The 60948-nt window shown below is 47.2% G+C and overlaps 1 protein-coding gene and 1 long non-coding RNA gene across 4 annotated transcripts in view; both read left to right on the top strand.

The window, feature by feature from the left end:
- The first annotated feature begins 2679 nt into the window (after positions 1 to 2679).
- Positions 2680 to 48672, top strand: GRHL1 (grainyhead like transcription factor 1). Of its 2 annotated transcripts, none has more exons than XM_060027106.1 (16): positions 2680 to 2772; positions 6000 to 6186; positions 8694 to 8764; positions 10633 to 11023; positions 12069 to 12145; positions 13593 to 13749; positions 13935 to 14046; positions 15019 to 15113; positions 33714 to 33872; positions 38105 to 38156; positions 39431 to 39570; positions 40648 to 40685; positions 42778 to 42869; positions 43207 to 43292; positions 45782 to 45846; positions 47025 to 48672. In XM_060027106.1, the coding sequence occupies exons 1-16, from the start codon at positions 2753 to 2755 to the stop codon at positions 47137 to 47139; spliced, it is 1857 nt and encodes a 618-aa protein (XP_059883089.1). In that variant the 5' UTR covers positions 2680 to 2752; the 3' UTR covers positions 47140 to 48672. The 2 variants fall into 2 exon arrangements, with proteins under 2 accessions (XP_059883089.1, XP_059883088.1); XM_060027105.1 differs by having other exon boundaries at positions 38105 to 38192.
- An 8320-nt stretch (positions 48673 to 56992) lies between these two features.
- Positions 56993 to 60948, top strand: part of LOC132435528 (uncharacterized) — a 7791-nt gene continuing 3835 nt past the window's right edge. The window contains exons 1-2 of one of the 2 annotated variants that reach the window (XR_009521565.1): positions 56993 to 57163; positions 58206 to 58333. This is a non-coding gene — a long non-coding RNA (uncharacterized lncRNA). Of the gene's footprint in view, positions 57169 to 58205; positions 58334 to 60948 lie in introns of both variants that reach the window. The other variant, XR_009521564.1, reaches the window with a different exon arrangement.

The following is a 60948-nucleotide window of genomic DNA, read 5'->3' as shown; positions in this document are numbered from 1 at the left end:
CACACTTGTGCTAAGGTGTCTGGACTTTATCCAGAGTGTAAAAGGTGACATGATCTAAAATTTGTGCTTGATAAAGGTCACTCTGGCCACATCTGGAGACAGATTAGAGGAAGAAGAGGGAAGGATGAGGTAAAGAGACATTGTTTCCCAACTTGAGTCACGTCTGCGGCACAGCTCTGCTGATTTGCACCATATCTGGGGACCACGTGTACTATTATTTACTTAATCATTTTTAAGTTACCCCACTTTAAAAATATAATTTATTTAAACAAGATAGTGAAGAATAAAAAAGAACAGCCTCCCTGGCTCCAGCGTGGTACCCAGGGCTAGAGGACAGAAACTGGAAATGGCAGAAGGGCATGTTGGTGAGAAGCGTCTGTGGTTGCCGGTTTAGGTCCCAAGAGGCCTAGAGAACAGGGAGCAGGAAGTTGGTGGGAGTGGATGAGGGATCAGCTGGTACTGAATGAAGGCCCTAATGGCCTCCATGTTGCTAAATGCCCATCTTTCTTAACCTCCTGGCAGTATGTGACCTGGCTGACCACCCCTTCCTCCTTGCTTCCTTTTCCTCCAGTGATGGTCCCATTCTTTTCTGTGTCTCTGCCACTGAGGTTCATCCCATCTCCAGGCTCTCAATACCATCTCTGTGCTGATGATTCCCAGATGTCATTTCAAACCTGACTTCTCCCAGGACTCCAGGCTCATATCAAACCATCTGCTGATACATCTACTTGGATCTCTAATAAAAACCTTGAAATTAACAGGACCGAAATGAAACCCTGACCTCCTCCAGACCTTCTCTGCCTGCAGTCTTCCCCATCTCAATGATGGCCAAGCATTCTTTTCAGTTTTCAGCTGAAAACCTTGTAGTCTTTGACTCTCTGTTTTTCCTCTCACACCCTATATCCGATTTTCAGGAAATTCTGTTGGTTTTACCTCCAGAATAGATCCAGAATTTGACCACTTCTCACCACTCCACCCTACCACCCTAGGCCAAGCGACTAGTATCTTTGGCCTGGTTTCCCTGCTCCCACATTTATCCCCTACCCCCAACAGCCAGCTTATTTACTTTCAAACAGGAGTGAGGTCATGTCACTGCCCTATTCCAAACCTTCCAATGCTTCCTCATCTCACTCAGTAGATGCCAAAGACTGTGCAAGGGCACCCAAGCCCCACAAGGAGTGTTCCCTGCCCCCATTACCTCCCTGAATGGATCTCCCTTGTCCTTCTGTCCTCCAGCCCTTCTGGGCTCCTGCGGTTCACCGAACGCACCGGGCGTCCCCACCTTCCCCAAGGCTGAGCCTCTGCCTTTATTTTGTCTACGGTCTGTTACCGCAAGAAGGATGCTGGAAGAAGGCAGGAAATTTCGTTCCCTCTTTTCACTGCAGTATCCCCACCATCTAGAACAGTGCCTGGCATAGAATATTTGTTGAATGAAGGGCAGACCCTGGAGAAGGGAGCTTCGGCTCAGGAAGGACAACTGCGGCCAGGAATAAGTAGGGGTGGAAATGAATGGAAGTTGGCTGGTGAGAGGAGTGAGACGGCTTTAAGGGTGCCGGGAGGGGCGGCAGTCGGGGAGGAGAGTGCGGGGTGGCGGGTGAAGTCGGGATGTGGTTCTCAGAGGGCTAAGACGTAGGCAGAGATGGAAATTCGAGACTGGTGGGGTCGTCCAGAGAGGTGGGGCCCAGGAGAGGGGAGGGGCAGGCACTTGGGACGGAGGCGGCTCCCGCGAGGCTGGGGCGACCACGCCACGGGCACCCACGCTGGCCGCACCGGGGGCGGGGGAGACGACGGGTTAGGAGACTGTGGCAGTCTTCCAGTGACTGTCACATAGTGGACAATCTGAAGTGGATGAACAGGGGGTTCTAAAGCCAGAGAGTGTCGGTGGGCAAGACGAGCAGGGAGATATCTGAGCTTCCTCGGGTAAAAGCCAGAGCCTCGTAAGTAAGTGCACGCGGAATGAGAGGTGAGCGGGGGCACGAGGAGGGCGGGGCGCTCCACAGACCCCAGGCGGGAAGGTGCCCGAGGCAGCCGAGCGGCGGACCGCGGGCACCGGTGAGGGGCACAGCCGCCGGGTGGGGAAGCTCCATCACTGGAGCAGCGGGTGGCTTGGGTGGGCGGGCGGGCGAGGAAGGAAGAGCGCCCAGCGCCGGGGAAGGCGGCGCCAGGGCACGGCCCGTCCCGCGGGTGGGCTGCCGAGGGCCGTGACCGTGGGGCAGAGCTGGGACTCAGCGCCTGGCCGCCCTGCAGTGGGAGCGCGGAAGACCGCCGAGGAGCTGCAGGTGCGCACTGGGAGCCTCGCGGCTTTGCCAGTCCGGACAGATGGGAGGCGCGAGCGGCGGGCGCGCCACACGGACGCGGCCACGCGGAGCGGCGGACCCCCGCCCGCGCCGCTCGGCCCCGTCGCCTCCCTTCGGCCCCGCCCCGGCGCCCCGGCGCCCCGGAGCGCCGGCCAATCAGGCAGCGCCGCCAGGCTCCCGGCCCCGAGGCCCAGCCCCGTGCTTGAGCGCCGCCAGCCAATGGGAGGCTGAGCCCGGGCGCCCTGTGCTCGCTGCCCGCGCGGAGCCGGCTCAAAGCGAGAAAAGCGAACCCAGCCCGTCGGGGCCGCCGCTCTGGACCTGCCGCCGCCGCCGCCGCCGCCGCCGCCGCCGCCGCCGCCGCCGCCGCCGCCGCCGCCTCCTCCTCCCCCCAGATCGGGTGTACTGTCCCAACCCGAAAGTCCAGTTCTGCGGCCCGGCAGCGGCGAGCGAGCACGATGACACAGGAGTACGACAAGTGAGTGAGGGCGCTGGCAGGCGAGTCCGGCCGTGCGGCCGGGCTCCTGTTGCCCGGCCGGCCGGCCGGCCGGCCGCACCTGCCGCGAGGCAGGGCGGGCGGACGGGCGAGGCGAGGGCCGGGGCGGGTGCGAGGTCTGGCGGGCGGGCGGGCGGGGGGCGCCTGTGCGAGGCCGGGCGAGGAGGCGGGGGTGCCAGGCTGGGAGGGCGGGCGTCTCGCGTCTCGCCGTCCGCCTTCTTATCCGCCGCGGCCTCTGCCTGTCCGCACCTCCGGCCGCCTTTGTTCCCCCGAAGACCCCTGAGGGGACCCCTGCCTTGGGGGCCTTGACTCCTGAGAGGAACCGCCACTCCCGGCCTCCGCGTCCTGGTCTGGGGGACCACCCCACGGGCGCGCCCCGCTGCTGCTCTCCGGTGACCCGGGTGCGCGGCGGGAGCTTCGGGGCGCCCCGCTCGCGGGCTGGGGCTCTGCCCGCCGGCGGCCCCGTGTCCCCACCGGGGCGTTTTCGCTCAGGGGGGACAGTGGAGCTCTTTGGGACGCGCTCCGCGGCTGGAAAGGGAGAGCTTCTCAGGTAATCTCTGTCGCTCAGCCGTGTCATTCGGCCAGGCTGCTAGAACTTCCGAAAGGAGAAATTGAGGGGAAAGTGGAAGTGCTCCGGTGTCCTGGCATTTTCTTTTCCCTGGCTGAGAAAATTGTTGCATTTTTTCCCCCCACTTGCCTCACTGATGGTAATTACAGATTATTGCAACTAGCAATGCTCAGAAATATCAAGAGGATGGAACTTTGAAATCAGGATGGTAGACTAGAGAGCACTGTGCTTACTAACGTGCTTTTTTGGCGATCGTGATTAAAGAAATATTTTCACAAATGTAAGGCGATAATGTAACTGGGTGAGGGACAGTTCTGTATTTTCTTTGCAGCCTTTCTGTAAATATAAAATTGCTGCAAAAAACAGAAGAAACAGAAAACCGCCAAAAAAACCCAAGTAAATCGCACCCGACCAGTCAATGTATTTGAGATCAGTAAATCCAGGGCAGAGGGGTAACTCTCCCAGCTTTATAATTATTTGCTGAGGATCGCTTTGTTTAAGGGTGCTCTTCTTGTGGATGAGAGGTTTAGATATTATTATGTATGGATAACTTAAATTTCAATTAATCTTGTGGTGTAGAATATGCAGATAAATTATTGCTTGAACTGTATTTCAGAAGTCTTCCAGAGATCATTGGTGAAGGGTTTAAGACTCAGGGAGAGGGCAGTGATGAGGCTTTAGGGACTAACAACAGCCTGACTGTCATGAGGAAGTAGACTAAAAAAGGCAGCTGGTTTCGTGTTTATTTCTTGACTTATAGTTTAGATAAGGCATATTTCCAGAGCTCCAATTTTGGCCTGAGGCATAGTTTGGAAATCTAAGACACCTTCAGGGTGATCACAAACAAAACCATTGGCAAAAAAATATTTATTTTCTGTTGCTTGTGCAGATTTGGGATGGGGGTGGGAGAAGAAGGGAAGCTAAAAAACTAGCATTATGGGACTTGAATGAGCCAAGTGCTGTCATAATCTTCTGGAAGTAGGTATTACACTATTAATAATAGCGCAGGACACCAAATCGCCCCCAAAGTACCACTGGTTCAGTGGCTGTTGTTCTGTCCTCCTGATGGCACAGGGAATGCCCCTTTGTATATTACATTTTTTTTTTTTAATTTGAGATTTGTGGGAAGTCTTCATTTTTAAACCAACCATGTGCTTTGAACAACCCATCGTGTTTATTTTGTGTTAAAATAGTATACCACCTCAAAACTTTTCCTACCAAATGTGAGCTCCTAGGACTTTAGGAGTAAAAACATTGGCTTTGAAATAAGACAGTTTTGACTGAGGATAATTAAGTTGTAGGATTTTTTTTCCCCCTTTTTTTCAAAGATGTTCTCCTTTTTCTGAATCTGTATCTGTTTTTAAAGGGCCTGGGTGACTGCCAAACCCTAACCTTGTTGATTACTTGAGAAGATAATCAATCTTTCTACATTCACTTTTAGAGTAGGTAGGTCACCTTTAGGCAATTTACATATTTCATTTGTGTGTTGCAATGAGAACTGATCCTTTAATTTGCTTTGTTAGGATGGTGATAATTCAGAGCAGTTCTGAATATTTAAAAAGCTTTTCTTAAAAAAAAAAACTGCTTGATTTTGCTGGAGGTAGTGTTCCACTTTTTCTCTTTATTGACTTACTAAACAGAACCACTGAACAGTTACTGAGGCTGTTTACATTTCAAGTTTTTGGAATCAGTCATGTTTGCTTTAATCTTTTAAGTTAAATCTTCTATAAGACTCTACTAAGTTCTCCGTTGATTTTTCTGGATTTTTCCCACCGAACTACAGTGTTAAAGTGGAAGAGTTCTTGCCCAGTATGAAAAACCAGTAAAGATTTTTAAAAACTGATTTCTCCACTTATTTCCTTAAAAACCTCTTTTTGTTCAGTGGCTGCATTTATTGTTGTAGATTCTTAAGTGTTTATCTCTACGATAAACAGTTAACTCCCATGCCAGAGAATTGTGCCTCCTTATTGATTTACAGTCCCCTTTGGCCACATTCCATGCTCAGTCTGCTGGTAATCAGTAGAATATTCTAACTCTCTCATATACCCCCGAGGATTAAACCAAGTCGCCCTTTTTCTTTCCGTCTTCTCCTTCTCTCCCCTTTGTTTGTAGTTTTTAAGGCATGGCATCACCGGGAGAAAGAGGGAGATATCATATACCAGCATGGTGATTGAACCATATATATACTCTGTGTAAGAGGGTACAGTCCTGAATGTATATGTCTGAAGAGAGTGAATGTTCTGTTTTGCCTTACTTTGTCCTTGTGTTTGTTTTTGTAAAGTGTTTGCATAGCCTGACATTTTCTTGGAGTGGGTTTTTGACTTTTGGTTTTGGGGTTATTTTGTGCCAGGTAGTGTGTCCTGGGTTCCATGTGCAGGTTAACTGCAGGTTCCCTGTGCTGCCTAAATACCTTATAGCTTACTGGGTGACCCACCGGGCTGCATTTAAGCGGGTTGTCTTCTGATCTTGTCTTAATTTAACTTTACTAGGGTCATTGATGAAACAATGGACTATTTTATTGGAACATCAAGGAATTGGTTGTTTGCCTTTTAAAGAATTAGCTTATGATGACCTGCAGTAGAAAAAGATGTGAGATAGAGATATATATATATTTTTTCTTCTTAAAAAAATTTCTCCTAAGCAAACGGCCAGTGTTGGTTCTTCAGAATGAAGCACTTTATCCACAGCGTCGTTCCTACACTAGTGAGGATGAAGCCTGGAAATCTTTCCTGGAAAACCCTCTCACTGCAGCAACCAAAGCGATGATGAGCATCAATGGAGATGAAGACAGTGCAGCTGCGCTGGGCTTGCTCTATGACTACTACAAGGTGCGTTTGCCTGCTCTTTAAAAACCCTAACAACAGCCCAAGGCACACTTGATTCAACAGCATATAAAACAGTAATTTGCTGGTAGAATGTAATGCAGGTTGCTTCTGTAGTGACTATAAATAGTTTAATGAGTACTTTGACTTACTGTGGTTCAAAGCTGAAAATCTACAATCGTAGAATCAACGGGTCATTTTTAAAATGTGTAAAGTAGCCAGCTGTTCTGGCTCTATCTGAAAGGTGAAGCTCCCATAAAAGATGTTACCTGTGCCTTAATGAGATTGATCATTTTTCCAGAGGTAGTTCTTAGTGCCATCAAGAGTGGACGTTGGTTCGTTTACCTGTGCTCTAACCTTTATTCCTATGTAGTCAGAGTGGTTTCCTTTTCCCTAAATGATCTTACAGAGCATTTGATTTGATTGATTTGATTGTGGGATTCATGAAAAAAACAAAACCCGTATTTTCTAGCCTTGGACTTTCTGGTTCTAAGGTCAGGATATATTTTGTTGCCTGTTCCTAGAGATTTGGATTAGTCTTAATTAAACACAGCCTGTTCTCCGCCTGGAGTTTTACATGGTGTTCCTATCTGGAGATGACACCCCTGATCTGTACCGTCATCATTATCCTAATAATACTAGCTACCACTTACTGATTACCTGTATTGTGCTAGCCATGTTACCAGAATGAATGTGATTTCTGATCCCTCCAGCAACCCTGGAAAATATGTGCTATTATCCCTGTTTTGCAGATGATAAAAATAAGATTCTCAGGTCACACAACTAGTATGTGTTGCAGCCAGGGTTTCAGGTTGCGCCCAAGCGCCCGCCTCAGTGTGCCTCGCTGCCCTGTGGGGGGCAGGCTCTGCTTGCTGGCTTTACTTGGGCGTTCTCTCTGACCCATAGCCCGTATATATATAAACTGTAAGATACAGCCCAGGAATGGCTATATATTACAGCTTATTTTTACCATCTCTTTGTTTTTGAAACGTTCAAACCTATAGAAAACTCAGAATAACAAGATAATTAACTCCCAGATACTCTCACCCAGATTCACCAGTTGCGTGCCCTCTGTTACATTCTGACACTGTATTCTTCTCTGAATACAAGAAATGCAGAGGGTAAAAAGCAAAGAAGATAGTTTGATTATCAAAATGGGGGGGGCGACCTAAACAAAAGATTTAATTGTTTTCTGGTATGAGGCCATGTGTCCAGCTTGTGTTTGAGGTCCGAGGTAAGTTTTTTTCCCTTAAATATGAATGGAAACTTGCACAGTAACCGAGGATGCTAGAAGAAACCCTTGCCTGGGACGTGTGCCACAAATAGAACTTATATTATCTGTTCTTCTTATGGCTTGTTTTATTGACTCAGTGTAAAGCCGTAAATTTCTATGTATTAAGTATGAAGTTTGAAGTTACATATTTTTAATTGAAACTTTTGAGAATGGGAGAAACCCAACAAGTTTAGTGCCAGAAAGACCTATGTAATAACACTAATTGCAGTGGTTGTATGTGTGTGTATTTTAAATAAAGGGTCATCCTAAAAGTATTTTACATCTTAGGAGATAAATCCTCATGTCTGTCCATTAAGGGTGGCAATCTTAGTAGTACTGCATGTCAGCCTTCTTGCAATAGCTGTAGGGTTATTTATTTTCCTTTTTAAATAAACTGACTTATTTGTTTCAATTCTTTGGGTGTAACCATCAGTCATTTTTATATAGTAACTTTGGTAAAGCTTTAAAAGCGTGTTGTTAATACGTAAAACAATAATTTATTTTGTCTTTAAGGGTAGAATAAGAATGTAGGAATAGAATTTCTACGTTCACATTGAAAACCAGTTTCAAACATCTTAGTGGTTTTGGAGTACATGTTGGGAATAAGTCTCAGCTGGGTTGATGTCTGCAGTACACCCAGTAATGTTTGCCTGCTGTCACCTCCTATGCAAAGGGGAGCAGAATCAAAAAAGGAATAGACCCAACAGAGTTTGATTTGTCCTTTGGGTAACAGACAGTGTGAATCCCAACGTATCTAAAGAAATTTATCATTTGGAGCCAACATTTGGATCTTGGAGTGAACCGTTAATATGGCTGATCATTTTGGTTTTGCGTTTGATCTGAAAGGAAGGGTAGCAGAGAAGAGCAGGGAGAATGTTGAAAGAGCGCAGTTGTGTTTTCAGTAGCTTCTTCTCTATTACATTATGTAGATAAATGGGTAGAACCAGACCAGAGGTATTTCTTTTAACAGATAAAACCCAAACTCAATGACAAAGTAAATGTTGGATATTCTGAATTTATTTGGCAACTAAATAAAAGTTGGTTTTTACATATCAACCCGGTGACCAGATTGTAAACTCCTTGAGGGCAGATACTGTCTTATTCGTCGCGTGTCCTCAGAGCCTGGGGTTAGGTAGGCAGTCAGTAGGCATGTGAATGGTTGAGCTTACTGAAAAGTAAGGACTGTGTCTCTACTTCATGAGTAAGAACTCAATTGTTGTCATGTGTGTTAATATCTAAGGTTCCACGAGAGAGAAGGTCATCAACAGCAAAGCCAGATGTTGAGCACCCAGAGCCAGATCATAGCAAAAGGTAATGTTTAATACAGAGCATAAAACAGTACACTTGAAAATGCCAGGTTTCTGTGAAAATAAAGCAAAAGTTTGTTTAAATGAACAGGCGCTGGTGGAAGAGATGGGTAAGTTGGCCTCTTAATATCTGAATTCAGATTTCATTACTGATTTGTCTCTCACTAATAATTACGATTCTATTGCTGAGAAGTCACCCGTTTCTTTAGGTGTAGTTGCCTTTTCTAGAAAACAAAAGCAATAACTTTCTCCGCACCCAAAGGGTTGTTTTTAGTAACCACGTGAGTGCACTGTTTGCTTATTTGTCTTGTAGGTTCTCTTAAGAAGGATGTGTCTTAAGGCAATGGTGGGGGTCCATTAAAAAAAATAAGTATCAATGATCTTGAATAACTGCCTAATTGAGTAAAATTTAATAAAGTATGTTTAGCTGTATTCCAAACTCCTGTTGAGGTTATTTTTGAAATCTTTTAGGTTAAAACTTTCAGAAATTCAAATTAAGCCTTGACTTTATAGCCATGAAGAAAAAAAGTTAAATGTGCCTTTTAAATTGCCCTGTGTTCTATTAGTAATAAAAGAATAAAACATTTTTGAAGAAAGAATGATCACTCAGAATCCCACTGTGCTCACAGTTTAGTTGTTTGCCGTTTGGGCGTGCAGGCGCATTTTATGGGGCTGTGATTATATTCACAGATAGGATTTTCTTCTACTCAGTATATTTCATAAATATTTTCCATATTGCTGTTTTAATCTTCATAATTTGGAAAAGGGCTTATGGCTTTTATTTTTTAATTTTTGTTATAGGCACTTTCAAACATAACAAAAGTAGAGAAATAGTATAAGCCAGTAGCTACTCAGCTTCAACTGTTATCAACTTACTTCCTCCTTTTTGATCTACTCTTCCCTCTTCTCCAACTTTCTAATTAATTAATTTTTAAATTTTATTTTTGCTAGAATATTTTAAGGCAGACCCTAGCTATCCTTAACATTAAGGCTGTATCTGATTTTTGCTATTACAAAGCCTTAATGAACAGCTTTCTAAATAGCTTTTTCCTTTTTCTCTAAAGAAATTTCTTTAAGACAGTCTTGGGAGTGAACTTATGGTTTAAGGTTTGAATATTTTATTGATCTTGAAACGTGCAAAGTTGCCGAATAGCTTTTTTCCCTTAAAGGTATCAGCCTATATGGTTTGAGGGGGCTTTGAAAATGTATCAAGTTTACTCTAAACTAAAAATCATCTTATATTGCCCAGGATATTTATTAAGCCAAAAGTAATTTGTGCAAATATAGGGAAAGCAAGTGAGTCTAAGTACTGGGAGAAGTGGTGGTTGAGGACCAAGTACCTCACACTTCCTGAGCCCGTGTGCCAGGCATCATTATACGCATATTCTCGTTTCATCCTCATCACCACCTTGTGAGGATAGGTACCATCATTATCCCCATTTTATAGGTGAGCACGTAGTTACTGAAGGATTTTGAATCCACATTGTCTGACCGTAGAGTCTGTACTTTAACCACCAGCCTGTACTGCTCCAGTTAATCACGTTTGTAGCTTCAGGCTTCTAGTAAAATATGATCATTTTATAGGATTATTGGAAATAAAATATAGTAGAGGAACGCTCTGAGTTCTCAGCATTTCAAATGAAATTTTACTCGATACTTCTGGATTTTACTTGCCCTGTAACTATAAAGCATTTTTTTCCCTTTCTCTGGTAACGGGTTGTTGTGCCATCTCCTATTTATTTTGTTTCTACCAAGTATAGTATTATTATTGCACGGGACCCAATAGCCCAATGCCATTAGGAAGATTAAAATTGTCAAGGAACTGTATCAGCATTGAGTTTGAAAACACAATTTTCTTTTCTTTTCTTAAAGAAATAGCATATCAAACGTGACTGAGCAGCCCCTCATTTCTGCTGGAGAAAACAGAGTGCAAGTGCTGAAAAATGTGCCATTTAACATTGTCCTTCCCCATGGCAACCAGCTGGGCATCGACAAGAGGGGCCATCTGACAGCTCCTGACACCACGGTCACTGTCTCCATAGCAGCGATGCCTACCCACTCCATCAAGACGGAGACCCAGCACCACGGCTTTGCTGTGGGGATCCCCCCAGCAGTGTATCATCCTGAGCCCACAGAGCGTGTGGTGGTTTTCGACCGGAACCTGAATGCTGACCAGTTCAGCTCTGGTGCTCAACCCCCAAATGCTCAAAGGCGTACTCCAGACTCTACCTTCTCAGAGACCTTCAAGGAAGGCGTTCAGGAGGTACAGGAAATGAAAGCATCTTCCTAAGACGCTGTGTGTTTGTATAAGTATTGGGTTCCACCTCTTCCTTGTTATGTAAGCTTGAAACTCAGCCTGAATTCAGTGGATTGGGAACAAAAGAGTTGTTTTTCTTTTTTTCTTAAAGAGAAAAGGTCCATGGGTATAATTTGTAAACTAAACCTATAAAACCAGAAATTATTATCAAGGGCACATGGCTAATCTTACAAGCAGCTGAGTTAACAATTATGATTTCAGCAAAGTGATTTGCTGGAGAATGAGGAGAGCTGCATACTTAATCTTCCGTGGACAGCAGACATAGGCACACAGTCTGTTTTCGGCTTTTGTCCTAGACCAAAACAAGCTCCCCGCAACTGGTCTTAATATAAAATGATTTATCATATATTTGCTTAGTGTTTCTTGCTTGGTACATTGTCGGGGAGGCGGGTAGAGCTTGATGACAAGTGCATTGTGTGACATTTACCAATTAATTCCAATTACTTCTGAGGGCTCTGTGGTGATGAACATGTCACTCGGGTAAAAGTTAGGGACTGAGGACGTTTGGAACTGTATTTAATGACTTATGGGGGAAAGGAGCATCCGTCTCCACTTACAGAGTTAGTAGAATAGTAACCTTTCCTGGGAGAGTGCACCGATCCATCCAGCCGTGGTGCCGACTTGATACCGTATCTTAACTTGGTGCAGCGATAGAGCTAACTCCTAAAAGTCGTGAGATTTTGGTTGCACATTCCAGAGTTTGGACAGAATTGGGATGTGTGGGAAAGATGGGAAGAGAGAAGAAGGAAGCGCTTTGTGGGAGCACTTATGTAAATTGTCTTAATTTAATCAAGGGATGTATAAATGGATATTTTTTTCTTTTTAATTTTCTTTTAAAATTTTTTGTAGCATCAAAATTTTTGTTTCAGACAAACTTTGGAAGAGTGGTGGGTTGCTGTAAGCCACATGCTCTGATGCTGTACCAGACGTTGGTCTTTAGTGAGCCTGATAACCAGTTACATCGTTGTGGCTTATCACGTTGATATTTCAGGTTTTCTTCCCCTCGGATCTCAGTCTGCGGATGCCTGGCATGAATTCAGAGGACTATGTTTTTGACAGTGTTTCTGGGTAATAGTTGTCTTTTAATTTGATTTGTAACTTTCAGCTTGTACGACTTACTTCCTTTTTGTTAATTTGATCTTGGAAAATCAGAGGTGGCTTTCGCAGCTTTCAACTTTACTTCCTTGCAGTCAGTGTGGTGACGTCCTTGCTGGAGGACGTTTGCTTTAGTGCATTCAGTTTTGCACTCTGAACTGTGTTTCATGTTTCCCTAATTCTTGGTGTTGGTGCTTTTTCTTTCCTTCGGTTTCTTTATGTGATGGTAGTAGTAGTGGTAGTAGAATGGAATCTCAGAGAAGAGGTGAAGGGATTAAATTAGATCTGAGGTCCCTTCTGTTTGCAAAAGTGTATAATTCTGTGAGAATTTAGGAATAACATCAGGTGGATAAAGGCTTTTATATTTTTATTAGTCTCACTAATGATAAAATAAATGGAGTCAACTGTTTACTGGGCTGACAACCTCTTTTATAGGTCACAAAATTGCATCTCACTCTGGAAATGTCAATATTTTCCAAGTTATATATAAACATCTTTAGTTTTTTTAGGAGTGTAATTTCGTTTTATGCATTTTTATGTGTGCTGTATTTTTAAATAAAAGTTTTATTTAAAAGTCTAGGATTTTATGGGAATTGAGACTGCCTTATAGACCTGCCTCAAGGTACAGGAGTCACAAACTCAAATGCCTTCAGGATCTAGGATAGGGGTCAACAAACTTTTTCTGTAAACGATCAGATAGTAAATATTTTAGGCTTTGTGGGCCATACAGCCTCTGTCGAAACTGCCCAGCTTTGCCCAGCTCTGTCGCTGAAGCACAGAAGCAGCCGTAATGTGTAAACAAAGGGCGTGGCTACATTCCAATAAAACTTTATGTATAAAAATAGGAGTAATTTGCCAGCCCCTGGCCCAACAAGGTTATTAAAAAACTTCAGGGGAATATAGACGTGGTGCTATAAGATAAAAGAAAATGTAGACAACCGTGGAGCGCCATCTGAGTACATTTAAATTATAAGCAAAAACAACAAAAAAGTGCTGGCAGGCCAAATCACATTTAGTCAGAGGCCTTCCGGCCTCCTGTTTGCAACCTTTGCTGGGTAAATACCAGGTTGGTAGCATGTCTTGTGAGAGTTCCTTCCGGAGTGCTTTTCACTCATTCATATCATTAATATCCTTTGCCTCCAAACTTCTAATTTGTTAACATCACTTCACAGATTTTCTAGTAGGCATTTAGTAGTCCCACATCTGAGAGATTTGAGAATTTCTGGGTTGCTTAAGATTATATTTACTCTGGAAAAAGCAGCAACTGCTATCTATTTATAGCATGACATGGTCAGTTGGATGTTTCTAGTCATCTGCTCTCTGCATACATCCACACTAAAGCATGTCAAGTTTGAGCTCAGGCATTTAAGAAGCTTCCAAGAGAGTGAATTAGAGATCTGTGAGTTTTTTTGTTTTCTAGGAACAACTTTGAATATACCCTAGAAGCCTCAAAATCGCTCCGACAGAAGCCGGGAGATAGCACCATGACGTACCTGAACAAAGGCCAGTTCTATCCTGTCACCTTGAGGGAAGTGAGCAGCAACGAGGGCATCCACCACCCCATCAGCAAAGTCCGAGTAAGTCCTGCTGTCAGTTCTCGTCTCTGGGAAAGCTGGTCAGAGCTTACTAGTTCCAGGTCTGAGGCAGATCTAAATTAAGATCTGAAATTGCAGCTTTAATTCACCGCAAAATCGAGAACTAAGTTTTCCAAAAGATACTCACGCCTTCGTGTCTTTACGTCGTGACGCATTCTCTTTCACAGAGTGTGATCATGGTGGTTTTTGCCGAGGACAAAAGCAGGGAAGATCAGTTAAGGCACTGGAAATACTGGCACTCGCGGCAGCACACGGCTAAACAAAGATGCATTGACATAGGTAAGTAGCTCCGGAGCCTGCTTTTATTCCCAGAGGTGCAAGCATCCAGTTTTCTAAATCCAGTTATTTTTGGCAGTGATCAGCTTCCTGCCGAATGCATTTGAATTTTTATGCCAGCTACTGATCTGTTCCAAACATTGTCCTTGGCCTCCTGGAATCGGTGCTCTTAACATTACTTCCTTCATGAGGACATATGCCCCATGTGGTGGCTTTCCATGTGACACTGGGGCCAGGAGCTGTAGCGCCAGCTCGTGTAAGAGTGTCCTGCTTTTCAGTCTACAAATTGTTTGAGGGGTAGTGTCTTCTTTAAGAGATTCTGATTATTTGGAGATGGTAATAGGTGGAGGGAAAAAAAATCACCAAGTTAAAGAAAATACTGCTGCTGTGCAGCAACACACACAGTCTTCCCTAGTTACATGTTGAACTGCATCGAAAGTCTCTTCTGTCTGTAAATAGACCCAGAGATTCATCACTTGGAGTAAGAGCAGCAGACCTGTGCAAATCCATATTTAGTCAGGTAACTTTGTGAAAACCCGTGTTCTTGCCATGTATATAATTTTCATGTAAGACCATTGTCTGTATCGCAAGATGGCTCTTAATCTTTGTGTTACTTCTTTTCTTTGCCTGTGGTAATATTCATGTTCTCTTTCAGAAGAATGAAAAGAACTGAGTTCCAGTCTTGATTCTCTGGACTTAGTTTTGTGGCCTTGGGACAGTTATTTAAACTTTTTAGACCTAAGTGTCCTAATTTTGATAAAATGGGATAAATTTAAAAATGTCTAAGCTTGCCTCCATTACAAAAATTGTGATTCTTTTTCTTCCTTTTTTGAGCTTCTTTCAACCCAACAAAATGTTAATTTAAAGTATCCAGCAGTGATAATATTAAAAGCTGAATCTTACATTGAACTGCTGTAACCTCATGTTGGAAACTAGAAACCACGACTTTCTTTTTCTTTCTCGTCCCTCATACAGCTGACTACAAAGAAAGCTTCAACACCATAAGTAACATTGAGGAGATTGCTTATAATGCCATTTCTTTCACTTGGGACATTAATGATGAAGCAAAGGTAGGTAACGAAGTCCAGGGACTCCTGTGTTAACCAGCTCTTTGAGGAGTGGGAGGAGCTTAGTGATTGGACAACCGATTTTTTTTTTGTTTTTTTCAGTTTTACTTGTTTTCCCTCCTTTGCTAAGGAGGAGGGAGAACAAGCGAGGCTAGGAAGGCAGGTCACGGCCATGGTCATGAGGGGCTTGAAGCAGGACAGGACGAAACAGGCCCCCTGCTCAGCCTGTCCGTGTGTCCTGTTCCTCAGCCAGCTGGTTCTCACTTTCTGTCTTTTCACTGGTTCACATTTTCTGGACATATGGCACTTTCCCAGATGTACAGAACCGTCCCTCTCCCCTGTCTGTTCTCTTCTCCCGCAGCAGGGCCAGCAGCCACTGTCTGGCCTCGAGTCTGACTCCTCACTCTGGGCTCCATTTCCTCCTTTGCAGAGTGGAATCAGTTCCTGACTCTTCCCTCCTCCGGGTGTGTAGTAAGGGTGATTGGAACAGGGCCTGTGAAGCTGGTGGCGTTTCTTCAGAAAGGTCCTCGAGTACAGGTTGTCATTAGTGCTCCGTCTTGTGTCGCTACCCTGGGAACACAACTTGCTTACGGTTCTTCTCTCTTGGGCTTTGACAAGTGAAGAGTTGCCTCCAATTCAGATGGTCATTTGGATAATTGTATTTGGAAGTTTTAGTACCTTTTAAGAAAAATTAAGCAGATTTTTCAGTCATGCTGCCCTTCCTACAGCCTTCTTCCCTTTTAGTAGAACCCATCTCTTCACTAAATTATTAGCACTCTGGTATTTTTTTTTGCCTTAGTTTAAAATTTGGAGCTCAGGCAACACAATAGAAACACATTAATTTCGGGCAGTTGCTCAAGTCAGACTGATCTTTACTGTTGGTTGCAGTCGTAGGAACACTTTTGTATATCAAGGACCAGGTACAAAGTTACCATCACCTTCCTGTCCTTTCTCAACCTTTCTTCTATTTTCTCTTTTATTTATTCAACAAGAATTTTAGCAATTATGGAATAAGACACTGAGTTAGGTGCTAAGTATTGTAGAATTTAATTTTTTCCCACCTAGCCTTGCTATTAAAAATCATATGACTGGATTCTTGAGACCCGTGTTAACTTTGTATTATAATTACTTTCCTTTCGTACTATGGTTGTGGTGTCTAAGGCAAAAGTGTGTCTTAAGAGTGCAGGATGTAGTAAGTGGGGTCTGCCAGTCTGTTAGGAAGCTTAAGTTGCTGTAATTGCCTTAAAGTTATCCTACTGACCACCTCCATCCTATGCAAACGTCTTCAGGCTGCTTAGTCCAGAGTTTGGTGCTTGATTAAAGAGTGAATTCACTACAGAGAAGCTAGTAGAAGGAAAAGTAAACATTTCGTTTTATACAAATGTTGTTAGAGTTATTCTGAAATTAAATATCATAATAGGACTCAACGTGCAAGCAGCCTGTAAGAAGAGTTGGCCGTGTGCCCCCCGGGTGCTTCTGTTCTTAAATCAAGCTAGGGAAATTTGTCCTATTTGCCATTAGGGGCTGATGGAGAAATTGTGGAGGAGCTGATCAAGCGCATCGAAGTCCTGAGTTCATTTTTCTGACTTATCTGTGACCTTGGACTGGTCCCTTGATTCACTGGCTTAGTTTTCCCCCTCTTTTCCGCCTAGGAGAATAAAAAGGCCACAGTGGTCAACTCTCTTCTTTGCTGGGGTGTCGTCAGGACTAATAAGCACTTGTCAGGGTACATGGAGATCTTGGCGGAAAGGCCCTGCGTGTGGGCAGGGTGCTTTGTTTGATGTGTCACTCTTCAGGGTGGGAGTAATGAAAGTCCAGATGATGGGTGGGGATAATGGCTGGTTTTACTTTGAAGGCCTTCAGCTTGTTTGTATTAAGAAGTATTGTCGGAGGCATGTCCTAAGTAGCCTTAATAGCATTGTTAATTGATGCAGGGAAATTCAGTTTCATTCTCCTTTCCAGACCCCCAGCACTGACTTGATTTTTTAAGCCTTTGCCAGCCCCAGATGGGGCTCGTGTCATTTCTTAATGAGGCTGCTGCCTTTTGAAGCTGATATCAGGCATCAGCTTCAAGTGTGTGTTGAAATTAAGTCTGTAGATATTTTGCTTTCCCTGCAAGTTGATGTTTTCTGTTTTCACACTGAAAGTACTTGATGCCCCAGGGCAACTAGAGTGAATAGATATACATGCAGCATCCTGTATAGATTTTTTTCACTTCTTATTTTGAAAGCAACCCACTTTCTTGTTCTCATTTAGGACACATTTGTTGATTCTTAATTCCAGTTCATTCTCCCCCACAAACATAGGGTTTCTTGGAGACATGTGGCATTCCCTTCTTCCCCCACTTTTTAAAGATATCTAATATACCCTTTTGGCCAAGCCAGGAGGAGTAAAACCAGAATTCCAGCCCAGGGTCAACATGAGAATCTTCTCTGTAGCTTCTGCTGCTCTTTGGAGGTGATTGTTTTTAGGACGCGTCAGGTTGAATCTTGAACACCTTGGCTTAGGTTCTAGGTTGGGAAAAGCACTGTCCAAGCTAGACTCATCCTGTCCCTGTACACACTCCATCACCAGCATAATCATATACTTGCTGTTACCATGGAAACTTGAAGACGTTATGAAACTTGTTTAAAAAAAAGTTATTAGACTTCAAAGCAGCAGGGGAGAAGGAAGTTGCTTTGAAAAGCAGAAATATCTGAGAAGCAATCCCCCCTGGTGGCCCTGATCTCTCTACTGTGTATACCTATTTCATTCATTTTTCTGTACTCCACACAAAATTAGATTTGTTTGGGTGGTCGGGCATCTTTTTAAGAGTCAGGAATATCTACACAAATTATAGTTTATCTGACATTCACATTTCATTGAGAAATAACTTAATCAGATTTCTTCCCTCCTGATATATGGCTGAGATCAGCTGCTTGAGGTAATTTTGGCAGGGAGAAGAAGTGGTTCCCTTTGAAACATTAAAATAAGGTGCTCTGGTGAGATGCTGAAGTTTACAGTTTGTAAGGTAGGAGGGCACTGGTCACTTTGGGAAGAGAGGATTAGGAAATTGTTGGGCATGAGGAGACATCAGGAAGGTGGGAGGAAGATAGACACAGACTTAGACTATAGAAAGATTTCATCCAAAGCCAGCTGTGCACCTTGCCCCCAGTTGCAGGACTTCATAACTTTACCCAACAAATATCCAAGTGCCTGCTGTGTCCATGGTACTGTGCTCCATCCCGGCAGAAACGCTGGTATTGTAGTTCAGATGTATTGTGTGTCAAATAGGCATCTGTGGCCTGAGATCCTAAATATAACATCATGTTTCTAAGGAAAAGAAACTTTACAAATGAACTTTGGAGCCGCAAATAATTCAGAAGTTGGGGTTATCTGTTCTGCACCAGTTTCAGCATTTCCACAACCAAGTGAGTAACTCTAGATAGGCTGCACATCGTGGACTAGGGTATAATTTTTTGCTTGGATTGTAAATCTAAGAGTTTACAAGAGCTTTGAGATTTGGATAGTGATATGAAGCCTGAAGATCTAAAATAAACAGAGGAAAAAGAAGTTAGGGAGAGAGAATTAACTTCTTTGAATGTCGGTTTTATGCCAGGCACTGTGCTGAGGTGCCTTCTCTGTGTTCGCACTTAACGGGTCAGTGCTGCCTGCTCAGTACCCGTGAGAAAGTGCTTAGTCCTCCAGGTGGGAAGATGTTTGCTGCTTGGTCATCCAAATGAGATCACCTGAGGAGGTAAGAATCTACACCTTGTAATGGACAGAGGTGTTCCTGACGGGGGAATATTTAAAAGTGTCAGCATTCATATTAATAGAGCAGCATTATGGATTCACTAATATAAATTCCCGTGGTAAGTAGACCACTTTTGCTACAGGGAAACAGTTTATGTTGATTGTTGGATGAGTGATGTTTACCTACAAAGGAGAGGAAATTATAAACCAAAAAACCTCTGTATGGAATCAAGTGAACATTGAGTCAGCCAGCTCTGAGGGATCCCTGGCCTCCAGGGGAGCATTCACAGGAAGGGATATCTCTTGGTGGTATAGGACATGGTTATACTTAACTAGACAGTATGGGAAATGGGAAAACAGGTGCAGTTGAAAGCAGAGCTCAAGATCGCTTTGATCGTCTGTGTGTGGCTGTGATCTCCATGAGTATGAAGCAGACCTTTTAAAGATGTAATGAAACCCCAGGGATACAAAATATCTGACATGTTTTTCCCAGAGGTGACTTCTAATCCTTACTGGAAGGTGGATTGGGGTGCAGCTACCATTCATACATTTCGTTTTTGAAATAGTAGCAGAAAAGAGCTTGCCGCCAGACACGCACTAGAGCTCCACCTGGAGTGAGCAGTGTCAGACAAGGAGTAGGTGTGGAGTCTGAGTTTCTTTATACTGGATTTTGCACCCGTGGCTTAAAACAACCCGAAGGCTCGTGAGTTGTCCCGCCATGCCGTGCTGGAAGCCGGTGCTTCCCGATGTCTTCATCAGACCCACAGAAGGAGGCACTCCGGGATCAGGTGTGATGAGCCTTCTCACGGGCAGAGGGAACTGCACCTTGTCCTTGTGGCAGGATCGTATCTCTGGCGGGACAGAGCCCATCTCAACAGGCTGTTCATGTCTTCATGGTTCACTTCCTTCACATGTTTCACCTTCAGGGTGGTGCCTTGGCCTGCAGAGAAAGGATAGGACAAAATCAGAGCATCCCCTTCCCCGGAGGGAGAAAACCCTCAGTGAGAGAGCACTTTGTGCTTTTACTTTTAATTATGAATCTGTCAGCTCTAAGGAGGAACTCCAAGGCATTCTGCAGGATTGTCCTTTGGAACCAAATGTTTTCTGTCATGGAGAGGCTCGTGTTACAAAAGAAAGAGGATTAGAGTAGAATGCAGAGCCTGTCTGGAGCACTGAGAGGCTTGAGCACAGGGGGCCTGGGTCCGGCTGGAGCCCTGGTATCTTTCCCTTTTGTCTCCTGTCTCAGCAAAAGTGTATGGGGTTCCTGCCCAGGATTATTGAGGCTCCCGGAGTTCATTCTGTCAGAGGGGTGGAACCATGTTGGTAACTTGAACTTAAGACTTTTGTGTGTGTGTGTGTGGTACGCGGGCCTCTCACTGTTGTGGCCTCTCCCGTTGCGGAGCACAGGCTCCGGACGCACAGGCTCAGCGGCCATGGCTCACGGGCCCAGCCGCTCCGCGGCATGTGGGATCTTCCCGGACCGGGGCACGAACCCGCGTCCCCTGCATCGGCAGGCGGACTCTCAACCACTGCGCCACCAGGGAAGCCCGAACTTAAGACATTTTGTGTGTGCTGTGGGATGCAGATTTATGAGTTTAGTAACAGTTTGTTGTTTTGTCTAAGCGTAATATTTGGAATCCATCGTGAGAGTCATTTTTAATTTGTTTGGACTGAGCGTATCGCTCGCATTTATAGGGATTCCATTCTGGTGAAGCAGCCGTCAAGTGCTCCAGTAAAATAAGGTGTTGCCAGTTTGGTTGCATTAAGCAGGGACAGGTTTGGTTTGTTTCTCAACTTTACATTTCCAGTGTGAACGGGAGGGAGGAGGGAGAGGTGAGTCAAACATCTTGCAATTGCAATTAAATATAGGCAGGAGATTTAAAACAAAAGTGTATCCTCCCTGACCTAACTAGAAAAGGAAGCCAGGAAGCACTGTTACTTTTAAAACAAAGATAAAGGACTTCCCTGGTGGCCCAGTAGGTAAGACTCTGAGCTCCCAATGCAGGGGGCCCGGGTTTGATCCCTCCGCAGGGAACTAGATCCCGCATGTGTGCCGCAACTAAGAGTCCGCATGTCACAACTAAAAAGTCTGCATGCCACAACTAAGAAGTCCGCATGCTGCAAATAAGAAGTTCGCATGCCGCAACTAAGAAGTTCGCATGCCGCAACTAAAAAGTCTGCATGCCGCAACTAAAAGGTCCACATGCCGCAAGACCCAGAGCAGCCAAAATAAATAAATAAACAAACAAACAAAGGTAAGAGACTTTCAGAGTCCAGACAGATGCAGGCTAGACTCTCCGTGTGTCCTGCCCTTAGACCCTAGAGAAACTCAAGGTAGCCGAGGAGGCTTCTTAGCTGACGTTCTTTCTACTCCAGGGGTGTCCTTCCATGCAGTTGGAAAATACATATTTATTAAAGTAAAAAATAAAACTTTTGGTGCCAGAAAGATAGTCACATTCCTTTATGGGGAATGAATAGTCTTTAGAGTTGTGGTTTGATCCGTATTGGAAGTGACAAGAAATTTTTCTTGATTGGAAATGTGTGGAGAATGCTTTTCATTAGCTGATAACAGAATAAACTCTTTACTTGGCAATTGGAAAGCTGACTTTGAAGAACCTGTTCTGGGTCTGATTATGAGGGAGGTCTCTCTTTTAAAGCGAGGGTTGTTGGGCTTTGGCTGCAAAGGGTTTCACGTGTTACCCTAGTGTCTGGGCAAGAGGTCCATCCTGAATCCGGTGGACCTTCAGAACCTGCAGGTAACAAAAGCACACGTTTATCGCTGCACACACCTGAGGGTGAGGGCCAAGTCACGATGTTTCTGGTTGGACAAGGGGGACACGTGGCAGCTGAAGAAAGCCTCGGTTTAGTAGTGAAACTTGCGTCTTGTGAAACGGATTTGAGGCACCGTGTCTGGTCAGCCACTAGAAAAGTGCTGTCACTTGAACTTTTTTATCAGTCTTTTTTTTGGTGGGGGAGAGTTCAGGTTTTTCCCCATCCTCCACCCTGCCCATGTCATGAAACAATGAGCTCCTCTCTAGAGCTTTTTCTTTTTGACACTTTGTCACATTAACCCTCCTGTTCCTGGTCCTTCCTGGAAATTCCATCTCCAGTGGTTTTCTAAATCTGTCATTTCAACCAGTTTTGCTACTTGTAAGCTAAACCAGAGGGCTTTGACCCTGCCCAGACATTTTTAGTCATAACTGAATTTACCTGGAATAGAGGTTTCAGGGCAATGCAGGGTCTGGGAGTTCAGGGGGTTTTTATATGGCAGATCTTCTTCATCCGAGACTCCAAATCTGGTAGTAAATATAAGTGAACTCTACGTTAATTACTCAGGGACTTTTTCTTTAGCTTTTTAAAGTTCACAGTATCTAATTAGAGACTTTGATTGGAAGTCAGCTTCCTGCCAAGTCTTCCCTTATGACCTGTCTGCTCCCCTGCCCTACTCTGTGCCTAGAGATGCTGGAATGTGGCCGGTGTTTGCCTTGTGTCACACCTGCATCCAGATTTTCGTATTTCAAACAAACGTTCTACTTATTTGGGACAACACGTGCCCGATCACGGTATCTGGCAAGTGTCCTTAAGTTCACCAGGCCCTGCTTGTAGGATATGACAGAGGGAAGATGGGCCGCAGGTGCCTCCAGAATGTTTCTCCCTCTCTCTTTTTCTCTCTTTGGGACTCTTCCCTGGCCCTCTGCAATCTTTGCAGGAACTAAGGCTGCGTGTGGGCGGCGTGGGAAGGCAACACTGTGGCAACAGTAAGGGTGATGACTGCATCCTTGTTTTGTCTTTGGGGAAACGCCCCATGCCACGTCCATGTGAGAAGATTGCAAGTTAGTGCTTTGCTCTTCCCACACCCCTTTCCTCGCTGCCCCAGCCTTCCAGTTCTTTTCTCTTGATGGTTGGTTGACGGTCTGTGGAAGAACACAGATACTAGTTGCACGTTTGAAGGCTTTTCGTTCGTGCTGATGTTATTCCGTAGTGGGATTTTTTTACTCACCTCACGTCATGAGAATAGTGGGGAAGCGTGACTTTCCTAGGATTAGCTGGTGAATCAGCAGTGGAACTGGATCCTGCTTCTGAGTTTATGACTCAGTCTCTGATACCTTCTGGGGCTTAATTAATTAATTAGACCTGCACATCGGGAGAAAGTAGGGGAGCAACAAGGCTCATACAGAACTAAGATAATCAGGCTTTGTTTGGTTTGGGGTTTTTTTGGTTGGGGGGGAGGGAATGTTGATTAAGATTGTGTCTGCTGGGGCTTCCCTGGTGGCGCAGAGGTTGAGAGTCCGCCTGCCGATGCAGGGGACATGGGTTCGTACCCTGGTCCGGGAAGACCCCACATGCCGTGGAGCGGCTGGGCCCGTGAGCCATGGCCGCTGAGCCTGTGCGTCCGGAGCCTGTGGTCCGCAACAGGAGAGGCCACAACAGTGAGAGGCCCGCATACCGCAAAAAAAACAAAAAAGAAAAACAACAACAAAAAAGATTGTGTCTGCTGTATAATGCTCAATAAGTGTTCCTGTCTGATGAGACTTTAGAATTGGATCTTGATTTCTTCCTTTAAACTGTTTCCCACTCCATTGGTTTCAGCCGGCATAACTTCATATACGCATATTGGGAAAATAGTGATTGTATTCTAATTAGCACTGTTGGATTTGGTGAGAATAAACTATGTTATTGACCTCATTATAATTTCATTTATCAGAAGGTTTCTAAGAAAAGCTACTGAGAAATATTTTAGAGTGATCTTTTTGACTGATATGGAAGAGAGTTAAATTAAAACTTGTTCTAGGGCTTCTGCTTTCAACTTAGTAGATCAGTTACATCCCAGGAATGAGGTTAGGAATGTGATCTCTTTATTTGACTAAGTTGAATTTTAATACTAGAAATGGGTTAGAGCGATAAAGACTCCCAGAGGCAGCGGGGACGGTGCCCGTGACGGCTGTCACTGTCTGACGGGGCGAGCCATCTTTAAGTCCCTTGCGCGTTAGGAAGTCACAGAGGGACTTGGCGTAGACTCCCCACGTGATCTGGGGTATAGGACCTTGACCTCATGCCTCCTGAGCAAAAAGGGACCTTCTGCTCACAGCCATTTGGGGGTCAGTTTTTCCCCTACTTCACTGAACAGTTTTTCCGTTAGGTTCTTCTTCAAGCTTTCTGTGCTTCATTGTGTCATTGTGGTTTCAAGAGCACAGATTTGGAGCAGGAAGCATGGGTCCTGGTTTTGTCTTTGTCATCTGTGTACCGTGTGTCTGTATCTTCAGAGCCTGAACCTCAGCCAGAGTTGGACACTGTGTTTCTTGAATTGAAAGGTGTTGAGTAGCCGGATTCTGAACCATGTGATGCTCGTGTTAAAGGTAAATGTTTCCAGGGAACACAACAGGGATAAGTGCATTCTTGGGACATAAAACATTTTTCAGTTATCAGCTTTGTGAAGTGTCTTCCATAGTTAAATCAGCCCATTTTCCTTTTTTCTTTTCTTCCTTCTATTAGATCTTTTCTCTTTTCTTGCGTATATTTACCAAGCAATTAGAACTCACTTGAACTATCTGAATGTGCACCATAATACACGGTGCACACGTGTAATTTTGACACAGGGTAATCAGGCATGCTCTCAGCTCTGTAGGCTGACACTTTTCCAAAAGTCTGTTGTATATAATCTGACTTAAAAGAGCAAAACACCATTCTCCCTTGAAAATTTTTTTCAGTCATTATTGATCAATTTAACTCATTTCTAACGTCCTTCCAGGAAATTCTCTGCAGGCTAGTTATCAATTGCTCCTGTGTGAAAGGACCGGCTAGAAGTCATGCTGCAGAGAGTTGACTTTCTCAGCTGTACGTTCATTCATTCAGCAAATTATTCACTGTGCTTCTTTTTGCAGGCAATAAGGGAGGGAATAAAAGACGATGCAAGCGGAAAGCCTGTCCTCAAAAGAGGTGACACTCTCTGTGTGATGATACAGGTCTTAAGTGAGGTTTTAAAATGCTCTTTAGATTTCCAGGGCAAAGGGGTGCTTTCAGCTAAGGGAGTCAAAGGCTTTATGGAAGAGATGGCACTGGGCACCATGCTTTGAGAGATTGCAGCCGCAGAATATTTTTGCAAAGGCTGTTTGGTGGGACCTTTTTTCTTCCTTATTTTTCCCCCACAGAGTAGCTGTTGTGAATTTAAGTGGAAACGAGGCACCTGGAACACCTTACTTAGTCTGCAGAGGTGCTGTGACACATTGAGGCCCAGACATTGCAGTGCAGGAAGCAACATTGGGATTTGTCTGCGGCAACACTCTAATCTTGGAGGAAAGTTGTAGATGTTACCACACCTGTCAATATGACACAAAGCTACAATGAAGGGATAACATGCTTAGTTATCAAATACAGACTGTTAGGTACCTGTAGTTTCTGTAATGGAAAGATGGTCACTGTAGGTAATGTTTTAAAGTATAAACGTGAATAGATGCTGTAGAAAATTACCTCATGGCTCCCTATGTGAATTTATCTCTGCCCTAGAACTTACCTGTCTGTCTCTATATATACATCAGTGAGCCTCTAAATTCCATAACCTTTTCCAAATTGGGGGGGTATATAGAGTCCATTTAATTATTCATTCAACAAATATTTATTTAATGTCCAGTATGTATAAAGAGCTGCTTGTTATCCTCAGTTCTACCAAGATGACCTAGGTGTTCACATCTGCTTGGAGGAAGGATGTGATCATAAATAACCTGTGAACTTGGGCAGCAAGTTACCTAACCTCTAAACTTCATCTGTGAAATGGGGTCAGAGTAGAACCAATTTCATAGGTTGTTTTGAGGGCCAAAGAGTCAGTACACTGCAAGAGTACAGTAAATGGAACTCAGAGATCATAGCAGCATGTAGTTTTATTTGGCTGGAGTTTATGAATTTGGGGTCCTTCATTCAGTGAACACGTATTTCTTATTGGCCAGGCACTGCAAGGATGCCTTGGGAATGTAAAGGTGAGTGGGACGTGGCCCAGTTCTCAGGAAATTCAAAATTTAGTGGAGAAGATTGCCATTCTAGTACTTACAGTGATAAAAGTAAACACAGAGGAATAGAACTTACCTTGGAATAGGAAGATCAGAGAAGGTTTCTCAAGGGTGACACTTGAGTGGGTCCTAAAGGATAAGAACTAACTGAGCATTCAGAGCCCAGAACGAGCCTATAAACTGGATGTGTGTGAGTACAGAGCTCAGATCGGGGCTGGACATCCAAGGCAAGTGGGTGACCAGATCCTGAAGGCCCTGTGGTGCACCTAGTGAGGACCTTGGACGTCTCCCTGTAAATGATTCGTCTCAAACCCTTGGGACTGTGGACCAAGTATATTGGGGTTGGAATTTCTTTGCATTTTCAATTCAGTGATTAGACTTTTAAAATCACAAGTATATTCTGGTGCCAGTTGCTGCCAGGAGGCTTCAGTGCTAGTGTTTGTGCTTAGGTGTTAGGTTTGAGATAGATAAAGTCCAGGTGAATCCTTAGGGTGCTGTGTGATCAAACATTATGTAGCTGTTTGAATAGAGTCGTATTTCTCAGACTAGGACTGGATATGTTTTTAGGGGTTGAGGAACTTTTTTTCCTCTTTTAAAAAGGATACGTGTATTATTCACATTTGAGAAGTGCTGCTCTAGGTGGTGGAAAATATGGCTGGAAAGGCGGATTGCATCACATACGGCATTTGACTGCTGAGGAATTTAGTCTATTACATAGGCAGTGGTGAGCGACTGAAAATTGTTGAGTAAGAATGAGTGATTAAGATTCTGTGGTGATACTGGTGTTTGGTGATTGCCTAATGTCAGGGAAGCAGCCTCTCTTTTTTCGTTTCTTTTCCTGATCTGTAGCCATTTTACTGTTTAAAGGGCGCTCTCCTAGAGGCCAGAAGAAAGAAGGGTTAATTTATGTAAATTTATATTAGCTCTTTTTTTTTTGTCGAGTCTTTTCGTTTGTTTTTTTTTGAGGGAGCACTGTTGTGTGTATCTAAAGTTCTGTGAGGATTTGAAGCTGTTAAATTAAGATTTGGAGTTAATAGCTGGGTTTCTATATACCTACGGTTTTTCTCTCTCTCATTACCAGCTTTTAATTCAGTACCATTTAGTAGCAATAGGCATTAGGAGAATACAAAAAATATACTAAACACTGGAAGAAATTTTTAAAATGGGTCACATAATTCCTGCCATCAAGGGGCTTAGAGCACTTATAATCACAGTGTGACAGAGTGACCAAGTGTTCAGTAGAGGTGACGGGGGTGTGGATACCAGGCCCTTGGCCTGAAATAGAAGCTCACAGTAGGGCCACAGGGTGCTGGGGGCAAGGCTACTTACTACAATGTGATAGATAGTAAAACAGGGTTGTAATTCTTTTGGGGTAGTTAGAGAACGCATCTCAGAGAAGTTATATCAGCTGTTACTAGGTCTTTATTTATAAGAGAGATGTCAGTAGAGAATGGAATAAAATTTACTTTAAATTGAGGGGCAGAGAAAATAAAGATCCCCAAAGTGTGTGTAAAAATTCCTGTAAAGCAGGTGTGAAGCTAGAATGGGAGTTTGGAGCTGGGTTTTGGAGGGCCTTAAGAATTTGGGTCCCTTCCTTCAGACTCTGGAGAAGCACTGCAGGTTGCTTATGACTTAGTTGTCCCGGTCACTGAGGTGACATTATGTGGCTGAACGCCTGTGGCCTCTCCCTCGTATGAGCATTATGCTTTGTTACTCTATTGTAGTGTAAACATCAGAGCCCTTAAAAAGAAAACTTTATCCCTTAAAAAAACTTAATTAAAAAGAAAACTTTATCTAAACTGTCATAAGAGTGGTTCATATAATGTTCTTAGTGAATCTAAAGGTTCACATTTTGAAATTTTTTATTCCACTCATTGAGAAAACCATATTGTGGAAGTCAAAGGAAATGATTTTCACCATTTTAGAAGCAATGTTATAATAATGTGTAAAATTCCACCTAAATCTCTCAGTGGGGAAAAAAATTAAAACTATATTATTTGGCTGTCAGGTTCTTGTACAGGAATAATAATATAGAATGAGTATTACTGTTGTGGTAACTTTTTGAAAAGGAACCGCCTTTTTATTTATGAAAATTATCCTAGTGTATTTAAGTTAGTCAGTTTCATCATTTAGCTTCTGACTCACCTGCTTATAATTTTTGTAACTTCTTCCTGATGAATTCCAAGTGCATTGTTAATGCTTTCTTCCTGTGAATTAGGTGGGTGAAAAATTATTTCTAGAATATCTCCCCACAAATGAAACTCACTTGTCAAAGCTCATACATCTGACTACTCCCTTTAGACTAGAGACTCCATACGTTTTCTGGAATTGTGCCCTGGTTTGTGGTATTGATGGTAAAGCCCCCAAAGAACAGGCGACTTGGGGGTTTATAAAATTTGTTCTCAGTTGCTTTCACTCTACGACTGGGAAATGAACTGCTGATGGTGACCTGTGTTTTGAGCAGACTAGTTCCCTGTGTCTTTCTTCTCCTTTTCTTTCCATTTGAGGAGTAACAGTGGACACAGCAGCTGGCTGGTGAACAGTATTGTGCGGCTGCCATAATGCTTCCTGGAAAAATCATCATAAATTAGTTCAAGATCTGATTTCTTGTTGGTTCTGTGCTTATAAACATTTGGAATGAAAAAAATCTATACAAGTTACTCCTTTGATAATGTAAATCTTTATTCTGTTGTTTTTTTCTCATTTTCAAACTGAGGTTTGAAAACAAGATTAAATCTTTTGAAAAATTCTAAGTGCATGAAAACAAAATTAAATTTTTTGAGAAGTTCTAAGTGCGTGAATTCTTGGCCAAGAATGAGGAACTGTCTTAGAAAAATGGGCTGGACGTTGAAAGAGGAATCTTGCCGAGCATCTTTCCACCTGTTGAGCAGGGTTTTTTGTGGTTAGTTTTTTTTTCTCTCTAGTGATTTTAGGTGGGAACACTAGTTGCTCATCTTTTGAGATTTGTTCCAATTATTTGAATAAAATCAAACTTTTTCTCCAAATAAGTGGCAAGGAAGTATGAAAACAGAGAAAAGGTCATTACTTGAGTTCTTAAAGGTCTTTATTTATGTCATTCTAGAGAAGGAAGGTTGTGTATCTTTCAGCCTACTCTCAGACTTCAGAAATAAGGCGTTTTAAGTGTGTATGTGTGTGTGGCTGTGTGTGTGGATGCACACACACGTGTGTTGTATAGAAGAGGAGTTGGATGTGTAATAATCCATCTTCCTTTTCACCTCTTTCCCACCTTCTGTAGGTGATATTGGAGTTTTTCTGTAATCTCACTATAGAAAATATTTCTCTGCACAATGAGTATGGTCTGAACATTTGTTTTATCCAGAGTTGGGTGACTTGGCCTGTTGTCCAAGGCCAAGTCAAGGCCAAGTCACCCAAGGTAGAACCCAGTCCAGGTGTTAACACGGTGAGGAGCAGAAGACATCCGCCGTGTTGCTGCCCCAGGACCCAGAGCACAGCTCTGCCTCGTGTCCTACACTTGCTCTCTCCCTCTTTTGGGTGCTGCTGATTAAAGATTGTCACCTTCCTAAATAAAGATTCACAGACACTGACTGAGCTTCTCCAGCAGAACTTAGTGTAGTCCGTCCACGAGCGTGGGCTGCATTGATCAAGAGTGTGGGTGTGTGGGTGAAGGTCACACTAATGGGAAGTCCATAGCGGGTATCTTCTCAGGAGGTCACCTGCGGGGAGAGTGGAAATACTGAACTACAAAAAGTGGGGGTAGTGCTTCCTCGCTGTTTTTACCACATTGTGATGTCGTAAGGATCAGTTACTATCCCGGCAGCTTAGAGAATGGTGTAGCTCGGGGGGTCAGCAAACTACAGCTCTCAGGCCCTGGCCAGCCAGGGGCCTGTTTATGTGAATAATGATTTTTCAAGATACCGCCACCCACATCTGTTCATGTATCATCTGTGGCGGCTTTCGCACCGTTACTGTGGAGTTGGGTGGTTGCATGTGGCCCACAAAGGCGAAAACTCCCATCAGGCCCTTTTGCAGAAAAAGGTGACCCACTGCTGATGTAGATAAATACGAGAAAGTGCTTTAGGTGTCCGCATTGAACTTCTTCTTGGTCGTGTTTGTTCACTGCTCCCTCGGCATCTTCCTCCTCTTGCTAAAAACCTGTGTGCTGAGCGTGTGCTGTGTACCAGGCCCCAGGAACAGGAATGGCTGCTTGAACGTTGTATCTGTCCTCTGCGGGCACGACGCCACCGGCCAGTCTCATACCCGAACGCACAGTTCATCCACACACGTCAACCCCCATGAAAACCAAACGTCCCGTGAGGGTTAAACATAAGAAGTGAAGTCTGACAGGCTTTTAATAGGTTTTTTCCTGGTCTCTGTCTTCTAAAGTAGGAGTTCTTGAGAATTTACACGACCTTATTGAATAGCAAAGTTGAGCAGATGCTTTCATCTTTATCTTTCCTTTGATTAAATGAATATTATTCTTATTTGATAGGGCTGTACCTCTGTAAAAAAATTTTTTTTAATTAAAAACAACCTGATGGGATACATATAAATACATGTAAGCACATCGGAACTCTTTCAAGAAAGGAAACCATATATTGGGACTCGTTTTAATAACCTCAGAGTTTTGGAGCCAAAGGAGATCTTTGATCGCTCAAAGTTTGTAAGTACATAGAAGATTAATTACTTGACGGCAGTGGTTTCTATCCTGGCCGATCACGAGAATTACCCAGGGAGGACCTAAGACAGTTCTCGAGCCCGAAACCCACCCCAGGCGTGGGAGCAGGAACTGTAGACGTGGCCTCACCGTCACCGTCTCCGGTACAGGCTGACAGCCCGGGGATTCCAGGTGAGTCAGGGTGTGAAGCACTCGAGCTCCCAGGCAGGATTATGCTCCGGCCACATTTCGAGAACCACTGCTTTGTAAGATTCTTAATTTTATACAGGTAGCTAGTATGATAACTTTAAGTGGCAACTTCACATGGTACTCTTAAAAGAACACGATTTGTAAAAAGTTGATTGATCAACGTATTACACAAAATTATTGTCACTAGAAATACAGAGTAGGGATATAGGATTCATCATCTTTCAGTGTAAGTATGCTGGGACTGCAGTTAAAAGTCATCTAGAGATCGTCGTCTAATCCAACCCTGTGTTTGACAGTGGGGGACCCTTGCCCACATCACAGCACAGTTAGTGACAGAGCTGGGACCAAAACTTAGGCGTTTTCCTTCTCAGACCAAAGCCTTTCCTGCTGATCACATTACCTCTTGCTAGAACATATATCAGGCATCTTGCACCCTTGCCAGCCTTTGGTGTCCCCCTCAGGGCCAGCTGTCCCTGTGACCGTCCGGCTTGTTCTTGTGCCGCCCCCATTTTTCTCCTGCAGGGCTTCAGCCCACCGTTGCTGTACCTCGTGTCCCTGGCCTAGATACCGCACAGCCCGTTCACTGTTCACTGGTATGTTTGTGTGTTTAGCTAGAGAAGGTGGCACTTTTTTAATGCTGAGTTAGGGACGCCGTACCCGTTCTCTGACACATTTAGAACACCGCCAGGTTTAGAAAGAGTTGATATGAAAATAGGAGAAGCATGTCCATAAGAAAGCAATTGTAAGTGATCATGAATAACAGTGAGAGTAATGCCTTTCTGAAGGCTCCGTGTTTATACTGATCCTGGGATCTGGCTCCTGCTTATTTTTCTGCTTTGAATAGAAACTTGACACTGGGAAGCAAGGGCAGGTTAGGTTTTAGGTTGGATTACCATGAAATCCTCTTGTAAAGGGAATACCACTTTGGGTCAGAGACTTCCTGGAATTGTTGAGGGTAAAGTGTAACTTTCCCAGGCACCTGTTTTTGAGTTAGGAATCGAGCCGGGTGGCCTGGAATGATGGAGAAAATTTCAGATTTTCCATTTAGTTGTAAAATGAAAAATGTGGTGGTTTGGTTACTTTATGTGCTCAGTTGTTTGCGTGAACTATTGTCTTTCTGTCTGCCTTTCTGTTTGTCCTTCTTTCATCTATTCCATAGACTATCTTTTTAACTTTGATTTATGGATTATATATGAAACGGTTTTTAAAAAACGTATAGGAAAAGATATAAAGTCAAAGCACGAAGTTTCTGTAGTGGATTTGAAATTCATGTGTGCCACTTTTGCCTACATATCTAGATTTATGTATTTAAAAAATTAGAGCAATTTGCTTATTTGCTGAAAATTACTTAAATGAAAAGAAAAAATCATAGGTAAGATAAGGCAGTCCTAGATCAGGAACCGTGTCAAGTGGAGAAATGGACCCAGCCTGCTGAGTATTTACGATCTAGTCAGGGACATAAAACATACACATATAAAAATGGCAAACCATTCCAGGTAGTAAAGAAAAGCCAAGTGATTTGTCTATAGGATAAAAAGTTGGTTTGGGAAACAGGCAGCCAGGAGTGAAGGGGGAAAGTCTTTTATATGAATCGCAGCCCTTTGCTTTCTACCCTGGGGACAGTTTAAAAAGTCTCTCCAGGCCTCACCTGTAAACAGAGGATAACAGGCCCTCCAGGCTGTGCTGACGACACCAGGTCACGTGTGTAAGGTGCATGCCCAGCACGACAGCTCAGTGCTGTCGACTCCGTGTCACAGCGGGCTGAATGCAGACAGTCTGGGAGCAGGGCCTTGAGTCGGACCTTTAGATGGAGAGCAGCAGAGAGGAGCTGTGGAGGGGACTGGACCGGGACAGGAGGGGACAGGAGCAGGAAGAGGGACAAGGACAGAGGGGAAGCAGGGCCACGCTGCCAGCGCGTCCTCGGCTTGAGAGGGCGGACGGGGCTGAGCGGGGGTGGCGGGGGGGCGAGTGAGGGATTTGGACAAGTTCTCAGTCTTTTTAGGATGTTTTGGTCTCTTCCTACTTAAAAACAGTATATAGACTAGAACAAGAATAGAAACCCTGGTTCAGCATTTTGCATACCTTCTGGAGAGCGTTCTTTGTCCTGTGGCTAGAATGTTTTTCTCCTTACCCTCTGTTCCCACTCTGTGCTCTCTTATCTTACCTTCTTACAGGTTTTCCCCCCTGTGCTGACTGCAACGTCTCCCTCCCTCTCTGGGTCTTGCTTCAGCCAGCGGCGCCCCGCACGACTGTGGCGGATCTGTTCTTGGTTGTTAGGGCTTCAGGGTTGTCACCTCGTGCAGGTCTGGCAGGAATCCAGAGTAAGGGTCTAGGGTCTTTGAAATGTGCCAACCGGTTTTAAAAACTGTAATTCCAATAATACCCACTATGTGGTGCTCATGCATCAGAAATAAATTCTAAAACTAAAGCATTGACGGGGAGCTCAAAAACCTATGACCAAGCGTGGAGAGCTTAAAATCCAGGATCACAAACACGGGGCAGGGCGGGGGCGTGGGGAATGGAGCGTGTTCGTGATCTGTACAAGGTTCACCTGGGTCTCTCTAAGGAACAGTTACCTAAATTCCAGAATATTTGGACATAGATGTTACAGGTCATCCTAGGAGGTGGTGTAGACATAAAGACAGGCGGATCCCCAAAGAGTTTGTTGCAAGCTCTAACACAGCTGCAAAGAGAATGTGTACCATTTGGAACATTCAAAAATGACATCAAGAAAGACAGCCAGCCTCAGCCCCACCGTGTGATACTAAATAAGTGTTCTGGGGGAGAACTGGCAGGGGGTCAAAGCTGCTGTCTGTCTTTTCCCTTTAAGGTCTGCATTCTTATGACCAAAGGTGGTTTTAAAATAAACCCTTTGTTACCTCTTTAAAAAATCTTTTAAACAAGAAGCTGAGCTCTCATTTAGAACATATCTGGATAGGTTCGGTGACATTACTGTTTTTACAAGCTGTGCAGAGGTTGACCATCAGTGCCTGGTGCTTACAGAACCTTTTCTTTGCTTTGCAGGTTTTCATCTCCGTGAACTGCTTAAGCACAGATTTCTCTTCTCAGAAAGGTGTGAAGGGGTTGCCTCTGAACATTCAGATTGACACCTATAGCTATAACAACCGCAGCAACAAGCCTGTGCATCGGGCGTACTGCCAGATAAAAGTCTTCTGTGACAAGGTAAGGCTGCCGACTCGGCAGGGACACTTAGAATACAGCGTGCAAGGGGCACTCTTCCTCACAGGAAAAGACCAGGAGCTGCTTAAGTTCAATAAGAATGTATTGCTGATAATATAAAATAGCTTATTTTAAATAAGCAATTCATGTTTTAGCCACGCAAAATCACATTATATAGGGGAGAAAAATAATCTCCTTTTGACTGAAAAACTGGAGGGGTCGATGAGCACATTTATTTTCTCAGGCGTGTCCGATAGGGTGGCACACAGGGACTCATGCCAGCTGCACCCAATCCTTGGTGGCCCCTCAGCTTACGGGGACCTGCAGGCCACGGCTGCGGTGTTGGAGCTCTTCCTGAGCTCTGGGTCTGAGGACTCTGCGCCTGTGTTATCACTGGCTCACCTCCCTCCAGGCTGTTTGGCAAGTTGTCAGCCAGCTCACTAAGGTAGGAGAAAGTGAGCTGCAGATTCTTCTTGACAGCAGCAGGTAGGCAGGAAGAGAGAGCACAGGCCCAAATGATGTCAGTGTCATTTCTGTTCTCTGGTATGACGCCCTTTTTTCTGGAGAAGAGATGTGCACTTTTGCCAGGTGCAGAGCGAGGGGCTCAGCTGGATTAAATCCAGAGAGAAGCTATAGGCCCACGCTGGTTTGGGGTTTGGAGACAGTGGTATCCTCAAGAATGGGGCGGAGCCGTCTGCTGAACTAAGATTGAAGAAGACTCTGACTTTCCCCACTCGGAAATATCGGACTGTATTGTTTTTGCCCGTCTCCTCTTTTCATCCTATTAAAACCTCTCTGTTATTAAGATTTTTAGAAGGTACTAGGAAACTGGCAGTGTATTTGCCATCAGGGGTCTGGTATCCTGGCCTGTGTTCTGGGTGCACAGAGCAAGCATGCGGCCCTACGTGGATGAGCCTGAGGCCCTCCAGGCCCAGAGGACTCCCTCAAACACCCAGGCTCAGCGATGTTTACCGAGTACTGGCCATGTGCCTGATAATGTGCTAGGTGTATTAGTCCTCTGCTGCTGTTAACAAATTACCACGAACTTAGTGGCTCAAAACTACACACATCCATCATCTTACAGTTCTGTAGGTCAGAAGTCTGACCCAAGCCTTACTGGGCTAAAATCAAGGTGTTGGAAGACTGATTCCTTTCTGGAGTCTCTAGGGGAGAACCTGTTTCCTTGCTTCTCTGCTTTCCAGAGGCCGCCCGCGTTCCTTGGCTCATGGCCCCTTCCATCTTCAGAGCCATCCTCACACGTGCTCCTCTGGCTCGCCTGCTGTTGAGGACCCTTGTGATTAGATTGGGCTCACGCAGGTGCCCCAGGAGACTCTTGCTGCCTTAAAGTCAGCTGGGGAGCAGCCTCCTTCTCCTTTGCTGTGTAAGCTGACAGAGTCACAGGTTCGAGGGTTCAGACGTGGACAGCTTTGAGGGGCGTTAGTCTACCCACCGCAGTGCTTTAACATGCACTGCATTTTACAAATGACAAGTTACATCTGCTGTAGAGCAGGGATTTCTGACCCTAAGTCACATCTCTTTCCTTCATACCACATTCTTCTTTTTAGCCAAAAGACAAACTATTGCGATGTCCATGTTCTTTCTTTAAAAATCTAGGGAGAAATTAAAGTTTTATCCGTTTAAAATGTTTTCTGACATCTGCTGTTTCTTTTATTTATTTATTTATGGCTGCATTGGGTCTTCGTTGCTGCGCCCGGGCTTTCTCTAGTTGCAGCAAGCGGGGGCTACTCTACTTTGCAGTGCGCGGGCTTCTCATTGCGGTGGCTTCTCTTGTTGTGGAGCACGGGCTCTAGGCACGTGGGCTTCAGTAGTTGCAGCACGCGGGCTCAGTAGTTGTGGCTTGCGGGCTCTGGAGCACAGGCTCAGTAGTTGTGGCGCACGGGCTTAGCTGCTCCGCGGCATGTGGGATCTTCCCGGGCCAGGGCTTGAAGCCGTGTCCCCTGCACCGGCAGGCGGACTCTCAACCACTGCGCCACCAGGGAAGCCGTCCACTGGCTTTTGAACACGTGGACTGAGGCCCCGGTGACCGTGTTCATGTCTGGTTTCCGTGTCAGTTCTGGGCTGTTTCAGTGCTTTGGTCACATCCTCCTCACTCTTGGTCTCCGGCCTCCCCGCATGCCTGGCATCTCACTGGACACCAGACGTGTGAGTTTCACCTTGTTGGGTGCTGGATGTTTCTGTCATCCTGTGCATCTTCTTGAGCCTTGTCCTGAGATCTAGTGAAGTTCCTTGGAAACAGGCTGACCTTCCCAGGTGTCCCGTTTGCCGGCTGCTGGGCGTGTCTGGAGCAGCACTCAGTGTCAGGCCGTTCTTCCCCACGGCTGAGGCGAGCTCTTCCTGGCTCTTCTACCCAGTGCCCGTGAATTATCCGTTTTTCCAGCCTGATCGCTGGCATCGGGCGCTGCTTCTGGCCCTGGCCTAGTCTTTTCAGATGTTTTCTGCTCCCCGACTGTGGGTGGCTTCCTCACACCGTGCGCTCTCGGTGCTCTGCTGAGTGTGTGGGGCCCTCTGAAGACATCCAGGGTTCTTTCTCTCCCAGCTTTCCTCTTTGCCACTTTGCCTGCCGCCTTGATCTCTCTGCTTCGCCTCTGCCTTCTCATTCCGAGGAATCTGGCTCCCTGGGCCGCAGCCTGGAAACTCTGGAGGGTGCTCAGCACCTGGGGGTCTCGCCTCACTGGTTTCCCGTTTCTAGGGAATTGCTCTTCTTTGTTGCCTGGTGGCTGGGGCCTTCAGAATCCTTGTTTCATGCACTTTGTCGTTCTGCCAGTTGTTTCTGAGCAGAGGGTAAATCTTGAGTGGAAGCAAAAGCCCCTTCTCATTCTTTGTAGATGTAGCTGATAAATAAGGAGGAAAGTGTCCTGTTTTGTAAAACTTCCTTTTAGGGAATATAACTTACCATCTACATGAAGTTATCGTTAGACTGTTAGAAGGACCTGAGAGATACCGACCAACTCCAGTCGGTAACTCGAGGAGACTGGTGATGTCTGCCTGTTCTCCTCCGTCAGGGAGGTGATGTTTGCGTCAGTATCACGTAGCAATGTTGATAAGCAGGTTGTATGTTTATTGGTACATTAGTGGAGCAACACCTTCTAAAAGGCAGAAGGGGGTTTTGTATTCCGTATTTTAAAATGTGGTTTTGTTGTACAATAGTGCCAAAATCAGTGGGATGATTTTTACTGCCTCTCTTTGCTATTAGGGAATTTATTTACAGAAAAGTAAGTCACCTTAAGTCAAGTAAGTTCATACCTGAATAACTTTGTAAAGAAATCTACGTCATCCAGAAAAAATGCCAGTAGGTCAAGCAAAATGACTAATGAATAGTTTTGTTTTTATTGCACTTGCTTGCTTACTTTCAGGTCGTGCTTGTTACTAACAGGCTTGTGGGTTCAGCTGTGTGGCAGTGCCGTTCTCTGGGTGGTTGGAGCACACTGTGTACCTATGTCCTCTTTGTAGGCCTGGGAGCATGCTTTTTCTCTCTTAGGTGACTGCAGATTTCTAGTTAAATGTTTGCTTTTGTGAGTCACAGGTGGTCCTATCTGTCACTTAGTAGATGCCAAGTCCTTGGACAAAATCAGTTTTCGGTGACCACATTGCCCATACAGGAAAGTACACTCAAAGCAGGGTTAACTTGTGTTTTTTCGTTCATTTTCTTGTTAATAGACAACGAGAAAAGTCACTTGTCTTTGAAGCCAGTGTGTGGTACATTAATGGATTTTCTTAACTTTCCATTTAACCTGGCCACGTCCATTGTTGAGGGGAATTTTGCTCTATTTGTTTTGTTTTGTTTTGTTTTTTTGCGGTATGCGGGCCTCTCACTGTTGTGGCCTCTCCTGTTACGGAGTACAGGCTCCGGACGTGCAGGCTCAGCGGCCATGGGTCACGGGCCCAGCCACTCCACGGCATGTGGGATCTTCCCGGACCGGGGCACGAACCCGGGTCCTCTGCATCGGCAGGCGAACTCTCAACCACTGCGCCACCAGGGAAGCCCTATTTGTTTGTTTTTTGAATAAGTGTTTTCCTGTGATTTCATATAGTTAAAAATAGTTTTAAGAATGGGCTTTTTAGAGGAAACTACTGTGATAAGCTTCATGAGTATAATAAGCAATGCAGCTTATGTCCAAAGAGGAGATATTTTCCCCCCATAGGTCAGGATAAGAGTTAAATATTTTCAAGAGGATCAGATAAACAGCACCGTGTCTTGTCTTCTCTTGACCTAGGGAGCTGAACGGAAAATCAGGGATGAAGAACGAAAACAAAGCAAAAGAAAAGGCAAGTGTACTGACCCCAGCTCCCAGTTGAATGCCTGTAAGTAGAAGTGTTTTCACCAAGCATTTTAGACCTTTTCCGTTCAGAACAGTGACTTGAAGGCTTCAAGCAGAAGATAGAGTAGTGGATATTCTTTACTGCTGTGAGGTGGTAGCTTTGCTTCCTTTAACCAGGTACAAGGACAGGTGAGGGCTGAACTAAGTCATTTTCTGGGGAACTGCAGGAAGGATTCCTGAGTTTCTCCAGAGTTCAGACGATTTTGCCTGTCAGTTCTGGTTCAGGTTGCTGGCTCCAGTCCTGAAAAATAACACACAGTCCGCCCGAATAGCTCATGATGAAATTGGAACTTGTCTAGGTTTTTAAGAATAACACTCTTTGGAATTCGGGTTGTCTTCATTCCAAATGAGTGTGGTGGTCTTATGTTGAGTATTCTGACATTTGCAGAATCTGTAGGGCTTCTGTTTGGACATGGCACTGGGAAAGCTTTTTTTCTTTTTCTTTTTTAATGTGACCAGCATTCATGTTCACAAAATCCTGTAGCTTTCAGCTAAAAGGAAAAAAAAAAAAAAAGGAAGCTGCTGTGTGCAGGCAGCGCTTCATCCACAGTGTGCGGGCGGCCGCGCCTGTCCTCTTCGTGTCTGGCGCCCAGCAGACGTGGGCCTGAGTGCAACAGTCAGGGTTCTCTCGCTGGCATCACGCTGCAGCCTCACGACGTCACTTCAGAGAGCAGCTAACTGGCTAGGAAAGCTCGTCACTAAGCACCGCAGGGTGGGGGCTGATGGAGTCTGTAATTCAATTAATAAGAGTTAGATAGTCATGCTGACTCTCAACCTCCCTGAGGTTCGGTTCTGAAGATGAGGGTCTGAAGTTGAGGTTCGTGTTCTGAATTCAAGCGTACATCGCTGTCAGAACAAATTATCTAATGAGGAGAGCGGGGGTGAAATTACTTCCAAATTATATTTATACAATCATAAGTTTTAGCCTTTCAGGCAGAAACTCAGCATGCTTTGCCTCTGTTCTGGATCTCAGGTTGTGTGTCTGTGTGTGCTTAAAGATGGCTTTTTCTCTCCTGAGATGCGCAGTTGATTTTAGTGCAAATACAAACAACCTATTCCTTCACATAAGCTGTGATTTTTCTCAGTTCAGGCAGCATGACCTGTATTTGATATTCTTCTACAATCTAAGTTTCTTAAACAGTGAGGGAAATGCTCTGTGGCCTGCCTCCAGTCTGCGTATGTAAGCTGTTGACTGTGGTGTCCTCATTTTTTTTTTTTAAGTTTCTGATGTCAAAGTACCGCTGCTTCCCTCTCACAAACGAATGGATATCACGGTTTTCAAGCCCTTCATTGATCTCGACACGCAGCCTGTCCTCTTCATTCCTGACGTGCACTTCGCCAACCTTCAGCGGGGCGCTCACGTAGGTAACCAGGATCCCAGGGTGGCTGCAAGGAAGTGAAACTCCGCAGAAAGAAAGGCTTTGGCATCGTTCATGGCAAACAGAAGCCAAAACGTCGTGAGGTCTGGCCAGTGTTAGGTGTCAGCTCTTTGGAGTGTTCGGTTTGGGCAACATGATGTCCGTGCGGTCAAGTATGTGTAAGCGTTGTTGGTGGAACCCCAGTACAAGACCTGGCAAGTTAATTCTGGGTGGATTTATCTATTTGTATCTTATCTCATTTAAAGGATACTGGAATAGTAACAGAATTTGGAGCTTGAGTCAGTGATCCTGTGAATTTAACTTACATGGGTCTGGACAGGAGGGAAAAGCCAGTGGAATGCCTGGGGTGGGATCCTTAATGGAATAAAGAACATCTGAGGGCTCTCCCTGTGGTTTAAGTTAGGGGATCATCATTGGCACATGTTTGGCTGTGTTTGGGCGGCTAATGTGAAATTTAACAAATACGCAGTCAGCTTTGCTTGGAGCAGAAACTCAGTGGAGGTAGGAACTGGGTGGAGTGGAGCGTGCCCGCCAAGCTGAGCTCAGAGAAATACCCCAAAGACATCTGCCATGCGCTTTGTACGCAGATTCCTACAGACAGATGAGTTTTCAGAATTCTTCAGGAAAGTCACTGCCAGTGTCTTCAGTTTCTAATGAGAAGCTTTGGGGTGAGCAGGGGTCAGCAGTCTTGTGCTGTAAAGGGCCAAATAATAAACATTGTAGGCTTCTGGGGGTCAGACGGTCTCTGTTGTGACCACTCACCTGTGCCACTGTGGGCTCAGAAGCACCGTAAAGGCTGCGCCATGAATGGGTGTGGCCGTGTGCCAATAATAAGCAGGCACGGGGCCAGGCTTGTCTCGTGGGCTATAGTTTGCCAACCCCTGAGTTAGAGGAGTTCAGGACATCCCCAAGAATCTGGGCATTGAAAAATAAGGCTAGAAGGTTTTGTATGAGATTGGTCACATTCAAAATTATTTTCATTTTAGGAATAATTCATTTAAGGTCTAAAGTATTTTAGCATATTCTTGAAAAGCAATCTTTTTTTTTTTTTGGTCTTAGGTCCTTCCCATTGCCTCAGAAGAATTGGAGGGTGAAGGGTAAGATTTATGTTTTGTTTTAGCAAATTCTTTGTATTTTGAAACAATCTCAAACATATAGAATAATTATAATACAAAGAACTCATTTTTTCCTGAGCCATTTGAGAGTAAGTTGCGGACCCAGTGACCCATGCATCATTCCTAAATACTTTGGTGTATGTTTCCACAAATGAGGATGTTCTCCTGCGTAAAGAAGTCAGGATATTGACATTGAGACCTTAGTACCATCCAGTCCATGTTCCCATCCAGGCTTTGCCAGTTGTTCCAGTGATATCCTTTATGGCAAGAAAAGGTCCAGTTCAGACTCCCACAGTGTATTTAGTTGTCCTGTCTCCTTAATCTCCTTCAATCTGGAACGGCCTCAATCTCTCCTTGACTTTCCTGAGCTAATACCTCTGAAGGTTACAGACCCGTTGTTCTGCAGGACATCCCTCTGTCTGGGTCTGTCCTTCGTTTCTTCTTGGTTGGGGTAGATGATGCGTCTTGGCGGGAACGTCACAGGCAAGGCCCTGCTCTCAGTGTGTCCCGTCGGGGGCACACACTTCCAGGGCACCCTGCGGCTGGTGACGTTCGCTCTGATCGCTTGATTCAGGCGGTGTCTACCAGGCTTCTCACTGTGGAGTTGCTCTTCTCCTTTTGTAGTAAGTGTTTTGAGGGGAGGTGCTTTATAGCTTTGTAAATATCTCATTCCTTGCCCCACTTTGCATTTCTTCATTTACATGTTTATGTCAGCACGGACTCGCGGTTTCTGCTCACACTGTCCCGGGGCTACGGGGTCCCTCAAGCTTGCCCCTGGATCCCTTTGACACGACCCTCCTGTCCTCACTGCTTGAGCACTTCCTCACTTTCAGGCAGAGTGTGTTCCAGGCACTTGCGTTTTCCCTTCTCCGGCCCTCAAATCAGCCTCTTCTCCAAGAAGCCCTGGTTCTTTGTGGAGACTGGGCTTTAGAAACCCAGAGGCGGCCTCTGGGTGTGCTTGTTGCTGTTGAGGTGTTGCCGCTCCCCGCACCTGGGGGCACCCTCCTTGGCCCACACCAGCAGCCCTCCCGCTCAGCACTCTACCATGTTGAGGGTCCAGTCCCCCTCTTTGGGCCATCCTGGCTCCCCGTGCCCACCCGAATTGGCCACAGGCCTTCTCTCTGCCTCTTTAACTCATTGTGTTCTCAGACATAAATCCTGCGGGTGCTTTCGTCGGAGGCCTGTTACGTGCCGGAAGCTGAGACGGAGTATCTTAAGGGCCAGCCTCTATTCTTGAAGTGATGATTCTGCTCAGAAGCAAACACTTATTTCATTTTCAGTGTTTTTTACTATTTTCTTGCTCACCTACTCTGAACCTCACAACATTGAACACTGCATAACTTTGAAAGCCAATCACTCTGATCTTTTCACTTCTTTCTCCAAACGTACTGTAAACATTTCCCCTTTGTATTTCCGCTGACACTGCTGTATTTTAACCCTTTGGAGTTTTATGCTACGATTGTCTCCAAAGTCCTCCAACTGGTTCTTCTGCTTGTAGGTCCTGGAGTCCCCTCCAATCTCTACCACACACTGATTACAGCATTCTTGTCTCACAGAACTTTCAGATTCCCTGATAACTGCAACATAAAATCTAGAATTCCTCAGAGCTGAATGATCAAGATTTTCCAGATTAGATTTATCTTCTTCTGGAACATTCTGTTTCAGCCAGCCTGGCTTTGCATTTTCCCGCTCACACTTCCTCCCTTTTTTGACATGCCCTCTCCTCTGTTACCACCTTCATGTATGTCTCAGATCCCACCTCCTTCATAAGTGTTTTCCTGAAAAGAAACTGCGTTCCCACACCGGCAGCTTGAGCCGTGTAAGAACAGCCAGGGTGTCTGGCAGGTGCCTGAGTGAGTATAGTCCCAGCTCTGCCATTCAGTAGTGCGAGCCTGGTTCACTTGGCATCTTTCCTTGGGCCTCAGATTTTCATCCACAAAATAAGGAAGCTGGACCAGATAGAGAACGAAGGTCATTTTAAATCTAAGATTCAGTGATACACCCCCAAACTCCTTTTGTTTCTGCAAGTGATTTAAGGTGAAGTCACTAATTGCATACTTCGGATCACCTGCAGGTCTAACTTGAAAAGGGGACCTTATGGCTCGGAAGACGATTTTGTGATCCCTCCTCCTGCTAAGCTGAGCCGGGTAGAAGAACCAAAGAGAGGTGCGTTGGTTTACATTTCCTCGTGGGAGTTTTCAGTGGGAAGTGAGCTCTGAATTTGTCAAAAGCATACACTGCTCAAACAGATCTCATCAGTGTTGACTTCCTTGGGTGTTCCTCCGTCAGACCAGCTCCTGGCTTGAGCTGGGCCCTCCAGCAGAGTTAAAAGAAGCTGAAAGCTGTGTTCCTTAAGACAGATTTCATATCGGTTCGTGTTTGCTGTCCTTGATATGGACATCTCCTTTTATTTTAGCCAATACCCACGGTCTTTTCTCTTATTTTGCTCCTGTCAATGAAGTGCACTTTTCTTTTTCCCTCCTTATTCCCAATTGGGGGTCAGTGCTGCTCTATGTGCGAAAGGAGTCGGAAGAAGTCTTCGATGCCCTGATGCTCAAGACTCCGTCTTTGAAAGGCCTGATGGAAGCTGTAAGTAAGAGGAACTTTGTGGTCCTCTTTAAAAAGTAAAAAGAAACTTACATAGAATTTGATTGGAACAAACCTTACCAGAATGTCCGGATTTGTGTGTGGTACTGAAGCCTTTCCTGAGTCCCAGCGCCCTGTCTGTGGCTGCAGCACGTGCCACGTTTTACCCCACGTCCCAAGGTCCTCAGCGGCTGCAGGGCTGTCCCCACCTCAGACCGCTGCACCCAGCGCACTGGTTCGTAGACAGCAATCACTCAGCAATGTCTAATCCTCTGAATTGAGTGAATTTGTGATGACCTATGGAATGGTTTAATTTTCATAGACTTGGTTAAAGGGAGATTGCCACTTAAACGACTTAGAAGCCGGCAAAAGTTAATTCTAGTGAATAAAATCTTAAAAACTTCACGTGTAAAACAGTGGCTCCTTGGTCTGCCTTTGAAACTCCTGATCTGGGGCGTGACCGAACTTGTGTCAAGATCTTACTCAGCCTATTCATGAAAATGTAGACGTGTGACCAGAGACAACCACAGCCCCTCCTGCAGGATCCCAGCAAAGGGCCCACAGCAAACTGACCCCAGCCTGCCCTTAAGACATCAGAGAGAGATGTGAGGAGGGTGCCACGCTGATCTTGGCTTTGCCCCAGGGTGAAATTCAAGGAATCAGCACCGTGTCTTGATATTTATCAACCTCGGGCCCTGTAAATCATGGGGATCTTTGAGCTCGAAGCACGCCCATAACTGGGCTGGAGATAGGTTTCTCCCGCCCCCACCCCCCCACCCCTGACTACTGCAGTGTGTTGGATTCATTTAAGAAACATTTGTTAAGGGCCTGCTTTGTGCCAGGCACCGTTCTGGGGCCCTGGAGTTAGAAGGGTACGTGACAGTGCCAAATGGAGCTTAGATTCTAGTTCGGAAGATAGAGACAGTAACGTAAATGAAGACATTACTGTGTAATTTGCCAGGTACTGGTAAATGCAATGGAGAAAACTAAAGCAGGGCAGCGGGACAGAGGCTGGGGGCGCTATCGCTCAGCCCCTCAGGGAGCTCGGCGTTCACAGCGCCTCTTAGCCCGTTCCTGCCACCCGTAGCCCTCTGCTTCCTGCGATTTCTCCTGGGTCCCTCTGGCTTACCTTGTCTTCTGACGGCCCTTCTTAAGAATCACGCAAACTCTTGATTATGGGGAGAGGAGAATGTGAAAAAAAGACTCACTATGCCAAATATAACTTGTTCACAACTCATGAGGAATTCATTACAGTCTTGCATCTCCTGGGCGGGGATTACATAAATATACAAAGAATTACTATCCAGTGATACAGAAAAGAAATGAACTTGTTTGTATGATGGGAGCTTGGGTTTGGTTTGAAATGTGTATTTTTGTTAGATTGAAAGTGATCTGAAGGTTGGTCTTCTGAGGCCCCGTTTTCAGGGCCCCCTGGAGCTGTGCTCTTCAGATTGAGGCCGGGTGGGCAGTGACCCCAGTGTGGGAGTGGTCTGCACAGCAGTGCAGATAAGGCGTTTGATCTGGACTGAATCAGCTGTTTGTCCTGTAGTAATCCATCCCCTTCCTGTACAGATAGCGCCTGTGCCCTGAGAGGAAAACCTCCAAAGTTTGTACCGTACTGATTTCATCGCACTCTGTGGACCACCCATTGGTCATGAAGGGAGGAGGGGCCACACGTTGGCCGGAGCCTCGCTGCCCTCTGGAGAGGCTCTGGGAAGCCCTGGCAGAGGTGCAGGCCTTGCTGTGATCGGGCCCTTGGTGTTCCTTCTGGGCTGTGGGATGTGAAATCATTTCTTTCCTTCTCATAATTCTGTCCCCGAAATTAACTCCTGCTTTGTGCTGGACACGTTTTAATCCCACAGCAGTCCTGGGGTGGGCGAGGTGAGATAAGAGGAGGCTGAGGGTTAGAAAGGTCACCTGCCAGTGGAGGGTGAGTCAGAACTGATCCCCCTTCTGTGTGTCTGACTCCAAAGCAAGGCCTTTATGTGCTGATTAAAGTACCTGTGACAAGGTGGATGTGTGTCATTGTACGCTTGTCAAAACCCGTGGACGTACAGCTCAGAGAGGGAACCCGAGTGGATGGTGGACTTCAGTTCCTAATGGCGACTGAGTCGCCGCAGTGTCGGCTCAATCACACACAGCAAGTGCAGCACACGGGTATGGGGGGCAGCGAGCAGCTCTGTGCTTCCTGCTCAGTTTCTCTAGAAACGTAAAACTGCTCTGTGAGGTATTAATTTAAAAAAAAACTATGGCCATATAATAGACTTCTGACATCTGTAATCTCGCGAGAAATAACAAACACCCGATTCCAGCTTTCTCCAAAGGCAGGTAACACCCCTCCCCAGGATACAGACGGGCTCTCATCTGTGTCTTTGCATGTGCATTTGTGAGAAATGGAAAGTGGAGTGTCTGAACCACTATATTAATATATATATTGTTTTTTCAAGCCATGAAAACAGCATTTTGTGATTATTTTTCTTTTACTCTTTCAGATCTCAGACAAATATGATGTTCCCCAAGACAAGATTGGGAAAATATTCAAGAAGTGTAAAAAAGGGTGAGCAGTGACGGGCATTCTTAGTACCTCTAAATAGTGTTAATATTATATAACGTTCATGTTATTCACGTGCATTTGTGCCCAGTCAAGAACCAGTTATAGAAGCATCAATGCAAGAATGTATTTTTTCTTACTAAATTATCCCATAAAGTTGATTTACTTTTCTAGGACATTTTTATGGTTGTTTTTCAAGTAGAGACGTTGTTCTTCCCATGCTTGGCTGCAGCGCAGTGGCTCCAAATTCCAGAGCACGTGATGAAATTTACTAAGGATGACAATCGCTACCCCGTTTATTGAGCCCTGTCGTGAGTCAGGCACTGGGCTGGGCGCTTGGTGTGTAATTTAATTCTCATGTTACCCTAAGACAGGCGCTACTACTCATAGTTTTTAGACGAGGCAGCCGAGGCCCAGAGAGCCTGAGAGGCTTGTCCAAGAGCAGGTGGTGAGTTAGCGCTGAGGCCATGACTCAAGCTCTGTTTTGACGACTGCAAAACCTTTGCCCTTCCCACTCCATCCTCCTGCCCTGGATCATGTTTTCAATGGCAGAATGTTGCTTCTTTGTCCAGAAGTTAGTATTTTTAGTACTGTTTTACTTAAGCGTCTGTGCTGTGTGGCATGGGTAAGCAGGGTATAGGATAAGAATTTTTTGGCTGAATTCTAAAGCAAATGGAATTTTCTAGATGGGCCTAATGGGAACGGTGGGACTTGATAGTAGTAGTTCAGCTAAAGCTTAAGGGTAATTAAATTAAAGGGAAGATAATTTGTCAGGGAGCCCTGGCTTCAGGTCATGTAGGTTCATCTTACTGATGTGCTTTCGAAAGCTGGACCAATGAAGTGCTCCTCTGTAGGCTTATTTTGTTCATTATAATAAATGCTGTTTATTGAATGATTACTGCATGCTGAAATAATAACAATAGCTAAGCTAGTGTGTTTTCTTTATCACATGCCCTGCGTGGCAAGCGTTTTACTTGAGTCCCTCGTTTAATCCCGACAGTAATCTTACAAGGTGGGCACTACTGTTAATAGCCGTTTCGCAGATGAGGAGGGGGAGGCATAGGGAGGTTTCGGCAGTCGCCTCCCTCATCCTAGCTAGGAAGGGGCAGAGCTGACGGTGAGGGCTGGGCCTGCCAGCAGAGCGGGCAGCACTGAGTGGGTCTGTCTCGGCTCCCCTCTTGCAGGATCCTGGTGAACATGGACGACAACATCGTGAAGCATTACTCCAACGAAGACACCTTCCAGCTGCAGATCGAAGAGGCCGGGGGGCTGTACAAACTCACCCTCACCGAGATCTGAGGGCGCCCCGGCCCACGACTCCAGCGAGCTCAGGGAAGCTGTCACGTGGGCCTTTGGGTTGGCAAGCCGCAGGTTCCCCGGTCGGCCACCTTCCGAACGTGGGTGGATGTCAGTGGAAGGGGTTTCCTTTCCAGTTGGAGATGGAGCTGCGTTTGGCTTGGAGATAGCATTGACTGTATTGCATTGGCGTTTTTCAGATGACGGAGAAAGCATGTACCACGATGTTTGAATTTTCTGATATAAATACTTAGCATTAAAAGTGAAAACTTTGTTCCAAGATTTACTAGATCACCTGGGAACCTTAAGGTATCTGCTACGTTATTTATAAAAATATTGTCTCTTCAGTGCTAGTGGGCCCTGCTCACTAGTGCACCTCAGACTCGGTGTAACTGTGACCGCCTCAGGTTACGGGCGCGGCACCCCAAGAGGACCAGGTGCGCCCTTTCTCCCTCGGCCTCTCATTCCCCAGTAAATGTTTACTCCAATAGGGCAAGTTACCGAAGTCTTCCTTTGCAACTCTCTCCAACATATCAACTGCCTCTCTCATGAAGAACCTAAACGGTTACAGTGTGCGTCCGTGAAGCTAAAGCTGCGTGTATGTAAGTGCAATACGTCTTGAAGGCCCGTGTCTGTAAATGTGTACATACCTGTCTTATATAAATAGATAATATATACATGCGGTGTCCGTGTACATATAGTGAAGAGATGTGATAAGGGCTACCTTAAAGACTTTCTTGAGACGAGAGGATAAGTTATTTTCGATCACCTACACCCAGCAGATAGCATACTGCGCTTAGTGGAACCCACTCCGACGCTTTCTTTGCGTTTTCCCAAACACAGCAGTCATTCGGTAGCATAGCAAAACCTTCTCAAACGACAGAGATTCTGTTTGCTCTTGCAAATGTTATTATGTGGATGTCAGCACTGATTAACAAATGAAGTAAAGGAAAAAACACTGCTGCAGCTCATGACTGCTGTGTCTGCTAGTATCAGTCAGGTGGACCTGACAGAGGGAATAAACACAGTAATCGTAACACGTACTGTGATTACTGTGAACCGGTGACACAACTCAAGACGGAGTTCTTCCTGATCTTCCTGTTATGAGAAATGACTTCTGTTGTATCATGTTCCGGAACCTTCAAGCTTTAGTTGTCTAGTGTGCTAACAGTTCTAGAAAGCATTCATGAATTTATGAGACTGTGTTACTATGGCAGGGGAACGTTTTGTACACACGTTGAAATACATAAAAATCCTAAAAAGTGTAATTTTGTAACGGAACTAAAACCGCAGGTACCTTTAGGCTCAGGGAGGTAGGTTATTTGTATAAGTAGGTTTGATAGTTACATTCTTACCTTAAAATATTCTAATGAAGTATGTGAACTAAATTGCTGGTTTTCTAAGATAAGATATTATGGGACACGGGTCATATAAACAACATTTTATATTTTGTTTTATGGGATCGATTTTGTCTTGTTTTTAATTGTACAATTGAAGATGTATGTTAAACCAAAGGGATTAAATTTTATATGTCTATTTCGTAATATGTCATTTCCTGTTATTCAGTTTGACTTTTTCTTTTCATTAGTCAGTAAAGCAAAATCTGAGATCTTAAAATAGTAGAGCTGAAAAGAATCACCTTAGCATTTTCTCCTTATTTCCCAACATGTATATCTGGGTCTCTTCCTTCCTCTTAATTTTTCCTTAGACGGGTCTGAAATGATCCGAGTAATTGTTAACTGAGGGGGCCCTGAATTAGTTTTCACCTACTTCCAAAATTTAACCACAAAAGCTTAAGAGAAACGCTTTCAGACCTAATACCTTAGTGTTCTTGGTTTTTAAAAGCTTAACAGAAAACGTCTATTCCCTGGTTGTCCAGTGGTTAGGACTTGGTGCTTTCACTGCTGAGGGCCGGGGTTCCATCCCTGGTCGGGGAACTAAGATCTCATAAGCTGTGCAGTGCAGCCACAAAAAAGGAATAAAAATCTACCAGTAATGTCTCAGTTCATCAGAATTTCTAAGTCAAACGGCTATTGTAAGCATATGCAGGTAATCTAGGGCCTAAATGTGATAGACACTAAAATATATTTCTAGTGAACACATGATCACGTGAAGGAAGTAAACTCCCTGATAGATGTCCTGCAATATCTGTGCACCTTGCACTCTAATCCTTGGGCCACGCGTCAGAACTTCTGAGGCGCGGACTCCGCTCCTGGTCACCCAGCGGCTCCAGAGCCTGGGGGCTGAGGCCCACATGTCCTCTTCCTGCGGGGCCTTCCTAGACTCCTCTGCCCGGTCCCCTCACACCCCCTGCCTTCCCGCCTCTAGGTTTCTTTCTCCCTTGGTCACTAGCTCTTTCTTTTGCCTCAGAGCTTGGCTTTGCCCTGGAGGCGAGAGGCTTCCCCAGTCTCCACAGTGGACGTGCCCGGGTCGCCTAGCCCTGCACTCCTACGGCACATTGTGACCCAAAACTGCCTCTCATCTCCCTGGATCGCTGGCACCCAGCCTGGTGCTGGTCACGTGGCAGGCGCTCAGTAACTGATTTTGCAACGATCAAGTGCCAAGCTGGTGCCCTTGACGAGCCCCATCCCTTGCAAGACACCATCAGGGAGATGGTTTAGAAGTTAGAAACTCAGAGCTGAGCAAGGCTGGACCTGGACCTGTAGGGATAGAGTGGGGGTCGTTCGCTTAACCTGGCGGGAGTCAGGAAGGCAGAGCCACTGAGGCCATCGTGGGGAAGGGGTCGCAGGAGAAGGCGAACGCGGCCGCAGGTGTGGAGGGCCGGACCACACCTGCTCGGGGCCACCAAGCGTGCCCTCATTCGACATGGCTGTCCTCTGCTCACCCTGTGGAGGTGGCACGTTAGTGTCGTCCGGTATCAGCCGTGTGGCATCTCACCCGCAGATGTTGGCCACCAGGATACAGCAAATATAGGCTGGTAGGGGGCATCATCAGGCCTTGAACCCACGCCTCCCCTCCGCCTCCCCCTCGCCAAGGGCGTCATGGCAGGTGTGAGTAACAGGCCCGCAGACTGTTCCTTCTCTGTTCGGGTTGCTTCTGTCTGACACACACACCCTTGGCCCTGAACTCCTTTAGCCGTCACCCCCTTCAAATCTTTCAGCCAAATTTTAAAAAATTTTATAAATGTAACACATGGCTAAGAAAAAAACATAAGCCATTAGAATGAATGGAGCTCCATGAGAGAATCTCTCTGAGGGATGAATTTCCTGCCACCCCAATCCCACACCTCGGAGAGAACCACCGATCATTTTTCTAAGACCACACGAGTCCTCGAAGCAAACTCAGGTGTACTGTTTTGCAGGTAGGGTCGTACTATTTTTTTGCAGATGTTTTCACAAAAACACTATCACTGTTCTTTAGACGTGAGTTCTTTTTAATGACTGCCTTGTGTTCCATTATATAAATAACCATCATCTAATCAGTACCCGCTGATGGACATTTAGGCCAAGATTTTGCCATTACAAACATTGCTGCAGAAGAACCTGCGGGCAGGTCTGTCCTTACATACTTGTGAGGTAGAATTGCAGGATGAGTTCTTAGCAGAAGAATACTGAGTCAGAGGCTATGGTCTGTAAACATTCTGTAGAGACTGTAAAACTGTCACCCAGAGTAAACCGATTACATTCCTGCCCACTGAGCGTGAGTCTGTTTTCTCAGCATCTCACTGCTTTAATTTGTGCGCCTCGAGTGCAGGTGAGCGTAACTTCGTGTTCAGCGGCTGTTTGTTCTGTGAACTGTGTGTTTACTTCCTCGAAGGAGTAATCTGTTTGTTGTCCCGCTTCCTCACTTCTTACGCACTCAGCCCGGGGCAGCCCGACTTCTGTCCCTGCCACACCGCCTGTGGAGCTCTGTGCCGGGTGCTTGATGATGTCCTTTAATCCTCACAGGACCAGTGAGGGGGGATGGCGCCCCATTTCACAGAGGAGGCTCAGGAGATCACACTGCTAGGGAGAGACAGCGGTACGTCCAACCCCAAGCCTCCGTTTCTTGCCACTGTCACATGCTGTGTCCACTGCAAATGCTCTTTTCAAGGTAACCGATGACCTAATTGCCCTTTTCTCTCTCTGTCTCGGACATTCAACGTTAAAGAAAACCTTCTAAATTACTTTGGCTTTCGTGACGGGTATATCAGCTAGAAAGTTTGGGTCGCAAATATCAGAAACTCTCCAAGCTGGTTAAACAGTAAAGGAAATGTGTTGCTTTCCAAGCTGAAAGGTGGCCCAGCCTGGTCCTGGACCTTGATGTCACCAGCAGCTTAATTTCTTTCCTCCTTTGGAGGCTCCGTCCTCAATTTTACTCTCCTTGAGGAGTTCTGCCGTACTCTCTTTCAGGGATAAAATGCTGAGGAAGGCTAGGCAGGCTTTTAGGAGGGTAATGCCTCTGGTGGGTGGGTGGGTTTTCTTGCAGAGATTAGGGAAGAAAATTGGACTTTCCCGAACATGTTTCCAACCAGCACGCATGTGTGTTCAGGTTTCATTGTGTACTTGAAGGAAGATGATTTCAACGATCTGGGTGGAGTTTTCCTTCTGGCCTCTACTCCTTTCTGTGCGTGGTCTCCTCTTTCTCTTTATAGAAAATTAAGTCCAAAGCCTGCTCACACGAGTTCACACCAGCCCCTGGCATCAGGAGACTCTGAGGCCGGAGAGCGAGTTACACAGTCACACCTGGTCACCTCTCCATTCGTTGCATGGCCCCGCTGAAAAACAGCACGCTTAATTTTCAGGAAAATCGTAGCTGATAAAAACTAAAATAGTGCAACATGATTGTTTTTTTACTCCCTATTTCCTTTGAGGCTTTCCTCCCTCCCTCCCCTTCCATCCTCCCTCCCTCCCCTTCCATCCTCCCTCCCTCCCCTTCCATCCTCCCTCCCTCCCCTTCCATCCTCCCTCCCTCCCCTTCCATCCTCCCTCCCTCCCCTTCCATCCTCCCTCCCTTCCTTCCCATATGTTAAGAACTCAACCACTGACCAGGGGAATCATGGGAAGAGAAAATGCTTGAGGGTTCCAGGTGGCCGGCTATTTAGGCCGGAGGAGAGGCCTCTCCCTGTAAACAGCCCTCTTCAGGGGTGAGGCATGATCCCTTCTGGTCCCAAAAGCTTAAAACTCACCAGGCTGTTTATCACGCAGACTGCTGTGCCTGGGCCACCTTAAAGGAGGGCAGCAAAGTGCCAAGAGTAGTTCACATGTTACCCCCTAGAATGGGTACAGAAGCTCTCCCCCAAAATGATCTAGACACAGACTTAAAGCCTTCACAAAAATTAGTTAAAAATGGACCACAGGGGCTTCCCTGGTGGCGCAGTGGTTGAGAGTCCGCCTGCCGATGCAGGGGACGCGGGTTCGTGCCCTGGTCCGGGAAGATCACACGTGCCGCCGAGCGGCTGGGCCCGTGAGCCATGGCCGCTGAGCCTGCGCGTCCGGAGCCTGTGCTCCGCAACGGGAGAGGCCACAGCAATGAGAGGCACGCATACCGCAAAAAAAAAAAAAAAAAAAAAACACACACACCACAAAAATGGATCAGAGGCCTAAATGTAAAATATTATACAAAACTATAACATTCCTAGAAGATAACACAGGAGAAAACCTAGATGACCTTGAGTATGATGATGAATTTTTAGGTATGCTCCATTAGAGAAATAATTGATAAGCTAGACTTCATTGAAGTTACAAACTTTGGCTCTGCAAAAGACAATGTCACGAGAATGAGAAGACAAGCCACAGGCTGCGAGAAAATATTTGCAAAAAACACATCTGATAAAGGACTGTTATCCAAAATACAGTTTCCAAAGAACTTTAGAAACTCAATAATAAGAAAACGAACGACCCAATTAAAAAAAGAAGCCAAAGACCTTAACAGACATTTCACCGAAGAAGATACACAGGTGGCAAATACGCATATGAAAAGATGCTCCACGTCATCCGTCATCAAGGAGATGCAAATTAAAACCACCAAGAAATACCGCCACACACCTAAATGGATCACACACCTATTGGAATGGCCCAAATCCAGAACACTGACGGCACCAGATGCCGGCGACGATGTGCAGCGACAGGAACGCCCAGACGTTGCTGGTGGGGATGCAGGATGGTGCAGCCGCTTTGGAAGACAGGTTGGCATTTTCTCACAAAACCATATTCTTACCATATACATGATCCAGGAATCACGCTCCTTGGTATTTACCCGAAGGAGGTGAAAATTTGTATCCACACAAAAACCTGCACATGGATGTTTATAGCGGCTTAATTCATTATTGCCCAAACTTGGAAGCTTGGAGCAACCCAGATGCCCTTCAGTAGGTGAGTGGGTAAATCACCTGTGATGCATCCAGACAACAGAGTGTTATTCAGAGCTAAAAAGAAATGAGCTCCCAAGCCACAAAAAGACACGGAGGGAACTTAAATGCATATCACTAAGCGAAAGATGTCAATCTGAAAAGGCTACATCCTGCATGGTTTCACCTATAGGACATTCTGGAAAGAACAAAACAATAGGGAACAGTAAAAATATCAGTGTTTGCCAGGGGGGAGGGGCGAATAAGCAGAACACGGAGGATGTTTAGGATGGTGAAAACATTCTGTATGATACAATAATGATGGATACACATCGACATGTTAGTATATGGTGTCCAAGCCCACAGAACGCGCAACACCCAGAGTGACCCTAATACAGACTGTGGGCTTTGGGTGATGATGAGGTAGCACAGAGGCTCATCAACTGTGACGAACGTCCCACTCTGGCGAGGGATGTTGATAACGGGGGAGGGAGGCTGTGCATGTGTGAAGGCAGGGGGGTAATACATGGAATATCTCTGCACTTCCGATTTTGCTGTAAACCTAAAACTGTTCTAAAAAAATAAAGTCCTAATAAAGAAATGTTTTTCCCGCACAAACGCACAGACCTGCTCTCCTTCAGGCCTGAGGTGCCCGAGAACGCGCAGCCGGCCAGAACCCAGCCCGCCCTCCCCTCCTGGCTGCACACCCAAAGCCAAGGCTGAAGAGTGACCCTTTGGGCGTGCGTGGACCGCCTGTCCTGGCTCCCCATCCCTGGGCAGTGTTGGGGTGACCCTATCCCAAGGTGGCCTGTGCGCCCAGATCTTGGGCTCAGCCGTGCAGGAAGGGTGGTCCAGGTGGACACAGCCCTCTCGGCCTCCTGGGACCTGAGGCCAGTCAGCTCTCTCTGCTGCGGTTCCCGGACTTGCAGCAAGCCAGATTGTCCCCCAGCCTCACCCTCCCATGTCCACGTCCTGCTGGACCACGTGGAGGCCGTGGCCTCCTTGCCCCGTGGCCGCAGATGGAGCCCGAGGTGAGCCTGGCAGCCGGCACAGATGGCCCAGTTACCAGGCGCCCACATGGAGCTCCCCACGTCTGTTTGCATGCGGGCTGTGATAAGAGCAGGCAAACATCCTGCAGGCCACGCAGGCTGAGGGGTGTGGTTCCAGAAAGAGAAGGTGCCCCAGGGACAGTAGCTCCTCTCCAGGAGGGTCCTGGGGGAGAAGCCAAGAGAGAGGAGGAATCCGCCCTTACAGTCAGTCTGCCTTTGATTCTCAAGGCAACGCTGTGAGGTGGGAGGAGAGGGGTTCATGATCCACTTCACAGAGAAACAAACAGGCTCAGAGAGGCTCGGCGGCCCGTCCCACATCACACAGCAGCAGACAGAGCCGGCCATCCCTCAGCCCTCCCCAGAGCCGCATGGCGCCGGTGTCTGAAGACAGCCATGTCCCCTTCAGTGTCAACCCTGCTCCCAATAGCTGACTCCCATTTCCCATTTTTATTCACGTGGAGTCTGTCCTCCAAGCCTGGTGTGCCCAGCTCAGTAGAAACAGGCAGGATGCCCCCTCAGGCTGAACCAGCTGCTTCCTCGGAGGCTGGCTGGCCTGCTACTTCCCTTCCCACTCCCTCTGGGTTGGATGGGGGCCTTGAGGGGTGTCTGGTGCCCCCCAGCCCAGATTTCCAAGGGCAGCCATCTCCGGGCAGCCCTCAGAGGGCGCAGGTTGGGGGGCAGTGTGGGTGACCCTGAGCGAGCCCACAGCACGAGGGCTGCCGTCCAGTGAGGCGTCATCCTCTTGCTTTTCGTTCTTTAGACATGGTTTCCTGTAGGTCTGTGAACACATTTAAAATAATTGATTGAACACCTCTGTCCAATAAGTCCAATATCTGGGATTCCTCAGGGACAGTTTCTATTGGTTGGGTCTTTTGCCTCTTTATGAGTCATACTTTCTTATTTCTTCTCACGTCTTGTAATTTGTTTTGTTGAAACCGAACATTTTAGATAAGGCAGCACAGCTACTCTGGAAATCAGACTCTCCTGCCTTCCCAGGGTTTGTTGTTGTTGTCAGTTCGGTGACATTTCTGAACTAATTCTGTAGAGCCTGCATTGCACGTTGAGCATGGACACTGAAATCTCTGCTCACTTAGTTCAGTGGTTGACCGACGGTCAGAGATTTCCTGAAACGGCTGGAACCAGTGAATCGCCTAGTCTTTGCGGAGGGGCTCAGTGTGGATGCTGGGGTGCAGCGTCCCCGCTCAGTCCCGCTGCTCACAACTCTGCCTTCGCCCTCCAGCTCAGCCCGAGGCGAGGGCTCAGGGCCCCCTCAGGTCTCTTCTGGGTGTGCACACAGCCCTAGACTGTGCCTGGCCTTCCAGGCTCCCGGGAGCCTTTCAAAGCACCTATGCCTTGTCATGGCCCAGTTTTTCCCCGTAAGCCTTTTGGTTGGCCTTTGTCTGCCCCACTGTCATCCGGCTTCTCAGGCAGCTGTGAAATTGGACAATTCCATCCAGATATTCTCGACAAGTACCCTCGGGGAAGAAGTTTTTGCACTGGCTGGGCTCTGAGTTGGGTCAGATACACAGAGCTTTGCGAGCAGGGTCTTCCAGGGAACCCCCAGGTAGGCCAGATGATAACGGTTCTCTGGGAAAGGGGCTCTGAAGGAGCTCCAGCTCCTCTCTGCCCCCTGCGGTGGCTGCTGGCTGTCATCGCGGCTGTGGGTTTTGGATTTTCAAGACTCCCTTAGAGCCGAAGAATACAACAGGACACTACTCTGCAGTAAAAAGAAAAAGCTATAGACACACCCAGAAACATGGGTAAATCTCAAAGTAATTATGCCAAGTTAAAGAAGATGACCAAAAAAAAAAGAAAAACCATATTATATGACTCCATTCACAGAAACCTAGAAAATGCCAACTAATCCACAGAGCCAGAAAAGTCAGTGATGCTTGAGGTTGGATGGGGGCAGGGAGGGGTGGGTGAGGTACAAAGGGCACAAGGGAGCTTTGGGAGTGATGGAGACGTTTGTCCTCTTCACTGTGGCCATGGTTTCATGGGTGTATACATAGCCAAAACTTATCAAACTGTACCCTTTAAATGGGGCCAGTTTGTTATATGAATTCTACCTCGTTTTTTTTTAATGTAACGACTACGTGAGTTACTGGTAGTAGATACTACCTGAAAACCATTTTCTCCCTTCTCCCCCCACCCCCACAGCTCCCGTCCACCGGCATCCAGAGCTGACGCTAAGGTGCGTCTCCCGAAGTCACAGGCCACCGGCCAGGTCCCCGTGGACGTGGGCCCCCCTCTCCCCTCCCGCTCCAGCCCCTGGGCCTCTGCCCCTGCTGCTCCCCTGGCCCGTATGCCTTCCCGCGACTGGCCGCTTCCCCTTTACCTGGTGGATATCTACACGCCCTTCAGCTGAGCCGGAGCTCCCCAGGCCAGGGCCGGGTCCGCCCGGGTCTCCCCCAGCAGCTCCACTGCTGCTCTCCGCCCAGGCGCTGCACCCCAGCCCCACCCCTTGATCCTGTTCGTACAACTGCCTCTGTCAGGAGCAGGGAGGCTCTCGGACGGGCCCTGGGAAGCACTTAGCAGGAGCCGGGCTTCAACATCCGCTGCTTGAAACAAACTCAGCAAGAATCTGGAAACAACCTGAATGTTCAACCCTGGAGGCCCGGGAAGGTGGCTGGCGGCGCCCCTCAGTGGGATGCTCCGTGCTCGGACAGACAGTTCGGGGGCATCTCGGGTGAGGTCGGTGGATCCGAAAGGGCGGGATGCCTGGACAGGTGCCCCACGGGCTGCCTGTTTCCCACCTATGGCCTGGCGTGGGCAGGCCTCGCCGAGGGAGGAAACTCCGAAGCTGACCCCCGTCCACCTCTCTCCTCTCAGTCCTCGTGTCTCCTCCGAGAGCCTCTGCCTCCGGTGCGGAGGGACAGTTAGCTCTGCGGGGCCTCACACCCACCAGATCCCCTGGGCCGCCGCCCCGGCACCTGGCCCTCCGTTCCCAGGAAGCCCTCCCTTTGGGAAGCCAGGCCCGAGGCTGCAGAAGCCCCGGTCAGGGGCAGGACGGAGAGGCGGCCGCAGCGGGGCCTCCGCCCACCGAGCGCGCCGGGCCTCCACGAGCTTTGTGCCGCCTTCCCGGGCCGGCCGGCAGCCAGGCAGGCGCCGGCCCGTGGGTGTCTCAGGCCCAGCTGGCCGCCGGCCGCCCTCCTCCCGCGGGCCCTGGCGCACGGCCGCCGCTGGAGCGACGCTCCGACCTTTCCCCCACTTCCCGCTCTGGCCTCCGGATGATTCCAGGCCCCTGCAGTTGACAGGAGTCACATGCGGCTGGCACAGGGCCTCCCAGGCCATCCGCTCCTCCCCTCTCATCGCTCGGGCCTGAAGGCCGCCCGACGGAGCAGGGGAAGACCTCTGGCCCCGCAGAGGGCCGGGCCTCTGGCTGCAAGGCTGGGGCCACGCCCAGTGCCCCGGCCCGGCCCAGGGCCCGCCCCACCACTGTCAGGCTCCTTCCCGCCCCCGCCCCAGACGTCCTGCTCCCGTGGGCATCCGCCCTGGGGGCGGGGCTCAGTGACCCACCTTCTCGCGCTGCCCACGCTGTGGGTGGTCCTCCGCCTGGGAGCCTCCCTGTGGCTCGAGCCTCTGTCGTCCGCTTTTAGTTCCCTGAACACTCCCCCAGGCCGGCTCTCGGCTCCCCCGCCCAGGGTCCCAGCCCCACTGAGCTCCCTCAGCCCTCACACTCCAGACACAGCCCTCAGGACAGAGGCAGGCAGCTGTTCTCTTCCCATCAGGCCCGTGACAACACGGGGACAAGGGGCTTTGTCACAGAGCCACCACGGGGCAGCAGGGCCCGGGTGTGAGCGCAGGTCTGCCCGAACCACAGCTGGAGGCGCAGATGGGGAAACAGAGGCACCGAGAGGTAAGCAAAGGCCAGACAAACTGGGCCTGGTGACCCCAGCTCCACACCCTGCCTGGACCCTGGAGCACAGAGCGGGGCTGGGGGAGGCAGGAGGGATTTGGTTGCAACCCCGTCACGCCTGCACGAGGGGCAGAAGCCGCTTCCCGGAGGGCGCTGGGCCAGCCTCGACCCTGCGCCCTGCACCGTGCAGCTCACCGGTTGGGCGGGAATGTGGGGAGGTCACCTTGGCTACTCCCGGCATCTGGAGAGGGCGGCAGCATCATGGGAGGGAGCCCCGTCCACATGGAAGCCTGAGGACGTCGTTGCTCCCCCTGCTCACCCTTGTCCTCTGCTCTGGGAAAGTGCTTCTCCCCCGCTGCTTGCTGACTGCCTGGGCAGGGGCACCCAGAGTCGGGGACCTGCTCCTGGGAGAGTCGTGGGGACTTAGCGAACTGGGAAGTGGCATCCCCCGGGCCTGCACCCTTCCTGCGTCTCCGGGCAAGCTCTGGTCTGCCTGCAGCTGCCCAGCTCCTGGGTGGGCTGCCCCCTGCCTTCCTGTCCCTGCAGGGACAGCCCCTGGGGGCTCCCAGGCTGCAGGGAGGTGACTGCAGTCCCTGAGCGAGCCCTTCTTATCTAGAGCTTGAAAGGACATGGTGCGAGGGGAGGAGGACCCAGAGCTGGGGGCCTGGGACAGGTGAGAAACGGAATCCAGTGGTACTTATAGAGGTGTCCCAGGCACACAGAAACACCCACGGGGCCGATGCCTAGCTGCTGCGCTTCTCTGCTGTGCGACGGCATGGTCACTGAACCTTTCCTGAGCTTCAGTTTCTGCAGTTTGAAAACAGGAGCCGTGATAAAACCAGCTTCGCGGACGTGTGTGAAATGGAGAGGGTGCTGAGCTGGCTCAGAGTCTGTGAGCCAGGGATGCTGTTAGGACGTCCCGTCCCGGCTCCAAGCGCCTGCCCCCACCTCCTGTTAAGAAACCACAGCTCTTCCCCTCCCCTCCTCTGCTCTTCGCTCCCTTTCCTAACAATTTGGTCCAAAGCTTCGGGGAGGCAGAGCAAGGTAGGCATTGGTACCTGGCTGGGGGACACAGCGGCCTAGAGTGGGTGTGGGGCGAAGAGGGCGTCCGCCAGACTGAGAGCGTGGGGGGGCAGTCCGTGGAGCACGGGTGGGGAGTGGTGCCCAGCGGAGGCCCAGAGCGGGCATCATCCGTCTCAGAGACATCTCAGAGAATTCTCCGGCCTAGCGTCTTCCTCAAGTAGTCTGACGTTGTCTGCTCAGGGGCTTCTCCATCCTGGGGGTACTCGTTTCACCTTGCCAGTGTGGACAAAGCCAGCGCGCTGGAGAGGGCGTCTGCAGAGAGCATCTCTCTAAGGATGCTGTCAGATTCTGGACAGAGAGCTGTAGGTGAGCCTGGGAGAGGGGCCTATAGGGGGGAGGACAGAACTGTGACCAAATCAATGAAGGCCTCATGGGGGGGACAGGAGAGGTGTGTAACCCCAAGGGACAAAAGGGGTTGGAGGGATGAGAAGACTGGGAGAGAAATCTGGGTCCAGCGTAGTCAGAGAACCCCACTGAAGGCAGCCCTGAAACTGGGGGTGCTCGAGCACCCCTGCAATGAGAGTGCTGGGAGGGCAGGGTCTCAAGTGGCACCTACCGCCTTACGCAGGTGAGGCGTGGCCGTGACAGATGTGCACGTGTGCGTGTGCCTGTGGAGGGTGGGTGGCCTGGTGGGTTTGCCAGTGGCCTGGCCTCTGACTCTGGGAAGAGGTGCCGTGGGCCGGGCCGCCTGGGGCCGCTCAGGAATCCCTGAGGGAACTGTGCCAAGTCAGCCTGTTTCCCGGGACACTTTCAGCCGTGCTGTTCCTGCCCCAGGGAGGTTTGCCTGCAGGTGGCGTGCCAGTCTGGAGGCAGAGGGAGGAGGAGGCTAACTTTCTTGGGCTCTGACCTCACCCTGGGCACAGTGCTGGGTGCGGGGATTCTGGCATCTCAGCAGGCGTCCTGGTTGCAAGCAACGGAAAATACTCTTAGTCAGAGAGCTGGGAAACCATGGGAAACAGGAAAGAACCACAGCTAAGGCCACACCCACAGCGTCCCAGGACACGTCCTCCACCCACCCCGTCACTGGTGGCTGCAGGGCCCTGCACTGGGCCCCAGTTCCCCTCTGGGCCTCGCTCAGGGTGAAGGCTAAACCAAGGTCACTGCCAGGGCCTGGCCACTGCAAGAGCAGGGAGGTGAGCCTGGGCCTCCGCAGCGGAAGACAAGCCGTCCCCCTCTGTGACTTCCTACCCAGGGTTTCCCGGAGGCAGGGTTTCTGGAAGGATGGGATGCAGGGTGGCCCTACATACCCACATCCCCCATGACCCCATCCCAGGACTCTCAGAAAGGTGGGGAGTTAACCGGAGTCTAGAGAGGTAGAAGCTGTGTGGGGAGGCCTGGAGGCTGTGATCTGGGAGGCCTTCACAGAGGAGGTGACGGTGATTCTGGACCATGCAGGCTGAGCAGGAGCTCCCTGGGAGGAGACATGGAGAACGTGGGCAGAGAGCCGGGCCTGCTTCGGAGCGGCCGGGCTTTGCTGGGAGTGCCTCAAGCGGGGGCTCAGGCTGCAGACCTGGAGGGACAGAGTGATGGAG

The sequence above is a fragment of the Delphinus delphis genome, chromosome 12, assembly GCF_949987515.2.
Source record: "Delphinus delphis chromosome 12, mDelDel1.2, whole genome shotgun sequence".
Taxonomy (NCBI): domain Eukaryota; kingdom Metazoa; phylum Chordata; class Mammalia; order Artiodactyla; family Delphinidae; genus Delphinus; species Delphinus delphis.
Note: the sequence above shows the minus strand (reverse complement) of the source record. Positions and strands in the feature narration are given on the sequence as shown.

Excerpts from the sequence above, each read along its gene's own strand:
- GRHL1 (XM_060027105.1), top strand. The coding sequence starts at position 2,753 with ATGACACAGGAGTACGACAA. Across the intron at positions 13,750-13,934 it reads ACCCCATCAGCAAAGTCCGA|AGTGTGATCATGGTGGTTTT; the intron begins GTAAGTCCTGCT and ends TCTCTTTCACAG. Across the intron at positions 14,047-15,018 it reads ACAAAGATGCATTGACATAG|CTGACTACAAAGAAAGCTTC; the intron begins GTAAGTAGCTCC and ends TCCCTCATACAG.